General features: G+C 39.8%; 3 protein-coding genes across 8 annotated transcripts in view; 2 read left to right on the forward strand and 1 right to left on the reverse strand.

Annotated features, from left to right (window-relative positions):
• The window catches only part of LOC116039757 (gamma-secretase activating protein), a 41,604-nt gene extending 34,648 nt beyond the window's left edge, over nucleotides 1-6,956 (forward strand). For 2 of the 3 annotated variants that reach the window (XM_031284740.2, XM_031284741.2), the window contains 5 exons: nucleotides 1,463-1,582; nucleotides 3,120-3,181; nucleotides 5,362-5,466; nucleotides 6,206-6,302; nucleotides 6,502-6,956. In XM_031284740.2, the coding sequence (XP_031140600.1) occupies nucleotides 1,463-1,582; nucleotides 3,120-3,181; nucleotides 5,362-5,466; nucleotides 6,206-6,302; nucleotides 6,502-6,602 (485 nt within the window). In that variant the 3' untranslated portion in view covers nucleotides 6,603-6,956. Of the gene's footprint in view, nucleotides 1-1,462; nucleotides 1,583-3,119; nucleotides 3,182-5,361; nucleotides 5,467-6,205; nucleotides 6,303-6,501 lie in introns of those variants that run through there. The other variant, XR_004896000.1, reaches the window with a different exon arrangement.
• Nucleotides 6,957-11,316: 4,360 nt separating this feature from the next.
• Nucleotides 11,317-59,680, reverse strand: ccdc146 (coiled-coil domain containing 146). Of its 2 annotated transcripts, none has more exons than XM_035995926.1 (23): nucleotides 59,497-59,680; nucleotides 58,260-58,447; nucleotides 42,304-42,386; nucleotides 41,070-41,285; nucleotides 38,540-38,597; nucleotides 36,688-36,770; nucleotides 36,321-36,414; nucleotides 36,071-36,144; nucleotides 34,897-35,124; nucleotides 34,687-34,776; nucleotides 34,170-34,266; nucleotides 32,644-32,736; nucleotides 31,837-32,004; nucleotides 30,990-31,075; nucleotides 29,608-29,772; nucleotides 29,391-29,466; nucleotides 28,120-28,268; nucleotides 27,734-27,962; nucleotides 18,164-18,274; nucleotides 17,806-17,943; nucleotides 17,144-17,269; nucleotides 13,176-13,298; nucleotides 11,317-11,854 (listed from the first exon to the last, which is right to left on the reverse strand). In XM_035995926.1, coding segments are annotated over exons 1-23 (2,877 nt in total). In that variant the 5' UTR covers nucleotides 59,498-59,680; the 3' UTR covers nucleotides 11,317-11,653. The 2 variants fall into 2 exon arrangements, with proteins under 2 accessions (XP_035851819.1, XP_031140599.2); XM_031284739.2 differs by having other exon boundaries at nucleotides 30,990-31,078; nucleotides 59,497-59,679.
• fgl2a (fibrinogen-like 2a) lies at nucleotides 46,689-58,001 on the forward strand. Of its 3 annotated transcripts, XM_035995928.1 has the most exons (6): nucleotides 46,689-47,592; nucleotides 48,484-48,688; nucleotides 53,473-53,695; nucleotides 55,688-55,858; nucleotides 55,952-56,275; nucleotides 56,510-58,001. In XM_035995928.1, exons 1-5 carry the CDS (start codon nucleotides 46,978-46,980, stop codon nucleotides 56,265-56,267), a joined length of 1,530 nt encoding a protein of 509 aa, XP_035851821.1. In that variant the 5' UTR covers nucleotides 46,689-46,977; the 3' UTR covers nucleotides 56,268-56,275; nucleotides 56,510-58,001. The 3 variants fall into 3 exon arrangements, with proteins under 3 accessions (XP_035851821.1, XP_035851820.1, XP_031140606.1); XM_035995927.1 differs by having other exon boundaries at nucleotides 55,952-57,995; XM_031284746.2 differs by lacking the exon at nucleotides 56,510-58,001 and having other exon boundaries at nucleotides 46,696-47,592; nucleotides 53,476-53,695; nucleotides 55,952-56,267.
• Nucleotides 59,681-70,430: the final 10,750 nt, after the last annotated feature.

Consider the following 70,430-nt stretch of genomic DNA (forward strand, 5'->3'; position numbering starts at 1 on the left):
TACAGCAGGTCCCTCAGCACCAGTTTCAGCTACACCTCCTCCCTGTGGGTCGCAGCTCTCATGGACAGCAGCTGCTCACCTCCAGCACTAGGTACTGCACCACCAGCTCAGCGTCTCAGTCACGATTTTAAGATCAGCGTCTCCCAGCATGAAGAGCCAATCCCGGACGAGCCCCCAAGAATCTGTAACAGGCCCCAGGCGTGAGGCCTGTGGTCAGATTAAAATGTCGTTCTGAAAAGAACAGGAAAATGATGAGACCGGCAACAGGTATTGCGTTTCCTTCTCTCGCTTCTGCCAGACTAAAGAGTCGGCTACAGCCACAATATGCCGTCTCGCTGGGAGGCGAGGCCCCCTTGTGGTGGAAATTTGGAATACAGCTTACACAATGAATTTACACCAAATGAAAGAAATAAGACCCTTATGAAGCAATATACATATGCCAACTATTCAAACTATACATTATTAAACCACATAATGTGACCACACATTGCTGGGCGTCACACAATCAAAGATAGTACAGAAGAAGAAGAAGAAAAGAGGTCTCACTCTGTAGCTAAAACAGAGACCAGCTGAAAAGAGGATCTGCAGCAGTGAGAGAGAGCGGTGCAGTACAACAAAAATATGGTGTTTTTTGAAAATTAAACCATGTAAACCTATTCTGGTACAACCTTAAAATACAATATGAACCTGAAAATGAGCATAATATGGCTGCTTTAAATCCTTACGCATTCAGTCGGTTGTTTTGTCTGTTGGGCTTTTTCTCTCTGTCTGATAACAACAGCCGTATTTCCCTTTTGCATATTATATGTTTCACCTCCTCGTAATTTTCCAGTAACAGCTGCTGCTCAGCGGGTTAAACATATGTCACACGCGTCTTCTCCATTTCTGCATCAGTAAATCTGTGATCGATACCGTGGTCTATTTAAGAAAGCCGTGCACGTGCACTTGTCCCAGCTATCTACACCTGGCTTGACATAGCTTCACCTTCTCATCCTGGCTCGGCAAACGTGCAACCGATTAAGCCGCGATGAGCGGACCACACTAAGTCAAGCTGCGCTTTTTCAGTTATCCTGGATTTCTTCATTCTACTTTTGTGCAACAGGCCCCAGCTCTTTGTCCAATATGTTTTAAACTACAGTAATGACATTCCCATCAGTCTTTGCTGAACTATGTTTAGTACTAATTAGCAAATGTTAGCACGCTAAGCTAAGACATTATACACCGCTAAAAATCAACTTTAGCATTGTCAGTGTGAGCATGTTAGTATGCTGACATTAGCATTAAGCTCAAAGCACCGCTGTGTCTAAATACAACCTCACAGAGCTGCTAGCATGCATGTAGACTCTTTAGTGTTGTTTTCCTTTTTTTTTCCCTTTGTTGTTTTCAGGAACATCAAAAGCTAAAATATTTTCTTCTTCTTTTTCTTCATCTGCCCCACTGTTCTCTCTGCGTCTCTCTCCAGGCTATCACACTCTGTTAGCAGTGTTTGCTGTGCGTTGCCTCCCTCATCACACCTTCCTACAGTACATTGACCACGGCTTCCTGCAGCTAACTGAAACCTTTGTGTCTCGGCTCATGACAGGTACACACACACACACCAGGATTGCAGCCATAACCCCCAATTCTCTCTCTCTCTCTCTCTCTCTCTCTCTCTCTCTCTCTCTCTCTCTCTCTCTCTCTCTCTCTCTCTCTCTCTCTCTCTCTCTCTCTCTCTCTCTCTCTCTCTCTCTCTCTCTCTCTCTCTCTCTCTCTCTCTCTCTCTCTCTCTCTCTCTCTCTCTCTCTCTCTCTCTCTCTCTCTCTAAATATGCAGCATTGCTCCTTTTAGGTACTATGGGGATTCAGTGCTCAAAAACACTGATATTGTTTATTTTGTATGTCTCAGAGTGGATTTCATACCATGGAAAGTACATTGTTCAAAGGCCAAACATCGTGATTTGGCACTGAGATCAACAGAACTAAAATATCCTTGTCACTCTTGATCTGATAGTTGATAGTTTACATGGTTCTTTCTCATGGAGAGAACAAACAAAGATACACAAAGATGAAAAGATTATTCAAAGGGCTAAGTCCAAATGGTTGTTAAACTTCAAAGTGAGAGAAAAGGATGTTTCGGGACTTTGAAGTGAGAGGGTTCATGCGTCACTTCTCCCCAGGGATTAATCAAATAAGTATATATTAGGGCTGAACGATTTTTGAAAATAATCTAATTGCGATTTTTTTCCCAAATATTGCGATTGCGATTCGATATTCGATTATTTTTTTAAGCTCTTTGTCTTCTGTATTACTCAACAAAGAATAATATAATAATTTATAGTATGAACACACAATTACACACTAGACAGTTAAATAAGTAAAAATATTGTATATAGTATATATCTATACACACACACACACACCATGGATGTATTGTATTTTTTTACAGTGCACAGAGAGGAGTTAAATAGTCTGGGAAGAACTCTGAGTTTATCATCTGCTCAGCCACATTTTGAGAAGTCAGATGAGGCCTTTTTTTCTGCTAATAACAACCCACCCTGAGACAGGTTGGATGCCCAGGACATCCTACAGTAGATGAACTGCATCTCCCAGAATGCTTCTTAGCACCTGGGAGAAATCCTGGAGCTGCTGAAGCAAGTTGCCGGGTCAAAGGATGTCAGAGGGCCTTTGCTCTGTTTCCCTTTTTGAATGGATGAATCTCACTGCAACATGTAAACAATACACCTTCTGGGACATGTCTTCAAGCCAAAATAAGAAAGTGGTGCTGGTTCAGGATCCTCTTTGCTTGGGGGTACATTTGTGAAGCCTTGTTTGTCAAAACATTGTCTGTTATCTTTTTTATAAAAGCGAAATATCCCACTAATGTTTTTTTATCCATGAAAATTAGCATATGGGTAGAAGGGAGTTATAGCGATCTGAGATTTTGTTGATTGTATTTGCATGTCTCCAGATAAAGAAAATAATAACACTGTAATCCTATGTTTGCTTTCAAAGGATTCTGAGCAATTACTTTAGATATAAGTCTAGAGAGGTGTGACATTGCATTATTTCTCCTTCCCTGTGAGATTTGTCTTCAGAAAAGTAATTAGCACTATGTCTCCTCTCTTTTCTTTTTGTGTTTAGATTTGGACAACAGTGATGCCAACGAGAGACTGAAGTTCAGCATACTTAAGAGACTCCCTGAGGTACTTTTGTGCACGACCAAATATGAGGTTTTAATGCAGGGCCAGGAGTAGTTTAGAGGAGTCTGCCATCCAAATGATGACTTGTTGAGTGTACCAACTTGGAGGGCAGAGCTGACATGTAGCAGTGTGTGGTTAAGCCAGTAACACAATGCGTGATGCTATTATAATCCCATATGTTAGTGAAGGTGACGTTTAGATCTTTTCTCGAATGGTTTTCTCCCCAAACTTCCCATTCTGGTCTAATTAAGAGTTGGAAGTTATTTTAGGTCTCATCTCCCTCAAGACCCCCCTCAAGCCAATCACAAAGCTCTTGTGTAACTGGCTGGTGTGTGTGTGTGTGTGTGTTGGGGAGGGGGTAGTGTAGGTAGTTGTCTAGTGTGTGTGTGTGTGTGTGTGTGTGTGTGTGTGTGTTTATGTGTATCTCTAACTCTTGTGTAACGTCCACGTGTTCCCATGTGGATGGTACAGTATATCGCTTCTGTAACTGTGTGTGTGTGTGTGTGTGTGTGTGTGTGTGTGTGTGTGTGTGTTCGTGTTCCGTCCGCATTGTGGTCAGAGGAATGTTGAGTGTTTAGTGTCTCTGTTCTGTTTCCTGCCCATCAGACTTTTGTTGGATGAGTTTGGCAGGCAGGAGAGATTTAGCAGGTACACACACACACACACACACACACACACACACACACACACACACACACACACACACACACACACACACACACACACACACACACACACACACACACACACACACACACACACACACACACACACAGCTAGAAAACAGGAGATGTTGGCAAACTGTAGGAAATTAAATCCTTCTAAACCCAGCACCCCCATAATTGTCATCTTCAAAGCCTTGTTATAATGTATATACATAAACTAGTTTTTACGTAAAGATAAGTTGTTTATTTATACATATTTACACCCAATAACTGCCAGGTGTAAACGTTCTGTAGCTAACTAAATGTATTCTTGTTTAGCGATATCACATTGCAAATTATTCTGAAAGTTGTAAGGTCCCATATTATGCTCATTTTCATGCCTTATTTTTCTCAAGCTCTCTGTATGAATATACCGGTATTCACCATCTGTCTAAAACGCTCCACTTTAGCGCTTGTCTTTTTCATGCCCCCCCTCTTGAAAAAGCCCAGACTGCTCTGATTGATCAGCATTTCCGGGTCTTGGGCATCTGCGCTTTCGGAGTTTTTGTACCGTGATTGCAACCGGGGAATGACTGTAACGGCACTGTAGCATCACTTTCTACCTATATATAGTATAGTTGTGACATCACAACCGTACGGCAGTCCCAACGGCTCGTTTAAAGGTGCTGTTTGGTGGATTGAGCGCTTTGATACTTTCATAGTATTTATATAGCATCTGTCCTGCTTTATAATCAAAAAAGATATTTAAATGTTACATTTTACAATATGGGACCTTTAACTAATAGCTCTTATCATAAGGTCCCTTACATTTCCCTTTTTTCCTGAGCGTTTAGCTCATTAAATAAAAGTTGAGTTCACCTCGTCTCATGTTGCATATGCCAACAGGTTATGGGTTCAAACAAAATGTGATTATTTACTCTAAGATTAGAATATTTTAAAGTGTTAATTTCAGGGAATAAAGTAAAATTGAGTGAGAGGTTTGAAAGTAAACAATTTATTTTTGCAGACATATGTTTCCCTGCTGATTTCTTTCACAACCAACCCCTTTTTGACAACCCCTCAGATTTATCTCACGACGCCTGTAGGGGAGCCTGACCCTAATGTTGGGAATCACTGGCCCCGACGTTATATTACGAGTTGAGAAACTGAGGTTGTGTTGTTTCTTCTCATGTCTGATAATAACAGTCTTGAGGAAAAGCTGCATTCTTTCTTATTATCAGTCACACCTGTAGTCTCTATTTTGCTTAAGTGTTATTTATTACCGTTGAAACCGTACTGAAAAATATGATTTCTCTTGGTTCCCTCATTAGCAGTCATCTCCTTAATAATGGTTTGGAGTTCCAGTTGGCAAAATAGAAAGGGACAGATGTTCACTTGCCTCAGGGATTATGTTTTTTATAACATAAGCTACATGCCTAAAATGTAAACTATTGTGTGTGTGTGTGTGTGTGTGTGTGTGTGTGTGTGTGTGTGTGTGTGTGTGTGTGTGTGTGTGTGTGTGTGTGTGTGTGTGTGCAGCCTATGGAGCAGAGGATCTACCATATGTGGGACCATCCTATCAGTTCAGCTTCCATCTCCAGAGATTATATCAGGACTCTGCTAGAGAAGCACAACAAAAACAAGGTAACACAGCACAGTGTGTCACACATGCTGCGGAGAGCACATACTGATACACTGCAGACTTAGCAAACACAAAATGTGCTAATTAGCAATAAACACAAAGTACAGCAGAAGCTGAACGGAATGTCATTAGTTTTGCAGGTATTTGATCATAACCCACAGTATTGGACAAATTAGCTAAAAATGCCAAAGAGTTGCTGGTTCAAACTCCTCAAATGTGAGGATGTAGAGATTTTCTCAGTGTTATATCTTTGTAAATTCAAAATGTTTGGGTTTTGGACTGTTTTTCAGACGAGACAAGCTTTTTGAAGACATCTTCTTGCGCTCTGGAAACTTGTGATGGGCTATTATCACAATTTTCCGACAAGAAATCATTGCAGCCCTAAAACATGTTAACTTCAGAAACTCTTTTTCTGCAGTGTTACACTGGCAGAAAAATGTCTGCCTTGGGCTTCTTTATTAAATGTGTTTAAACAGTGACCACCATCTATCCACTTCATGTTGCTATTGGCCAGTTTCAGTCAGCTAATTGGCTAGCAGAGCCAGTGGCATTTCGTGCAACGACAGATAAGAATGTATGGCTGCCTAAAAAGTTAAACTGCAACTAACTTTATCCAAAAGAAGAAGAAAATTAGTTAAGGTGACTTATTTTGCTAATTTGCTGCAGAATAGTTTTGACTGTGTGTATCCAGGAAAACCTGCAGAATCCACAGTAGTGTTTCTGTTTTTTCTTCCTCATCAGGGATTTGCATTCACCGGCAGAAACAAGCCAGGCTTCACACCTGAATTTCTGCCTCTTACCTACCTGGCAAAAATCCTCTCTGATACAGAGGAACAAGGTAGTGTATGTGTGTGTGTGTGTGTATCCTGCCTGGTTTAGACACAGAGGCCTTTGGAGCATCAAGACAGAATATGGGCATTTATGTGTGTGCTTGGTCCAAATGTAGCTCCAACATGAAGGAGCAAGGAAGGAAGTGCATGGTTGTGTCTGGTGTTATATCCTGCATCTCCCTTTAACTCCTCTTCCTGTGTTTGCAGCTCTGAACCCTTTCGAGGAGCAGGAGAACGTGGATGCCAGGTTCGTGGAGGAGACAGCTCTGAAACAGACACTAATACTGCTGGGCTTTGAGGAAAAATGAAGCATGTGGAGGGGAGCGCGGGGGCGGAGAGGGACTTGGGGATGGATGGATTGAGGGGGGAAATGTGTTTGAGAGAACAGTAATCATTTAATTTGGCCTTGAGGATAAGTAACAGATGAATGGATGATGGAGGGACGGAAGGCGAGAAGTGAAAGATGAATGGGGAGATTGAAAGGCAGAGCGCTCATAAACAAGCTCTCACTGTTTGATGACAGATTAGGGTGGGGCAGAAAGAAAGATGGATGGAGACACCCAGAAAGGAAAGATGGAGGGGCAGAGTGGATGAAGTCACACCCCCCCCCCCCCTATTAAATATGAAAGTGTGCGATGGACAATATGAACCAAAACCTAAAACACAATAGGGAACTTCAGCTAGTGGTTTAATTCAATTTGGGGAAACATGGTTTTCAAATTTCTTTTATTGAAAATCAATAACTGCAGGCAGCTATTTATATGATCTGGAGCAGCAACAATTCTCTCCATAACTTCTCCATTTTCTCTCATACAATTTATGAACATTGATGTCAAATACCGCATACAGTATTTATAAATCAAACACACTTGTTTTATTCTCCTGTGTGTCCTGTAATGCCGCCGCTGCACCCCATCAACTTGATTACATGCTGACAAACGCTTTGCGGACACAGTAGCTTGATATGATCAGTCAGTCAGTGGCTGCTGTGCATTCAATCTGATATTAACTCAGAGTTATAAACAGTCTTTGCAGCTGAAAGGGGCTTCGGTATAACTCAGTAAGACTACTTGGCCGATTTAAAATGACAACCCCAACCAGATATAGGGGTTGTAAACTGAATGTATTAATCAACATATATACTCTTACTCTATATGGGAAATAATACACTGAATGTTACTTTATACCAACACCACGGATTTTGAGACAACTGAGATGTGGATTAAACACAAGTGGCTAAATCAGGAACATGTCTGAAATATGTTTGTTGCTGGCTGCCATATGGATCAAATGGGCAGGGTATCATCTAAAATGTTTGCTGCTAAGGTGCCTATGTTTCTGATAACTTAAATTTTGAGATATGAGAGCCAAACATTGTCTAGACCCAAGTGGTGGTACAAGAAAACTGCCTGATTTTAATACAAATCAGAAGTTGAATTCATAAGCAATAAAGCACACTCCTTACTTGGTCTGTATGACCTGTAGCTTATGATGGGCAAATTAGTTGTCGATATTTTGCTACATCCAGCCCTACTAAATTAAGCCCTACTATAATTAACTGGACATGAAGGGAAAACAGCTGGCTACAATAACTTCATAGAAACTGTATTTATATATAGCACATTGCAAAATCTGTCAACAAAATGCTTTACAAACCAGCAAATCAAGCAAGACAGTAAAGGATTAATAATAAGGCATAACGAATTGAAATTATAAAAAAGACATCACTAATTCTGTCCACACACACACTCACACACACACACACACGCACACACACACGCACGCTCGTGCGTCTGGTTTAAATAAGGTGCCTGTGTCTCCTTAATCATGACTGAGCTCTTACTGTAAATCGAGAAATTCTTCGGTATTGTGTTTGTGTGTGTCGCATGTGTTCATAATAACTTGTATAGCACTCTGAATGTTGGCACCACCTGAGACTAAATACCGGAGATTATTTACAGCTGATGTTGTGCTTTGAGCTGAGAAATGACTCTCTCATTCCTCTGAAAGTAAGGGATTTTCTAATGACACGTGCAGTGGATTATTTGTCTGGGTAGGCAGTGACCTTTAATGTTGCATATATGCCCCCTATAGCCTGTATAATAACTCTGCAGCCTAAATTTATTACGCAAGGACTATCCAACCTTATCAATGGACACATAGCTTACATTTAAAAACATCTAGTTCACACATTGCAGACTTAACACAACACAATGCATGCCTTTGTCTCGGAAATCGGAACACATACACAGAGAGAGAGAGAGAGAGAGAGAGAGAGAGAGAGAGAGAGAGAGAGAGAGAGAGAGGGGGGAGAGGGGGGGGGGCTTGGTGTCAGCGCACCAATAACGCAGCTGATACTCCTAGGCTACCATACACAGGTTTTGGTGACGGCGCACCAAGATGAGAAAACATAAATAGTTTTTAATCTTGGTGTCAGCGCACCGATCAGTAGTAGTAGTAGAACAGCTGTTTTCCTTTACCTTTGCGTTGTGCAGGCTGGTATGCAGCCTGGGCTGCTCATTTAGGGCCATGTCAAGGCGTCTCAGAGTGGACTTGGGTTGTGGACTTTTCATGCGTGACCAGAGCTCTTGGCAAATTGTTTAAGTCATAGTCTCGGACTTTCAGCCACACGCTGTCGTGTCGCTGCTGGACAAGAAGAGTAGGCACGGGAAACAAAAAAGCTTGCTAGTTTAGCGGTAGCTACTTAGTCCTTTTGGTAACTTTACCACTCTATGAAAGTCAGAGTGACGTAATATTTTGCCCCTCATGCTGATTAAAATTCTAGGTCAGGTGTTGGTTTCCCATTAGTAATCACACCTATTTTTTCTTCATGAGCCAATGTTGAATATATTTTTAAGCATGGGAATTCAGTGCTGACCACCGGTGTAGCTTTCTAGGTGCTAACGTCACCTTATGGGTGCTACAGCCAAATATCCTCTATACTACCGTGTCTGCTACTAAGGGCAGTTCTGAGTTAGGGCACGGAGTCGAGCGAGAGGGTGTGGATTTTTCACGTGACACGAGGCTGGTCCATTTGCCGATCGTTGATCAATTAACCAGAGACGGCTTAGAGGAACTTTGATTCAACCACAACGCAGTGGGAGAACCGACTACGCATGCTCAAATCCACGTTAACGCTGGCCTGTTCGCCAAACCTGCGATGTCGCCATAGGATGCCGCATCTAATACATCCATGGGCCGCACGCCTCTGCCTCATCACCCGGCCCGCCCATTGCATTAAACTTGATGCATTCAGGAACGGTAGTTTTTAGGAGCAACCTGTGGTAAACGGAGCATACTATAATTTTAAAACAACTTTTCTGACTATTTTACTGTCAAATCATGAACCTAAATGATTAATAATGAAAATAATATAAATAAATACAATTATGAAAATGAAAAAAAATATCTCAACACTTCTTTTTAGCTTTGGTGAGGCACTGTCGACCCAGCCTACCCTGACCGCACATCACTGCACTGGTGTTTCTTTTGTTTACACAAAATGTTTTGTAAGATGGATTGTAAATAAAGAGATTTTTTTTCAAGTTTACTGTATTTTTCTTGTTTTACTGCCAGCCTTTTGAAGAACATGGTGCACAGAAAAGCTTTGTGGCAATAGCTAGTCTATACTAGGCCTTAGCTTACTATGTTTCCAGTGGATTGCATTTGAACCCAGAGAATACCCTAGTGTTTTGGACAGACTCAGCTGAGTTCCACTGAAGTCAGGAAATAATTTCAGCATCAGTCATCATACACACTGAGTCACGAGAACGTACCCATAACGCCTTTATACAGGCTTGTTTCGCAATACCTACATTAGCTCCAAATAAAAATGTTTTCTTTTTTTACTTTGAGCTTCACCACCTTGGTTACATCATGTCAAATAATTCTCTTCCGGGGAATTTGTCTTTTAAATGTGCATAAATCACTCATTCCCCACCCTACTGCCTCCTCCACATTCTGTTATGAAGTCAGTGTTATGTAGACAGCTAATAAGCACGAACAGTTAGGGACTAAGCTGACAGCTCTCAACATCGGCCTTGCACACACGCACACACACACACACACACACACACACACATCACATCACAGGGAGGACAGGGCTGCCTCAAAGATAAACTCAACCTGCTCCCTTTTTGAACCTTTTAAGATGTTGGCTAACACAGCCAGTATTGCACTCTAAGTTTACAGCAGTGGTTACCAAACCCCACATTCCTATCAGATTATTTCACTTTAGCTAACTGTTTTAAGTGTTTATCCATTGCTTTTGTTTGTCCATTATTTTAAGCTGTTTCAGCTGCTTCTCCATGAACTTGCAGCTAACTATTTAAACTGTAAAACTAACTATTTTGACTGTTATTGTCTGCCAGCTGACGTCGTTAGACGTGTTACAACTAATTCATGTGGTTGTCAGCCTATTGCAGCAGGTAGCTTACTGTTTATTGGGGCAAGAAATGCACTAAAGATCAATAATGCCAATTTGTAAATCTATTTGATTGTTTTTTTTCCGCCCTCATAACCACAATATGATTTATATGTTTCCACATTAGTTGGGCTACTCTATGAACTGCAGGAGTACAGAAGTAGTTGTGAATCACTGATGTACACAGTAATGGTCCTGCTTGGTTCACTAACACACACACAAGCTGCATAATACGCTCATTGACACTAAAACTACTTTCCCCTCAAGCCAAGATCAGCAGATAGAACAACTTCCAGTAAATTTGTAGAAGCATCAAAGGCGAAGTACTTTGCTTTTGGTCACTAGTAAGCAGCTCTGAACTCTCCACCCCATTCAGAGCTCCACTTTTATTTATGTTTTGCCTGATCTTCCTGTCTATATTTACATATATCATTTCAGGCATTAAGCAGGCACTCTTAGCCTGGCTTAGAGCTTAAACCCAGTGCAATTTCATCAGCTGCAAGATTACAAGAGAAGGATATGCAGAAATATTCCAGCGTCCCTGAAATATGAATTTACAGTATCTTTAAGAGAAAGGAATGATGAAAATGACATAGAAGTACATACAAATATTTTTATTGGTGGACATGATGTAACAATACACACACATCTCATCTCCCAAATGTCTTCCCTTCCACTCTCCTACAGTATTTGGTATTCCTGCAAACAAGACTGTAAACAAGGTCTTGCCAGTAACTCTAAAAAGAAAAATAAGAAAATTACAACCAGATGCAGTCCACAAGTACGCTTCCACATGACAAAACAGCAGTGGTATGCTGGACACCGAGGAGACACATACACAGAAGCAGGGAGGAGGAGGCAAATGGATCAATAAGTGTGTGATAGAAATGAGCCAAATCACCACCTATAGGTTTATGACTACATGTGTATTGTTTTTTATATCTCTAAGGGTTTGAGCGTTGGTTTGCGGATGTGTCTCATGTTGGCTCCTGGTTGGGAGGGTTTAAAGGGGGCCTGGGCTCCGTAGGGTTTAGGCAGAGGGAGCGAATCGGTCTGGGGGATGTACGCGTTGGGACGGGTTTCAGCTGAGGTGTACTCTCCATTAGGCAACTGGTTCCACTCCTCTTCTTCAGCCAGCTGCGCGCACACACACACGCACACACACACACACACACACACACAGAGGCAGTTTTAATATTTGATGTAAGACTGCATGCCCTTGGAGTAAATAGTTTTTCCTAGATTTTAATCATGAAAATGGAATAACTAATTTTGCATGACAAATGCAAGGGCACCAATGAACAGTTGAGTGCATGAGCCAAGAATCACAAGGCTGAATTAAAGTTCTTTTTTTCATATTAGCTTTAATAATTGAAAATACACATTAGAGAGATTAGTGATACTAGAGATGCTCTGGGTTTGTTATACAGAATGTTGGTTTTTTTTGGAATAAAAAGACACCAAGTCACCAAGACACAGTAAGCTGCATACGTTCGTCTATCTGACTGAGAGGTTATGATGCACAGATCACTTCGACACACCAACAGGATGTGAAGTGCGGAACAACAACATCGACGAATCATCATCAAAATTTGAACCCAATAAGTATGATGGATCAATTTGTAACCATTGCAGACTCCTGCTCAGACGAAAAAAGAAACTCTTCCAGTGTGCACACGTCCTCATGACACAACAGTCCTCCCTGTGACTTTCACCCCACAACCGCATGCAAATGAACTCACTGATACTTCAAAGAGACGCCGATTTTCTCATGCATATGAACAGTTTATCCGCTGGCATGTGAGGAGTTGCACAAAAAAAACAAGGAATAATGGCTATGAATGCAAAACAAATAGCAGGAACTGCCAATAAATAAACAGGAAAAAATATACTCTTCTTATCAGGTTCATAAAACTCATTTCTATTTCAAGAAAAATTGTAAAATGTATGATTAATAATGACAACAAAAGTAGAAAAAAGCTTAGTATTGTGGTGTCTTTTTGGACCAGTGGCTATCAGCAGGAATTCTTAAGCTGGGTAAAAAAAATAGATCGATATAACAACAGACTGGCTGCAGACACATTTCAGACACAAATCCCTGTTTGTGTGCCTTTCTTGTGCAGACAGCCTCTACTTCTGTTTGTTTACCAATCTGCCCTTCTTGGCCTGTGTTTGTGCATGTGGCGAAAACTACCCTATACAGTATCCTGTCTAATGTCTGTGTGTGGAGAGTTTCTACACACTTCTCTGTCTAAGTCTGGGCATGTCCAGGTATACAGCAGCCCTTTTGTCCCTCAGAGTCTTAATCGATTCCTGCCCCGCGTCGCGTCCCAGCGTCGCGTCCCGGCTTCATTTCTTCTTTTATTTGTCACTCTATCTTCTTTTCATGCCCCTTAGTGCTTTAATCACTTCTTGACCAGTGATCTGTGTGTGTGTGTGTGTCTGTGTGTTTCTTTACCCTCTCTCTCTCCTCTTTGTCCCTCTGTCTCCTCTTCTTGTCTCGGAGCATCCTCCTCCACTCCTTCTCTATCTCTGGGTATGGTGGCAGGTCCTGTTCCAGCAGCCGCTGGCACCTGTCCATCTGGGAACACAGGGGCAGTGCGAGAAACAATCACTTTGTATTCCTATCACTCCGTCTACTCTACAATCTCCTGGCTCAATTCAATTCTAACTGCGCCTGAAAACAGATGGTCGTATTACTGTCAGAATTTGGGCAAAGTTATGCCTCTGCATTTTCTCTACTACTAGTGTCTGTGGCGCGCTGCAGGCATACATCAGCTGCAGGGGTTCTTCAGGTTATCAACACGCGCCTCTTGGAACATTTACAAGGCATGTGGGAAATCCTCTTCCTCCCTATTAAAACCATAGACTGTTAATATTAACGGACAAAGCATCCGGTTCAGCGAAGTGCTGCAAATGCGGAAGTGCCTTAAACCTGCATTCTATCTGAATTCCAACAGGGGGCAACACATGCGGTTGCAAAAGGAGGTTGGTTTCTGTAGAAGTCTATGAGAAAGTGACCCACTTCTCACTTGATTTATTACCTCAGGAAACATTTTCATAATGAGTTTATGGTCTCAATCGCTAGTTTTAAGTCTTCTGCAACACAGAATGATGTTCATTTTTTGAATTATGGTCTCGTTGATTTTAAAATCGATGATAAAGCAGGGGGGGTTTTAGGGCGTGGCTATGATGTGACAATTTGCAGCCTGTCTTATATGTAATATAACTATTGGACAAAGATATATTTATAACCTAGCGAAGCTAAATGTTACCTCGAATTATGTAGGCTAGCTTTCAGCAGCAGTTGCATCCAGATTGCCAGTGAAAGTGTGTAACGTAACGTAGAGTGTAAGCAGCGTTGCAAACTCTCAGCTAACGTCACAGTCAGATACCGCCCAACAGTCTATTAGCCTCGTGAGACCGTCCTGATCTCGCAAGCTCCAGTTTTCACAGGTGGTGATAGACAGATGGTTTGTCCAATCAGCTAACCAGTATTTTCGACCCTTCCCAAAAGTTCTCCAACGGAAAGTTCCCAGATGGATATGCCGAGCAAATCCATCTGGCGGAGTCAGGTTAACAGTCTATGGCTCCTCCCTAAAATCGCCACATCCGCAACCAACCAGGATGGCTGCGGCCGTTAACGGCAAACTCGACGACTCATAGCAGATCTCCACAAACCAATGGGTGACGTCACACATGCTCTGTCAATTAATATTTACAGTCAATGATTAAAACAGGAAACACTGTTCAAACCAGTTTCAAAATTTCAATTTGTTTTGCTTGAATTCTTTTTTTTGCCTTCCATTAAGACTCATACTCCAACTCAACAGTAAAATAATGACAATATAATAATGATAATAGTAGTAACGTTAGTGATAATGTGAGTGGTTGATAGAATAAGTTGGTAATGGCTGTCATCATTCAAAATCAAGTAAAATCATTGCCTGTTCACTTCTGAATGGAAATGTATCTTAAATAAAATGCTGCTTGGAAAACCGATTTTACAGGATTTAGGCTAACTTTGAAAAGTTTGAAACTAAACAACAAAATGTATGAGTAAAATTAACCATTAAAGCTGCACTAATTGACATTTTATATAAACAATGGATCAGATGAATATAGTAATATGAAAGGGGTCTACCGTAGTACCCACAGAGAATTATCAATCAACTCTGCAGTTCCCCTCAGTTCACTGGAGTGTTTTAGCATCTTTCAGCTCATTGTTTTGGGTCGCAACTTTATGTTTTGGGTTCCCTCTCACCTCTATTATCAGCCTTGTTTTTCAGCTGAAAATCTCTGATAAACCCACCGTACACTTTCTGTGTACCAAACAATGAACAAACACAATTAGCAACTAGCTGGTGAACACAGAGGAGCATTTAGCAGCTAAAGAGGCATCAATTCCCTCAAACAGAGCTAAAAGGAGGATGGACTTTACATTTTATTTTACAGATCAAAGACAGGACATGAAAAAAGCAGGAGTATGTAGCTAAAGGTAAATACACTATAACAGTGTGGCTATGCAGATATGTAATTAGCTTGCAGATAAGCAGCAGTATAATATACAAATACAGCAATTAGCTTTGAACAACAACAGAAGAATGTTACACACCTACTGTAACATTACATTTAATATTCTCATTTGATAAGCAAGTATGACTATTTAGAGGTTAACTTACTGTTCTGTTCAACACGGGTAAGAGCAGACAGCTAGGTAAATTAACTAACATTTCAACTTAACAGGTAATGGCATTTTGCTTAAATGTTAACAACAATGGAACACCTCTTGGTTGCTATGGATATGGAATTTGCTATTTTGGCTGCAGGTGCTACTTTCAGTTCCAGTAAATTAAGGCTACATTTACATTGCTACGTTTTGGTTTTTAAAGGGATACTTCACCGATTTAGCATTAAGCTTTGTATCAGTAGAAACCCGGTAGAATTTTTGAATGACTGTGCTTCCCTCTCTCATGTCCCCCTGAGACCAGAGATCTCTGTATTGTGGGTCTGGAAAAAAATCTTCCGATGACGTAAAACGACGATTTTTGCATCATCGGAAGATTTTTTGCCCAGAGGCAATGGACTACAGCCAGTAGACTAGTAGGAGCTACTTCCGCATGTTTTCAACCCGCCCATAGGGGGTTGGACTGTTGTCTTTACCCAAAGATATCCGAAGCAAAACGAGTGTCAGCCATCTTTAAGCTTCGCTAACAGGCTCCGTCTTTTCAACAGAAAACTTTTACAACAATTATGTGCATTCAAACTACCGCACATGTGTACCACCGGGATACATTGGTACAGATCGGAGAATATGCAGGACACTTTATTACAGACGGAATACTCGACACACTACGTGAGCTTCGCCTGCTATGGAGACCAGCACCTCAGTCTGCAGGACCTCGACAGCGGTGTGCAGGAGTGGAAAGCAGCTAGGTGGAAAGCTAACGCTAGCTGGGCCACCTGTTCCATCAATCCTGCTTGCAAGTGTCCGCTCATTAGACAACAAACTGGACTACATCCAACTTCAACGAAACTCCCAACGCAAGTTCAGAGACTGCTGTGTTTTTGTTGTTGTGGACACATGGCTGAACAACAGTGTACCGGACTATCCAGCTACCAGGCCTGCTGCTCTGTCGCCGGGTAAGACTAGTGGAGGTGGGCAGAAATGGGGTACTTGTATCCAACTAACTGCTAACTGCTGGTGGAGTTTGTGACTGTAAATGCCGACCATTCTACATTCCACGCAAATTTACGGCTGTGTTTATACAGCCGCTAATGCTAGTATGCGTTAGCTGAACTTTACGGAGCCTATAATGTGTGTGCACAGTTTCGTATGTCGTTTTTATATAATGTCGTTTTTATATATTTTAATTGTGTAACCACTTGAGCCACGGTGAAACGTTGTTTCGTGAATATGGTTGAAATGACAATAAAACACACTTGAGTTGAGTTGACCGTCTCACTGTCTGTCTGTCTGTCTGTAAACTGTAGGCATGGCTTGGGAGTGGACTCTAAAGCAGCGAAGCAAGTGCGTTCTGGGATTTGGTGTCTTTCATCCAGATGAGCCAAAAACAAATTTTCTGGCTTTTCTCGGCCTAGAAGCCACCAGTTAAAAAAAAAAATTCACATTTATACTAATGACCTAATTTAAAGATATATTCATCTTTCCAATGGTGAAATATCCCTTTAAGTGGAGGTTTTGAGCCAAATGCGATTGCCGTGCACACTAATGTTTTTATCTCCAGTAGAAGAACTAATCTCCGTTTAAACTAACAAGCCTAAACCCCATATCTCATATGTCACTTTTTGCTCTTTTCGACCGCGGTCAGTGGAGAGTGACAGGAATAATAGAAAAGACAGTGGAAATCCAGCATCACACTGATGCCAGGTGCATGTGTTGTGTTGTGAGTGAACGCCTCTGACCTGGAGCTCTTTCTCTCTGATCTCTTGTTGGAGAGACAAAGCAGCAGCTTGCTTCATGGAAAGTTCTGCAGAGACGGCCATCATGCGGTGGTTGTTGTCCATTATGTGAGCTCGCACCTCGTTTAACTGGAGGCAGACAAAACACACACACACACACACACACACACACACACACACACAGCTACAGAAGCGATATACTGTACCATACACACAGTACATGCGGTACATTACAATGCCAAATTTGTCTTCATTCATGACATTATAACATATTTCCACAAGTTATTGCATATTATGAACCTTGTGTTTGAGGCTATTTATAGTTGGTGTAAGCAAGAGAAATACAGAGAGTCAAGGAGAGATACAGAGAGAGGCCGAGCAAGTGAGAGTACAAGGAAACTGTAATGCTCGGTGAACTCCTTAATGCCCACTCTGCGTGCTCCTCACATGGACAGCACATGCTGCTCAAACAAAGTGTGAGTGTGTTTCGTGAGAGAGACACACACACACACAGAGAGAGGTAAAAGATCAGACTGACTGAAGTAACAGGTGAATGATATAACAAGTGTGTGAGTGTGGGAGTGTGGTCTTCTGCCTGCACTGTTCTATCAGTGTGTGTACATGGGCTAAGCCTCGTCTGTGTGCAAGTGGATCTTGCTGTCTACCTTCTTTGCCAGTGAGAGTCGGTCCTGCTGGCAGTTCTCAGCCTGCTGGGCGAGTGGCTTGGAGAGCCGGGTCACCTGGTCCACGAGGAGTTCTTTTTCCAGTGACTGCCTCTCCCTCTCTGCCAGATTCAACTCCAGCTACATGCATACAAACACAATGATCATGGTCTTTTCTTTCATGAAACTGTTTTTCAACAAACTGTCCTATATAGTTGTGTCATAAAAGAAACATAAATAAAGTATTACCTAAATTCATTAAGTAGATATCATGCACAGGGCTGGATTGCAAATGCATGCTAATATGCAATGTTTGCACACACAAACGCACACATAAACACCTTGTAACGTTGTTGTGTACCTGCTCAATCTTCTTGACCAGTTCGACAGTTGAGGGGTCTTTGCCTTTTAGCACTTTGTAATCAACTGTTCGATTCAGACCTTCAAGGGTTTCGTCCCTGGCTTCTGACAACTGCGAGACAGAGAGAATTAGAGACCAAAACAAGACTACAAGTACTGTATGTGCTGCACATATAGGCAAAACTGCTGTCATCAAGTCACTGTCATTGAGGTCTAGTAATAAATAATAATACAGCATTTCCCACAAGAGCACACTTCACACGAATGAATACGTAAACAACATGAAAAGAAAGAAATCTAGAATTAGTCAGCTCCTGTCAGTATTTTGAGGGCCTTGTCCTCCAGGCATTTAAGATCCTATTGCACTGGGGATTTAAAAAAAAGGCTTGAGACATTTCTCAGCTTAATGTAGTGCCTACATATATGGACACTACTTCCCAATAGGGGACAAGTCACTGGCAAAATCTAAAACGCCACCGGATCCCTCTAAGGGACTGTTTATGTTTTAATATTCTGACATCCCTTAAGACAGCAGAAATAGAAGGAGAGGTAAGAAAAGCACAAAGAAGATGAGTAAAAAGAGCAGAGAGACACAGAAAACCAGGCAGAAGGACAAGATAAGACATTAAAATGAAGTGAGGGGACAGCGCAGGCATAATAGATTCAAGCCCTTAGCTGACACTCTTATTCTGAAACAGCTGCAACCAGTGAGTGAGGGCTTTAGAGTGTAAAATATGAAATGTTGACATGATTTATTGAATAACTCTTTAAATGAATGATGGGAAATTAACATATAATACATATAATTAAAGGTGCCCTGTGGAGTTTTTTTGTGGAGTCTAGTAGCGCTATGGACCAGTCTTTTAATGATTGTAAACCTGGAAGAACAGTCAGCACAAACTTATGTTGTTTGTCCAAGCTTTGTTCAAACTGTTAAAATTGTAGTGGAGATCCCAAAGTTTCAAAGGATACCAAAAACGTGAGGCTGAATAAACTGTGTATGCAACTTTGCCCAAGACGACAATAACATTCCCATTTGATGGAGTCTTGTATATATACTTCATACAGCAATGGAGAGTTGGCTGATACAGAATATGTTTGTGATACAAGTGGAATAATGTTTTTTCCAACTTTAAAAGTAGGCTACTTACAGTAGAGGGGGAATTGAAATAAACTCCATATGAAGGGGTTAATTGCTTGCTTTGACCAACAATCCAAACCCCAGATTTAAAGACTTGCTCCAAACTGCTCTGGGAATTTTTTTCTGAAGAGGGATATTTCATGCAGAGCAGTTGGTTCTAATAACCACTTTTTAAACATAGATTATAAAGACAAAGACAAAGAGGACGACAAGCTGCCTCTTAACCTGTGCGGGGACTCAGAGATGGGGACTCGAGTCTGAGACTCGGATTCGAGTCGCACTTAAGTCGCACAAACTGTGACTTCAGACTTGACTTGCGACTCGATCCAAAAGACTTCAGACTTGACTCGGACTCGAGCTTTGAGGCTCGTCAACAACATGTTTTCATGCAATTATTGCTTTTTAAATCTAAATGTATTCATGAGCTGCATGTCCCCTGCCCTTTGCCATAATGTGCAACGTAACGCATGCGTTATGCCTTATGTGCGCACACTCGCATATAAAAAAATGCATTGACGATGGCGACACCAAGTCCTCCCGGAGTTGTGCCTTTTGTCATTAGTTTGGCTTTCAATAACTTGGTAAACAGTGGCAGTAAAATAACAGCTACATGCAAGGTGTGTGGCACCAAGATAAATGATGCTGGATCAACAACATCAAACTTCATCAGGCATCTCAAAACGCACCCAGATAGGTCAGTCACTTGCTAATGTGAATGAGACGTTACATTTAGCATATATCGTCACAAGTAACAAGCTAACCATCGCAAAGTGTTGTGTTAATGCTGGGAACAGGCAAGTTGTATCTTTATAGTTGTATCCATATGATGTGACAAACGTAGGTTACGTAGGTTATTTCACCAGGTCCGAGGGCTAGAGGGATGTGTTAAGTAGCAGAAGACTAGACTATACGATGTCCGATACCAAAATGTTGAAAAATACAGTTATGAAATTGAAACAGAGTTCTTAATTTGTGTTTCTTCAGACTGCATTGCAGTAGACCCCATAAAGTTACCCTACAATTGATTTTGATACTGTACTGTATGGATGGTAGCTACAGGACATGCTTTGAATTCATAAGATTTAACAATATAGTGTTAGGGACAGATCAGATGGCCAGAAACTTGAGACTTGACTTGGACTTGTGGCAAAAGACTTGAGACTTGACTTGAACTTTCCCCTCAAAGACTTAAGACTTGACTTGGACTCGAGCTCAAAGACTTGAGACTCGACTTGGACTTCCAAAAAAATGACTTGTGAACATCTCTGCGAGGACTGCAGATGGAAATGAGCATTTAAAGTAGTTACAGTATCTCAGAGGGGAAGTTAAAGCAAATGCTCCATTACAGCAAAATAAAGGGAGTCTATATATAAAAAACATATGAAGCTGAGATGATCAAGGAACCATGACAGGGACCATAAAAGGGGCGTAAATAAAATAGACGAAAATAGAAAGAAGACAAAAAAAACCCCATCAGATGGCAGAAGAAAACAGAAAATATGGAGAAGACAAGAGAGTGGATAGGCAGCAGAAAGTAAAGAGAGGAGTGTGGAGGAAAAACAGGATGTGGAAAAAAAATGTGGTACACAGGGGTCTGACCTGCCATGACCTGGCTTATGAAACAGCAGCTTCTCTCCACTCAACCATACAGTGTGTGCGTGTGCACACGCACCTGTGCATGTTTACATGCCTGCATCTAATGTGAGAAATTATGTGTCAGACTTGAAAGACAGCGTGGAACAAAGTGATGATTCCCAATTTCCCCCCTTTCACGGAAGAGATTAATAAAGCCTCTGCAAACAGACAGTGAGTCTGATTAAAGCAGACTTCAGTGTTCAGTGCTCCCTCAACGTCATATGACTCAAGTTTTGATTTATTAGTATGACTGTCATGTGATTAACTGATATATTTTTAAGGCAAAAAGTTACATATGCTATAGAGGGAATTAAAAAAAGAGTTGAGAGGCAGACAACACTGACACTAAGCATCTGATCTCTGAAAGGCAGAGATAGAGATGAGAGTGGAGCAGATGCACATGGAGAGACTGATAAAAGGCTGACAGACAGAGGAAGATAAAGTGTAGAGCAAAGGATGGGCAGCATGAAATCCAGAGTGAGGAAAGGAGGGAGAGTTAGGATGTGAAAGCAGACAAGAAAGACAGAATCAGAAGGATACAGGAGATGCAGAGAAACAGGAATTGGGGCTGACCAACAGAGACCAGGGTTATCTGCAGTTTTCACAGAGAATATGACTTTGACAACAAATTCTAGTTCACGGTGCAAGGAGTTGAATGCATGATTAGTTCATATCAAACCCAAAATCAAGCAACAAAGCCGGCAAAATGTTCCTGCTAAACATGCACATGATGGGCACTAAACTTTAAATGATCATAGTGAATCTACGTACAAATTAAAGTCAGACAGAATTTTAAATTCTTCACACTTAAAATATATAATACTGCAGCTACAGTACTTTGCATGTTTTTCAATTTATCAAAGGTGAATACAACAGCGTGCAAGCTTCAAGCCTCTGGGTGGGCTTTTCCCATAGCTAACTATTCCCTTAAGGTCGGAATGTTGGGATAGTGATATTAAAAACTTGCTTACACTCAAATTATCAGTGCTAACATTGTCAAATTCACGGCAAAAAAAAAAAATACATACAACTTCAATTTCTTCTTTTGGTATTTACAACTTTAAGAAAGTCAGCTAGCTAACTGCTGTAACAATTGAAGTGAGCATTCAGTGTAAAGTAACCTCTCTGCATTAAAGATGTTTTAATGTATTTGCAGTCTTTAAATGAAGATGAACTTTTCAGCCTACAGTATGTTAGAATCTGCAAATACCCATCTGCGTGTGCCCAGTCCTCACTTTTGAGTCTGATTGATTGGTGTCCCACCCTCATACGTAAGCACCCTAAACCATTTAAACACTACATGATGGATGGGATACAGCTGCTCTTCTCTGTCACTCTCCTCTCTGCTCTTCAGTCAATCTCTTTTTTTTAATCCTGTGTTGCGCCCTCGCTCTTAACATTTTTATACGCGTCCTCCTCCCTCTGTTTTTATGCGCTGATGTTTGTCTTCCCCTTTGTATTCATCTGTCTCTGTCTCTTTTCTGCCTGCCTGCCTCTCTGTTTTCTTCATCAGACTGTCACAAAGAATTGCTGCTTTCTTGGCTCATGAATGCTGTAAAGCATTGTACGTGTGACAGCATCTACGCAGAATACAATTTGCATAGAATTTACATAATTTCCACTCAGTTAGTAGTTGGCATGATGGCTTAAAGAGCCCCATAATATATGGCACACTGCATGCCCAAAGTATAATAATGACCTTATTTATATAGCCCTTCTCAAAATTAGGTTACAAAGTTCCTCACAATTAAAAGGGATAAAAGACAAAGGGACAGCTCAGTAAAGCAGAAAGGTCAGTAAAGTAAAACAGTAGATCATAATTATAATAAGGTTAATTAGCAGGACATGTAAGGGCTTAACTGAAGCTTTCATAAGCCCCAAAATGAGGAACAAATTTTAATTAGATATAAAAATGTGCATTTTAACTTGGCTTCTACATAAATATTTAACAGCAGGTCACATAATATCAAAAAACACGCATAATATTAGTTAACTGATTTACAACGGTATTATCAAACTGAAGTAATGTTGCTCTGGAGAAAAATCAGCTGTTGGTTTTTCTCTGAGTGGGAGTACGATGTGCAGCAAGGCAGTTCTGGGGGGTTTAGTCATGGAAGAAAACTCAAGCTTCATGAGCTTCATGAAAACATTAAATCAATGAAAGCAGACAATGCAAACACAATGTCAGCTAAGGCCACTAGAAATAACAATTAAAAGTTAAGGAGCATAAAATATCTTGTGGTAGGAAGAGTTTCGAAGGATGATACTGCTTGTGCCGGGCTGAATTCCTCAGGCAAATCACTCCACAGTCTAAAGACCTCTGACAACAAAAGCCCTCACTTTCACTCTGGGATACAGGAATAGTTATAAGGTACGGTAAGGTTCCTGCCTGCAGAGGACCTCGGGCTACATCAAGGCTCATAAGAAACTTTAAAAGAAAGATAACTATGGGTGAGATCATGCATGACCTTTAAAGTAATCAGTGATTTGGAGTTATCACTCCAACAGTGAATATTAGCAGCCAAGGTACAAAAAAAGAAGTTTTTTTTATTTATGTCTGACAATCCAGTGCAACGAAATCTACTGTGTGAATCTTGAGCAAAGCTAAATTACTGGTAGGCTAACAAAAATACATCATTGACAGACCACTGTAACAGCGCCGTGACTCCATTCGGGATACATCACAACTTGTCTGAAGGCTTGCCTGAGTTAGAAAGCTGAATATTCATATTCTTGGCTATTTAGGCAGCAGCGTGAAGGGAAGTCAGATTAAAGTGAGTTACCGAATGACTTTCAACAGTTGCAGAGTGGAGTTTCGTATACCACACAATGAGAACATCAGTCACATAACAGTATCATCAGCCTTTTTTGTGTCTGTGTTTTGCTTTTCCTGCTTTCTCTCTAGCGGTCTCACTAAGTCTCTGACATACAACACACAGTCACTTGCACATCTCTCAAGACATGCCTGACTGGGCGGTGTCTCTATGGTAATAAGTTCCAGACAGGTTGGCCAAAGATTTAAGAGAGGGACAGACAAACAATATGACTCAGCACCGTAGGGATAGTGCAGAATGTCATCAACCCCACACTGTTATAAATCCTACTCCAATACTGACTGTGTGTTTGTTCTATAAATATATCTCTGTCTGTATGTTGCTGATATTAACTGTGCATGTGATTTTACATAACAGATGTATAGCTAGTCATTAGAGGACTGTTGCTGTGAGGGGTATTATCACAACTTCACAAACACTGCACTGATCTCAGCGGGTGCGCCGATGCGTTTGTACCTGTATGTGTTTGAGATGTCGACATGCCAGCGATTCATAAACAAGTAGTAAATTCAGAATCCAACTCCAACCCCTGCAATTAAAATTCCTCAGAGCAAATGGAAGCCTCAGAGTATATTGAACATCAATAGTCTCACAGATGGCCCGATCTATCTTTGTCAAAATTGCCCATCAAAGGGAGGGGGGTTCTGTCTGCAATGAGCAGATAAACTGGTCACAGATAAATACAAATACACAATATATATAATAAATTGACAGCAAGGCAGTTGCATGGAAATTGAATTCACATAGAGAATGAATTTGCAAGGAGAATGAATTGAGCCGGCCAGCCTCCTGCAATAGGAGAGACCCTGGTGATTCACTTTTTGTAGCCGGGGAGGTAGACGACTGTATGAGGGAAAACAGTGATTTAGAAATGATAGCTAGATAGCTAGTCATACAAAGAGGAGAGGGGGGGATGTGGAATAAGTAGACGAATAAATGAACAGACAGACAGAAAGTTCCAGAAGTTGCATGTGTATCCAAGCAAGACTAAGAGTCTACAGCCATGCCAGCAGCTGCAGAGGATGCTAACTGTTGCTGATGTTGAGCAGGTATAATGTTTACCTTGTTCATCATATTAGTTTAGTGTATAAGCATGCTAACATTGGCTTATTAGCACAAAAGTCATCGTACAGCTGAGCTTATGGGAATGTCATTACTTTTTGACCTGAAGTTGGTGCTAAATGAGAAGTTAAAGGACAAATCCAGCGCAAAATGAACCTAGGGGTTAATAACACGTGTACTGAGTCGACCGTTCTCTGGGATATGTTTTCATGCTAATCGAATGTGACCAGTTTTATCGCAAATCGCTAATTAGCTTATAACGCTAGTCGTCGGGGCAAGGGTAAAGTAAAAAGAAATTGCTATTTCTATACCACTAACAAGGCGCAAAATAGCACCACACTTCCATGGTAGCATAATGAGGGTCCCTACATGTAAACCGAAGCATTGAGAACTTTGTAAGTGTACAGTGAGAGTTTATTAAAAAGATAGTTTAGAAAGACTGTACCGTTCACGTATACAGGCGGGTGCCATCTTGGGAAAACAGTCACGGCCAGCCGAACGCCGTGCTTGAACTAGGTTACTGGTTGAGAGGTTAAGGTTGTAGAGGTTAAGAAAAAGAAAAGGGAGAGGAAAAATATTTGAAAAGGGAAGGGAGGTTGGAAGGGACTTTGTAGGAAAATAAATAGTTACTTTTAATGAAACAAAAACCCCAAGGACCCCTTAACAATGAAAGGAAGGATGGTCGGAAAAAGGTAAGGAGTGAAAGAGTAAATAAACTAACAATGAGAGAAACAGTAGAAAATAAGAATGAAAGCAAAAGGATTGCAACGACAAGGCCTGTTGTAGCAAACAGCAGATAAACAGCAGAAGGAGTAAACAGATGGAGAAAAGGGAAAGGGGATTTTTTTTCTCGAAAAAGCAGCACACAGACTTCAGTCTGTTCCAACACTGCGTTCATCCAAAAGAGCAAAAGACTCTGATGAGAAGTCTGGTCCAGCAGCAAGTCAAAACCAGTTACTCTCATCCAGAGCAGCAACACACCCAATCCCACGATGCAGCTACTTGCAGGGAAACTCTGTGTGTGTGTCTCTCTCAAATCTCTCTCCTTCTATGCGTCTGTCACTCTCTATGCATTGCAAAGTTGCTGGAATAGGTTTGTGTTTTTATGTGATTTATTCATGTGTGTGTCAGTCTGTCTCTGTGAAACTCATACAGTGTTTGGTTGTTTGGGTTTGTCCCTATTGGTTTAGATCTTCATCTTCTTTCTGCACGTCTGTCTGTGGAGTTTAATTAGCAAAAGTACTGTTTCTGTCTCTGTTGAAACTTCTGAGAATGTTTGAACACAGTCAGTGTACCTCAACAAAACAAAGTGAGAGGATCAGCACTGAAAGCCAGGCTATAAATTGACCACTTTTGATGAGTGTTCAAAAGACAGCTACAGTAATGGTGTGCAAACTGAAAAAACACAATACATATTCACAATTCTTATAATGTTGTTTTATCTAAAACACTTTGTCTCAGATGGAGAGGCGATGGAGGGTCTGTGTATGCTCGCAGTAGTTTTGTGTTAGGTCTGTTAGGAGAGTCTTTGATGAGACTTTTTCTCAAATGCAAAAGTCCAATTCATCTGGAATGTGGTCAAAATAAATACTTAGAATATGAACATTGAGTATGTTCATTAGATTAAAAAGAAAGTCCTCCAACACAATACATGTACTAGACTAATTCCAAAGTCTCATCATAAGGAGAAGCTTTAAAAGTATTTCAAAACAGAGATCTGCTCATCAGTGGTGCTCTAAGTGAATTTCCTAGTGTCTGCAATTGCCTTCTGGAGTTTGAACTTTTGGAGTTCCCCTAACTTGACAAAGATGCACATAAAGTTGAACAATAGTCTGCAATACCCGAGACACATACAACTCACTTCACACACACAATCTACTTTCTGAGATCCTATGAGGACTCTCCACTGACACCACATAAATCACTTAAATGTCTAAATTGTTTTGTTTTTTTCACACACACACACACACACACACACACACACACACACACACACACACACACACAATTTGCCAGAAGATGCCAAAGAAAACCTTGCAAACACACACACACACACACACACACACACACACACACACCTGTCGTTTCAGTGCAACTTTGATCATGTGATCACACCAGAAGGAACTAATTGACAGGGCTGACTGCGCAGATAGGATTTTTAATCCAATGAGCTAGGCCACATCATGATGAGCTGTGATTGGACACTCGGGATTTTTGAACGGCAGTATACTGAGGGCAAAATCTGCACAAATTAGTGTAAAGCATACTGTATATGAGCAAATGCACTTTAGAGGCCCTGTAGAAATTAACACATGCATCGATGTGCAGTGCTCGTTCAATATAATTAAATACCTGGAGGAGGCCCATACATTGGCCCTTGCAAAAATAAGTAGAACAAAACTCTTTTCGTACTATTGTGCACCTTTGCTGTAACAATACAGCAGGCTCTTTTTACAGCTGACACTAGTTTATCAAAAATATAAAAAGTGTTTTCTTCATTTCTTGTCAGTAAGGAATGAGACACAGACAAAGGAGAAGTAGGCGTTGGGAGACCAGTCACTTTCATCCCTGTTCACACAGCAGAAAAGATTGAATGATTTCTATGATGATTTCTATGAAACATCTCTAACCTCAACAATTGTAACCATCTCATAAGTAGTACACACACATCTTTCCACCCACAACTTTTTGTTGTAAGTAGTTTGCAGTTCTGAGAGTTTAGTGGAATTACCTTTTCTTTTTTTTTTTAAAATGTTTTATAAGTGTGGAACTACAGAGTGTGACTTATTGACGTATTATTAAGAAAAAATAAATTTAGTTTGAATTTGGCTGTGTATCTGCTAATATCTGTGTTTGGATGTGTATAAGTAGGTTTTATGTTGCCGGTATAAATCCCCACCTCTATCTGCAGCATGGTGATCTCTCCCTCCAACTTGTTCTTGAGGGGCAGTACCTTCTTCTTCAGGTCTATCTGTCTTTTCTCCTCATTAATCTCTAAATGAAAGTCTCTCATGTCCTTGTCCAGGGCCTCCAGTGTCATGTTGCCCTTAGTAATGGCTGCCTCCTGGATGTTCACCTTTTCATAGTAGTTGAATAAAACCTCCTCGTGCTCCAGGAGCTGGATGCCACTGTAGGACACACACACACACACACACACACACACACACACACACACACACACACACACACACACACACACACACACACACATTATTTGACATATGTAGTTTAGATCCTCTACTTGAATTCAGGCTACATTATGTAAGCTCCAAATCATGAACATACAGAAAATTGCGGCGCTGTATGGCCGTTTCGTGATTCTTGTTTATTTCTAGAAGTGCCTGTTCCTGGAGGTTGATCATTTGTGTGAGTTTCATCAACTCCAGTTTGTTTTCCTCATACTCCTGAGATATCTGATGGTGCTTCCAGGCAACCTAGAAGATGTAAAAAGAGTGTTACATGTTTTTAGAACCATGAAAGGGGAACATAGTGTAAATGTAGATACTTTTAAACTAAACTTGTACTGCACACAGCTGTAAATACAGATGTAACAAACCAAAAATCTCCACTTATACATACATAACATTTGTTTAGCTTCATTTTGGTAAAAAAAAACAGGCCTGTTTCTGGTCCTAATTGCAACGGAATGCTGTCTATTGATGGTACTTAAACAACTACAGTAGTACTTTTACAGTAGACCACACAGACTTTTGTAAACTGTTATGAACTGTTGTAAACTGTTGTAAACTATTTAAGTGCGTGGCTTACTATGTAAAAGACACAAAGATAAATACCAGGGAAAGTGGATGTGGGTTTTGCCTTCGTTCAACCCTAGGTCCTCTGAATCATGTAATTCTTAATGACATATTTAAACTGCTAGATTTCCAACATGACATCATGACTCCACATAAACATACACGCCCACTTTCTTAAGCCAAGTGGCGTGTTAGCTGTACATATTTTGAGCTATCCGCATGTACGTCTACGCTGTATACAGCAAACGTGAACATACACGCCACTTGGCGCGGGTTTAGGAAAAGAAGAAAGCGACGGATGAGTTTAGGAAACGTGACACGCGGGTTCGGTTTAGGACAAGAACAACCGGTTGGGTTTAGTAAAAGAGGAAAACAACGGTTGAGTTTAGGAAACGTGACACGCAGGACACGATCCCCAGTCTCCTGGGTTAAAGTCTTGTGTTTTACCCATCCTCAACCCCGACCAGCCTCCCTATGCGGATTTTCGCCCTTTCATACTACTCGCTAAGGCGTAAATTCACACACAATCGCAAGGTAATGTAAGTCAATGGAGGCCAAACGACGTTGATAAACACGCAAAAAAGCGAGTATGCGTCTTTATAACACTGCAATAATGGCATACGAATTGGCGTGTCATACATACGCCACTTCATGAGATCAGTCTGAGATTTCTGATACTAGCTAGCTTACGGCAAAGGAGACCCACAGTTGTCTTGACTGGTCTCATCTCTGTTTGTGTGTGTGTATATGTGTGTGTGTGTGTGTGTGTGTGTGTGTGTGTGTGTGTGTGTGTGCCTGGACCTTGGAGATGTCATTGCGCAGTTTGTCCCTTATTTTGGAGCTATTAGAGATCTTCATACGAGCCATTGTGACTGAGCTGGAATGGACACACATAAACGCACACAAACGAAAAGTATTATATATAATATACACAATGCAAGAGATGCAGATATAGCGTCACTGATGACTACCAGCAAATGCATGGACTACATTCAATACAAAACATAAATGTACACACCGGTCCTTGTTGATGACAATGGTACGTTGGATCTCTGTCTCATTTTCAAGCACTTTAACCTGCTCTGTCAGCTCTGTGATTGTCTGTGAGGCGATCTGCTTCAGTTTGACGTACTTTTTCTTCTCTTCCGTAATCATGTTGCACAGCCTACAGTACTGTAAAACTCTAAGAGAGAGAGCACTGATTCACAATGAGCCCATCTTGATCATTTATCTGTTCTTTTGATCATTTGCATTTACTTAGCCAGTGATAGCTGTAAAACACATTGAATTTATTTTCTTTGTTTAGCATCTTGCTAGCTGCTGTTGGATTTATATGAAATGTAGTATTCATATCCATAGCCAATAACAGTTGTCACTGAATGACTCAACTGATATGAAGTGCCCAGATATGGACATCTACTCTTTGGCTTTAGGTCAAAGTATGCTTATAAAAAGTTGGCAATATGGAGGAAAATGTTATTGCAACAATCATTATACCATCATCATAATATAATAATAATAAACTAAAGTATTGTTAACATAGTAAAAAGTCGAATTTGTGTTCATAACAAATGTTTAGTAAATCAAATTATGACAGAACTAAAGTCTTATGCAGTGTGACATTTCATTACATTTCAATTTACCATTCATGTAAGACATGTAAATTGTGAACAATGACTCCTAAATACGGTTTTCGTATTTCAATTACAGAGAGGATACACGATATTTTATTATCATCCGGCTCTGTTTTTGCTCGGTGCAGTTTTCAGGCGGATCAACATCAGAGTGTAGTCTGTGTAGTCGTGAACTAATTGAATGTAGATGGAGTCTGCTGTCGTACTGGGTGGTTCCAGATGCATGAGTCTGTGCCTGAACACTGAAGTATGACCAATTAGTAAGCTTGGGTTTTCTACCCTGACAACATGTGCAGATGTCTGAATTAATTGTGATCCACACAGATTAGAGGAGCCACACAAATAACCAGGGATTCAATTATCAGTCACATCAATATAATGTAGAGAAATTCAATTTGCTGCCCACACTGATTGATCGTTAAGGCCAAGGACTTATCATACCGGTTTGACCCTGGACGCAGGAACACAATTACTGCCGCTGCATATAATGCAAAAAGCAATGTGTATTTTCTTAAAGATCTTGAGTTGTGCAATTAAATCTTAATCTCCACATTATACAAAGAGAAAGATAAGGTAAGAGAGAGAGAGGGACAGACAGGAAACATAAATGTGACAGAGAATAGGTGATTATACTTCCCCTAATACTACATATTAACAGCTTAGCAGCTTCTCCGTAACCAAAATCCTGTTTATCAGGAAACACACACCTTTGCATTTAATGAAAGGTGGCTGACAAGGAAATTAGAAGAGAAAACAACAGTGACACCTGCGCTGTAGCATAGCATTCAGCTTGTTGTGGTCCATGATGATCAGGTCTTTTTCTCGCAGCTCAAGCTGGATTTGCTGGTTCAGCTGCTGTGGATAGAGTTACGCAGGGGAAACTACAGTATCATCACTTCTGTGTGGGTGTGTGTTTATGTGTGTGTGTGCTCACAAACATCAATCTTCAATCTGATTTGTGGGTGTACATTTTTCAATGTTGTAGCAGCTCTTCTGACAATTTGAATACATAAAAAAGGAACAATAAAGTAGCTGATCAAGCAGGACTGCTTGATTTGCATACAGAGTTTGAAGTTTTTTTTTAATTCATTGATTCATTTTGGAGCTAGTCATTGTCATTACTTACTAATCAGGTATGAGACTGCATGAATCTGTAGTCGCAAGTGATACTGTATTAGAAAAGCAGCAACTTTTGATTCCATTAGACAGGAAGAATTGCATGGACCCAACATGAAAAGGGAAACCAGGGAACCATTTATAAAAGTAATTTCTGCCAAAAATGTCCCCCTGAGACTCTTACTTCAATTTAGCTGAACTAAAATGGCCTAGTCTCTCTCTATATTTTTTTCTAATCATTCTGAAATGATCAAATTGTGGTGACAGTAATATTGTTAGGTCAGTAAAGAAAAAAGTAAAGACATTTGCACTATTTGAAAATGGTGTTTTTGTCATTTTTGGTTGCTTTCCTGTCACACTCAAGAATGTCTAAAATACGAACCTACTTTAGTTCCTCTTTAATGTTATTAAAATGCACTAATAATGACATTAAAAACCTATTTTAAAAGTACTTTTGTGTATGTGTTTACATGTATCCATGTGTGTTTGTAATGCACCTCAGCCCTCAGCAGTTCATGGTGCTTCTGGCCCCTCTCCTCCACTTTGATCCGTGTCAGACATCTGAGGTTATGGAGTTCTTCTCGGAGGCAATTTGACTCCCTCAGCAGCTCCTGAATCATCCCATACTGCTGCATCTTCTGGCTCTCCTCCTCAGAAACTGATAGCTGGTTGGGAACACACATTTAGTGTCAGTTTTCAGTTGAAAGATCTCACAATTTGACTAAAATTAAGGGTTACTGACATCAGAATGAGACAGCAAAATGGACTAAAAGTCCTGTAATACCAGGAAGATAGATAGAGCATGGATATTGAAACCTTTCTGTGTTATGTTGAGATTTTTCCCTAGAGAGATCACTAAAGTTTTACCTAACAATATGACATAGGATGAGATAAAAATGTGATGGGAAATCTCATTTTGCCTTCTAACTCTGTAGATAAAGACGCTAGAAAATGAAAAATAGAGAACTTAAACATAAAAATGGCATTTACTTAGAAAAGGTCATGAAAAAAGTTCTGAGACATATATTAAAACTAAGATATAGTTAAATCAACACCATGCTTTAACAATAAAATAAATAAATAAATAAATAAATAAATATATATATATAAATAAATAAATATATATATATATATATATATATATATATATATATATATATATATATATATATATATATATATATATATATATATATATATATAGGCTCCACAAAGATATATTTGTTAGAGGGTTACTGCAGTGAATTGCATTATATTTTACAGCTGCTAATGATAATTTGTCCACCCACGCACATTGCTCCCACCTGCTTTTCGAAACCGACTTTGAGAGCATCCACCTCTTTCTGAAGCTCCATCCTCTGCTGAATACTGGCCTCTTGTTTGGGAACAGCATCCAACTAGAAATTCAAGTCGGAATGTAAAGTCTGTTCAAGTTTTCATGGTGCAAGCAGATCTTACATCTGCTGTATAGTCAGACCTGATTCTTATTGAAAAGCTGTAAAAATGTCTTATTTGTTTTCCTAGTTGTAGAAAGTAAAGACCATGAGGATCCAGTCCAACCTCAGATCAAATTCAGTCAGTGCATATTCAATCTGACATTAAACATTGATTGAAAAATGATTAATACTATATATGAGAGTTTCCCTGAGGCATCTCTGATAGCCGTTGTATCCAGTAACACTGAAACGGTTTCTCTAAAAATAATAAAAAATGAATGGCTTTAGACATTGGGATTGCCCCTCTCTGCAGGGTTACCAGGCCTCCTGTTGAGTGGTATGAGCTGCACCACTCCATATTTAACCCTAACCCGAGAAGAAGAAGGCTTAATCAGTAGGTTTAAGAGTTTTTAATGCAACACTAGGTAACTTTTCCCGCTTCGGTCCCCCTACAGGTTGGAAGCAGAATTGTCCATTACATTACATTGTCCAGTTCATTCGAACTACAGATCCACTTCCAACCTGTAGGGGGACTGAAGCGGGAAAAGTTACCTAGTGTTGCTTTAAAAAGGATAATGCTACAGTTTTATTTCAGCTACATGCATAGAGCACTAAATGCTATCACTATTTTATGTTCATATTAGGCCTGTGTAAAGTTAAGAACACAACTTTGTGTAAATATCACAGCCATCAATCACATCCTGTTTGAGACAAATGTAAAGCATTTTTGTGGTACACCTGCAGACTATTGAATCCTCGTGTAAACAGTCTTCACAGTCAAATCAATTATGAGTTATTGTTCATGTGAGAGTCGTTATTGATTGGCAGATTTGTGGAAATGAATGAATCATATTGTACAACTGCTTTGTTTTCAATTTTTCCTTAATGCGTGAATTCCCTGATGTGTCATTGTGATTTCCTTTCATAGAGTTATGTGCTTGTGAGATGTGCTGATGCATTTCCCATGACTCTCGCTCTCCTCTTCTTTCGTTTTAAAAACTATAAACATCAGTAAAATTACAGGAAGCTCAAGAATAGAAAAGTGCTTCTGGTGTAAAGCAGATTAACGATTTAATGTGCTGATTACTGGCACCGTGACATTTACACTCAAAATGTTCCCATACCTGTGTTTTTTTCTAGGCCAGTTTTCCAAACCAATTGCCAATATCAGTAAAAACATAATGAGGAGTGCGTGTTTGAACATTGTGAGGTTTACTGGTAAAGCAGCAATTAGAGGTCCTGGTTGTATAAAAAAATGTTCATACATACAAAATAACAGAAGCCTTCAGGTGCTAAAAAACACCAGACCACTCATGAATACTCCAACTGTCTAAAATTGGAGCAGATGTTTCTTCTATACTTATTACTATTGAAAGTAATAATCTACAGGTCACCTGTGCCCGTAACTCATTGTAGATAGATTGCGTGTGCTCTAGCTGCTCAGTGGCCATGGTCAACGCATGCTCCATCCTCTTGAGGGCTTGCATCTGCCTGAGGAGAAACCTTTTAAATATTTATCATTTTCACAAGGCTGTGACTCTTACATAAAATGAGGAAACTCAAAATGAAGCTCATTATATACATTCCTGTCAAACATACAGCAGCAGAATGCAGCTAAATAAATGCTCTGAACAAATTAAATATATGTTAAATATCTAAAATATTTAAACTATTCCCAGAAACATTCTGTGTGCATACTGAAAAGTACAGCAACATGCTGACAAAACTAAAACCACAAGCTCTTTGACTGAATGTCAAATATATATGAAAGAACACGTATTTACTGTATATTTTAGGTGTACAAGTATAAGTGCAATAGCCTTTACACACAGTGTGTAATTATTGAGGTGTGTTGATATGAGGGGACCCATTTACATGTGTAATGGAGCTCAGTTTGACATTACTCTGTACCTATTTTTCTCCCTGAGCTGCACAGATTGGCTCTCATACAGGTGCTTCCTGTCGAACATAATGTTCTGCAACTTCATTTCCAGGATACCTCTGGTGATGAAAAAACACACAATGACATGCTTGAAAACACACAGCAAAAGCCTATCCTCAGACTAAAACAATTTCTCCATAATGTCAATTTTTGACTGTGACTGTAAAAGAAGTTTATACCTGTTCCCCATGAATTCAGCCTCCTCCTCCCTGTTGACCTCCTGCTCTTTTAGCAGCTGTCTGCACTCCCTCTGACTAGCATCTACTTGGGCCCTGAGGCCCTCCATCTCCTCATTCAAGTCCTTTTTCTTCGACCTCAGGGAGTGGTTACGCTCGTCCACCTCCTTCACTTGCTGCTCCATTTCTGAAATATCTGTATTTAATGATTCTATCTTCTTCATTGCAGATCTAATGTGTTTAGGGGGGTTGATAGAAAATCCAAAACATACAAAGAACAAGTGTAAGTATAAGGCCAAGAGTGTCTGTGTATTGCTCTTCACTTGCACTGTAAGAGTGCATATCTTATGAAATAACAGCATGTGTGTATCCATCTTTTACATACACCCCACAGTACCCCTCAGCTTTGTGAATTTCAGATTACAAGTCACAGCTCACATGGCTCATACAGACAGTTCCACTGCATCACTTGCAAGCCAAATTTAATTTGAAATAAACATAAAAGAGACTGCAGTGCAGTTCTCTGATGATGAAGAGGCTTTTGACTGCAGCTGCACTTGAATACAAAGATTAATGATGTCGGATGCACATGTTTGGCATGTTTCTTTTTTAATTAAATTAAATTAGAGGGATTGAAACCTTTTAATTCTCGAGACAAATTTGACTGTTGCTACAAATGTTGCCCAGTTTTTCAGTTCCTCATATTTCCTTTTCACAGAGCAAAGCCTACTGTGCAGAAAAAAGCATGTGGCTGGAAAGATATGTTACAGAGAGAAAACCGCATAACAAGTATAAACCTGGAAAGTGATGCTTCTTGCAGGGGAATTCATTTAGAAACTAATATTTAGTTTCAGTTTTGAAAAGGTTGTTTTTTCTGTTAAATATCAGGTCTGATCAAAAGTTTACACTGAGCAAAAACAATTGCGCTTTCCATTAGGATAACTACAGTATGATAACTCAGAGCTCATCCAGTTCTTTTGTGTATAGGAGATCAAGACGAAGGAATGATTTGAGCCAACTGACAGAGAGTGACTTACTTTTCAAAAGATGTTTCTGCTGTCTTTTCTTCTTGTGTCTCACTGAAGCACCCTTACTAGCTATTTTTCTTTCTGGTCTTTGAAATGTTAACTTTCTGCTCTTCCCCAATAACAAACATTGAAGGGTTACATGTACTTACTCCCTCTTCGAGCGTTTCCTTTCAATCTCCTTTAAAACCTGGTCAGGGATGCTGATGAGCTGGGCTTTCTCAGCCTTGTTACACACACACACACACACACACGTGTAAGAAAGCACAAGATTTGTTATTTAATTGATGGTGTGCTGTAAGCTATGCCCACTGACGCACACACGCGCTCACACACACACACACACACACACACACACACACACACACACACACACACACACACACACACACACACACACACCTCTTTGAGCTCTATGATCTCCATCATGTCCTCCAGCTCTTTCTGTTCTTTCAATATCTGCGTTTCATGGGTTTCCACATCTTCTGTCAGACTTCTGTGCAGGGAGAGGGCAAGATATGCACAAAAAGAACGCTTATTATCAGAAGAATTTTGATTAACAGCACTTAAAAGATTCAGCTGCACCGCTTCTTATTAAAACGGACAATGAGAGCACACCAAATGAACCTGAAAAGATATAAAGAAGCACAAAAAGGCAACGCCATGAAGAGCTCCACAGAGTAAATATGTACACCTGTTTCAATCTGCAGGGCAACGTGAGCAAACTGCATGTGTGCCCTGCTCACTGAACAACAGCTAGATAATATACCTGACTTCCAGTTGTCTCTGGGAAACCTCTTTCCTCAGATCTTCATATTTGTCCTGCAGGGCCTTTGTTCTGCTCTCCAGCTCCTGGAGGACACACCCGCAGCATGAACATTAGATCACATATCAAGCATGTCAGGTCTATGATGACAATTTCATTGAGCTCAGCATACAGGCAAAATACCAATGTTTTTTTCCTCTCATTTCTTAGTGTCTCATCCAAACTCTGTCAGTTCCGACAGCCTTTGCTTTGCACATGGATTTTTGTTTTTTAAGACTCATAAACTGTCTTCTAATTGATGAAAAATAAAAGTCTTTTAGTTGTTTAAGTGGTAACACATTTTTCAGTGCTAGTACTAGTTCTAGTCTGAGTATGAATGTAAACAACTGCAACTAAACCAGCTGTTATCACTTCAACTTGATAAATGCAATGCACTCTGAAGCTAGTTTAATTAAAAATGTATGTGAGGACTCTATAATGAAACACATAGCTTATTAATCATATTTGACAAGTGTGTTTGTGTGTGACAGATAGAGAAGAAGGCACATTGTTTGTTGTTTCAATAACAAATAGAAAGGCCCCTTTACACATACACTATGTTACGTCTGCTACTTTTTAAGTAAAGGCAGCAGCTTCTGCTAATCAAATAAACAGAAGAAGGAATTGCTTGTATGAATATTATTTGACCATACACTTCTGATGTTTTACATTTTAAGAATTGTTCATGAGTCCTGGTGCTGTGCCCACAATACTGCCATACTCGATAATTCATGTTGAGCAGTCAAAATGCTGCACTGCAATCATGGCTCCCTACAGTATAGAGAAGCAAACCGGCTTGTGTCACTTGTTCTAAAGGTATTGAAAGCAGAACTGTAGTAGATTTGGAATGTTGTGTTAATGCGATCAGTAATTAAATGGTAGTTGCATAACAGAACCCCCAAAGTATTCAAAAGCTGAAAGTTAATTAAAGCTGCTGAATTTATTCAACAAGCTCTACAAAGCTCAAAATCTAACCTTCTTTTGCCATAAGAAGACCAGGCGACTGAATTTTGATTGATTGATGATGATTAGAGAATTGTGAATAAATTCCTTCTTAAGACTTCCCTAATTCTGTTAACATTCTTGATTTTATTTAACACATTCTGAGTTTTAGTGCTGGTCATCCAAGTGTTGGATATGCTCAAACAGCACTACATTGTGTTAGACTTTAGTCTAAATAATGAACGTAATACAATATTAATATGACCAATGGCATCCTTCAAAGTACTGCAGTGTCGAAATCAAGACGATATTGGGATTCAAGTATGATATGATTGTTATTTTTCACTGTAAATATGTTCCTTTAATTATATATAGCATGCAGAGAATTGTGTATATTATAATACAGTGTGAGCAGAGATTCATAGAGGAAGCGAGTGTGGTATCAGAAACTGTCCAAAGACAGCCTATTATAGGCTCTGATGTCTGTATATTGTAAGGGTATATTTGTTTTTACTTTTAAATAATACATTTTACTGCTTTGTTATGCGTTTTTTTTATGCCGTTGTGAATGATTACCAGTCGTTACTAGCTTCATTTCTTTTTCCTTAAACGAAAGTTAAAAACCTCTCTCCATCTGCAACAAGGATTAAAGCTTTTTAAACTCGTATGCCATCATTTTATCTGAATGGGAGATTGTAATATAAAATGTTTCAAATGGCTCCAAAAAAGAGCCAATGGCAAATCTTAATATTGAGGGATTAAGTCTGGATGGAGGCTTAAAGTAAAACTCATATTTATCCTCTCTGAAGACAGTTGTTGCAGTAGTAATCCACATCTCTAAAACTACACCCGGATGGTGCAATAATGAACTTACAGCAGGTTTCGGCTGAATCTCATTCTCTTTCTCCAGATACTGCTTCTCTTCCCGCAGACTGCATAAGTAAGGGTCGAGGTGAGGTGAGGTGAGAAGAAGAGAGCGGGGTAAAGGAGAGGAAGGGAAAAGTTGAACAACCAAACAAAACGTGTTATTAACAGAAATAAATAACCTGTTTCAGTTCCTGGTTAAACAGAAAGAGGAATGTGATTAGAGGAATGGGTATTTACATTTTTTTTTAAATATACTGGTGTGGAGTTTCCAGGTAACCAAAACCAAATTCTTGTTACTTGAAAGAGGAAACACCAAAAATAAAAGGATGCAATGGGTGTCAAAAGCTTTGCATAAGTTGCTCTGAAAGCTTTCTAGTATTAGTGAGTGAATAAAAAGATCTAAATGCTACAGTATGCCGTAGACACACATAATGTATAAAAGAACCAGTATACACAAGCTTTCTCATACATACAACACAGAATCATAAATAAAGTACCTAACACAGTATAAACGTGCATATAAAAACATCATTTCTATGAATTTTTCATCTCCCTGCAGCAGATGCTTTTTGTGCAGTTGATTAAAGTTTGTATGAAATAGTTTTGAGTCAGCTTTGTCATTGTGAAAAACCTTACAATAGCACATAGTGTACAGCTACACGTTTCACAAAGTAAATGATATTAATCTTCCTGACAAGTTGATATATTGGATATTAACTGATATACAGAGAAAGCTGCATGAATGCTAAAATATGTGACTGGAAAAAGCGCTGAATTCCTGTGTATCTCTTTGGCTAAAGATAAAGGGTGATGCATGATGAGCATCTGCTCATCACATGCAAACCGCTGGCCATTTGGTCGGGAGAGGAGAGGTAAAAAGAACTGAATAAAAGACAGAAAGAGGGGGAAATATGAGGCTGGAGGGAAAGAAAGAAAGGGCAGAAAGATGAAAGAGAAACATAAATGATGAGAACCTGAGGACAAGAGCTCACCACCAAAATGCTGTCACAAACAATATGCACACTCAGTGTCCAAACCTGTCTATTACAGCATCCTCTGAGAATGCTCTGTAAGTGGTTTCCATTTAATATTTCAATTACGGCTGGACCTTCAAATCTCTGCCTCATTGTGTGTGCTCTGCACTAAAAATCACTGTATCCTACAGATCATATATTTGCAATACAGTGGTGAGTTTACGTGCTGTGAGTGGTTTCATATTGCTGACGCAATCCAGGGTTGAATGCAATGCAGGAAAAATAAGAAAAGAGATCTTAAAAGCTTGCTTTCAGTGCTACACTGAAACTGATTTAAATGATTGCATTGCTTATCATTCAACTGACAGTTCAACTGCTTTCAGTATCAACAGACACACATCAATGGACAGTGACCAAAAGGTACCCTTTAACTGACAGCTCACATACCCCAAGGGATAGTTTACCTGCTGTCATTGCTTACACACCAACTGACACTTTAACTATTTACACTGCACACAGGAAACTATCTCAGGTGCTTCATCTTCAATTGATATTTCAACTGCTTTCATAGTTTACAGTTCAACTACTTTCATCTCAGTCTGACAATTTGACTGACTACAGGGCATAGAAATTTGCATGTTGGCGCCTATTTTTACCTGAAATTTCAGTTGCTTTCATCATTTCAAATGGCATTTCAACTGCTTTCATCTATTTAAATGACATTTGACTGCTCTAAGTGCTTCAATTTGCAACTCATATTCAACATCTTACACACACAACACATCAACTAATATTTTGACCTGTTCACAGTCTTTGTACCTGCAAAATGTTCTTCAGAAAGTGTTGCATTTTCTAGCTTTTGCTTTTTGTCTTGTGGATTACTGGTTGATTTAACTTTTTTACTTTATTACATCGACGAAGGAAAAGAAAATTGCTCTGTGACATATGCAACCTGTAACAAGGGGTCACAAGTAGACATTGCTTTGTTTTCAAGGGTCAGAAGCCTAAATGTTTGGGAACCACTGGTGCATGTTTTCATGTTGCTTAGCAGCAATGTTGCAGTAACCTCCCTTTGGCCCTTGAAAAGAAAAGTTTGTGTACAGAAAAGTGGGATAGTCGAGCGAGTTATTTTCCATTTCTGTGGGTGTTTGACTCGTTGGACACACTGTTAGTGGTGTTGAGTGAGTTAGGGGAAGGAAAAGAGAAACCTGTAGAGGAAAATTGGTTGCGATGAGAAAAGAGACTCATGGGAGCTAAAGGAAAGGATTAGAGGAGAGGAACAGAAACAGACTCCAGGACTGACGCAAAAACTAACCAGTGTGAAGAGCTCAGACAAGTAAACACGTTGCATCCAGAGCAAACATAAATATCCACTCAAACCTGGTACTTTTTCTTCTGATAACAATGTTTCAGTGATACGAAAAGAAAAAAGCTGTTTTGAGAGAAGTTTGTAATAGATTTTTTTTATAGATAATTTTCATTTGATACAATATCTGACTGAAAATTAAACTTGCAGCATGAGTGATTACAATAATAAAGTGTGTACGTGTATACACAGCTCACCATTTCAGTTTGTGCTGTGTCTTGTACTCTCTGTCCTCAGTAGCTTTTAGTTCATTGTATGCCTGGTGGAGCTTTTGCCTCAGTTCATTGACCTCAGTCTCAGGCTCCTCAGAGTTGCTCTGCTCCTCTGTTCTCTCCAGCTCATCCTGCAGCCTCTCCAACTCAGCACGACACCTCTTTGCCTCTCCCAAAAGGTGGATCTCAGAATCCTGGGTACTATTGGATGAAACAATGATTTAAGTTTGTGATATGCAGTAGACAGATACTTTTTCCTAACTGCTGGGTACATATACATACTTTCTAACAGTCCAAAACACGGGTAAAACTGTAGACTGACAACGTTACGTCATTATTTCCACATGAAAACATGACAGTACCCTCTGCTTTTCAAGAACTACTTGTTATCGCAAGCTTTCATGTTCTTTTACATCACTATTCACTGGATCTCATGACTCTTCAGTAAAACTAACCAATAGCTATAACATGAATCCATAGAAACCCTAGTTAAATGGCAAATCATATAAAACAAATAATCTAAAGAGCCTTAACTCTTGTCTGAATCTGATTTTTCAAAAAAAGCTGTGGTACAATATGTAAACATACAGCTGATGATTTCCATGATAGACTTTTTAGTACTGAGCCAATTAGATGTAATGTGTACATTCAGATTGTTTTCTTGTTTTTACAAGAAATTACACAGAGATTAGTTGTTTCCACAAGAAACTGGGGTCTCAAAAGTTATAAATTCACTTTACCTAGTGTGTGCCTTGATGGCGATGTGTAGAATCAGTGTTCCATTAAGGATTTAATAAAGCTTAAAAAGAATTACATTTTTGATTGACCTGTGTCTTAGCCTATTACAGTCAGTTGTGTTGGTTAGTACTGCCTCAGTTACAACCTTGCTTTCACCTCTTTGCTCAAATTAGGATTACTGGCTCCACTAACTGAGTGAGAAGTGACCCCAATCAAAATGTCTCTTCAGAAGCCAGTGGCTTGTCACAGATGCTACCTCCACACTTTTTCAACGGTATATACGAGCAGCACAACTAGACCTGATGAGGAGTTAAAGTTTTCTTCAAGGACACTTTCACTGGACACATTCTGGCTGTCACAAGAATTGAACTTCTCTGCTATGCTGTATTATCAACATCTTTGCAGTCATAATGCACCTTCAAAATATAACACACAATTATGAGGGTGACAAATGAACTTGTGTTTCAACAGGAATACATACCTCTTCAGAGTATCATGGAGTAGCCTGTAGCTGGATTTCAGTTTGGCTACTTTGGTCTGGCTGATTTTGCCCAATGATAGCAACTGAGGAGCATGGAAACAGAAATATTACAATGGACATGAAAAAACAGCAGGTACTACCCAATATAATTGATTATTTATGTTTTTTAGTAACTCTTAACAATTAAAAACTCCCATCAGCAAAAGAGTGTTGGCTGGGTTTTTACAAATTTCCCCCGGTGTCAATCATCCACATCTGAAGAGTCCAGCTACAGCCAGACATTACAGCAGTCCTAAACTTGGCTTCACTCAGCTAAGTTGGCAACAAATCCTCCTGCATGGGTGTGCCAGCTCAGGATGCACCATTTCAAAGTCTTTGATCTGACCCAGAGCTGGCTGTATAAAAGCTAAGATATTAATAGAAAATCACATTCTGTGGAAATCTCTTGTTGCCATTTTTTCCAGACAGAATATTCAATAGGATGATATTGCTTTGAACCCTGCAATTCTGATCAGTAAGCACTTTTGTAATATTGTTTAGTGACATAATTAAGTTCCAGAACTTGAAAACTAAATCACTGCAGACTCCAAAAGAGTTCCAAATTTCATATATAAGTTTTTTTTTTTTTTTTAAATTGCTTTATTTTTGCTGTTCCATGCTCAAACTTCGGTTACCGTTGTATGAAAAAAACAACAAAGCCCAACTCCCTGATGTCTGTAAAGAAGATTTAACCCAAGTTGGGCTGAATAAACTTTAATCATCACAGCAGATATCACAATATCAGAACACCCGTTCACAATCAGTATAAAAACGAACCTCCAACTATCTGCAATCTCAAAATGGGAAGAAAAATCATTGAGAATGACCCATACATAACGATAGGTAGATTACAGGTACCATTAGTTCTGGATGAGAGTTGATAAAAAAGATACACAGCTGTGAAACCTTGGTAAAAACAAAACAAAACACAGCAAAGAGAAAGATATCAGGTCAACAGCATTGCAAAAAGGGAAAATTATCACAAAGAGTTGTTAAATTTCTGTCTGCGGCAACTTAGTTGTGTGTGTGTAAACACTGATAGAAACAGAAGACCGGTGTTGTTCCCTCTTATCTTCAGAGCCAGGCTGGTAGAGTGAGGAGTAATGAGGGATAGCCTTGTCTGTATCAAAGAGCCGCAGAATTGAGGATATCTCAGATCAGACTGTGTAGCAGGTAATCTAATGGCAATGAACACACACAGACGCTCTGATCACACAAACACACACACACACACACACACACACACACACACACACACACACACACACACACACACACACACACACACACACACAGCCAACTTCAAACATTAGGTATAGTCAAGTCAATTATGTTTTTAGATTCATTCCATTATATTGTTTATCTAGCTATTGTCAAACGTGCTCGGAAGTACTGGACCACGTTCCAAGGGCTGAAGGACAGAGATATGGATGTTCTGAACGATATAGATTAAGGCTCTCGTTAATATGATTCATTCAGATGCTTTTCAGTCAGTCTGCATTAGCAGTCACCCAAGGTCTTGTCACTACAAGCAAAACACCTGACAAGTATTAAATGATCTGTGTTTAAAACATGTTGATATTTGGTTAAATCTCTCACTCTTACATCTTGAAATGGTAAGTGGGTCATCTGGTCCGGATTGATTTTTTAACTGCAACTTGTCATGTAATCTAATATTAACTCCTAAAAAAAAAAAGAATATTACGGGAACATGCAAAATGATCTCATCGCACTGAAACAAAATAACGATTCAAAACAGAATTTGAGGCTAAATAACACCATCAAATATGGGCAGTGTTGTGTTTTCAGCATACCAGCGATGCAACAGACATTCTGGCCATACACTGGGCATTTATCTGAGGGAAGCAGCGTGAAGCGGTTTCAGGCAGCCTCTCTAATTCTGGTGCCAAGACTTATCTTCAGCGGTATAGAGTATTGGAGGCTTTTATAGGGTGGCTGCATAAGGCTCACATGTGGCAGACCATCTTTGAAGTGCGATAGAGATAATCACTGGAAGATATTTATGCAGGCACATGGACCTGTCCATCTACTCCCCCCAAGCATGTGATCTGTACTGCAGCAATAAACCCTCCAGTAATCTGAGTGTGTGGCAGCAGGTATGTGAAGTGTATAACAAAAACAACCTGTGGGCTTTAATACTCTTATACCTTCAGGGAGAGAATAATGACCACAGAGGCACAGTGCTGGATACCGCTGTGTGATGGAGAGAACCACCATCCCTCTTTGTGTGTATCTATGCCTTTATGTGCGTATATTGACTGAACTGGAGTTGAGCCTACAGCTAAATTGAATCACTTTGTTAGAAAAAGTTTTGTGCTGTAATATTTCCCTTTCTGGCGTGTTCCTCTTTCAGGGCTGAGAGCAACTTCAGTAGATGAAATCAATTATCCGAAACTGTGTCACTTCTCAAGAAATAGGACATGTCCATGAGACGCTCCAAACGCCCCATAAAAAAAAAATCCAATTACATGACCTGTGGTTATAAATCCCATAATATACTGGAACAATAGCCATGTCCTAGAAACAAATAATCAGTGCCAAGTTAATGAACTTAATACGAGTTTATAACAGGACCCAGGGCATGTAGGGGAACATCCAGACTGTAAATGTCACTGGGTGAGGATCCAAAGCTAAGAATTGTTCACTCTGCAGAATAAACAATTAGTTTTAATAGCTTGCATTGCTTAATCATTTCTATAGGATACTCCATGAAATTGCCCAAGGTATAAATAATGTTTGTGGGCGAGTATGAGTGCAATTTCAATCTAAAAACCACCAAAAATGACCACATTACCACATCATCATTACAGGCAAAAAACAAGTGTATTGTTCATAAATATGTTATTATCTGTTCCATCAATGGTGACATTACAGCAATTAAAGTTCTAATACATTTTATAGTCAGCCATTGTGTAACTTCACCACAGAATGGAGTGGTGAGGACGAGAAGGCTGGGTCAAAACTTGTCTGTCAGCCAATATCTGCAATATTGAGGTATGTTGGTTGTTTTTTGATATCTGGTCTTCTTATGGAGGAGGCAAGTGAAATAAGAATTGTCATGTGGGGAAATAAAGTTCTTAGGGATGTTGCTATTGGTATAAACGCCTTGAGATGTATCATTTTGTTTTCAAGGGGGTCCCAAAACAAGACATTTCTGATGCTTTGTTTATTGTAACTATGTGCTAACAATGTGCTACAAAAATGTCCCAGTTCCCTTCATTAAAAAAACTGGAGCCTATTTCACACAGTGCTAAATGCAAGAGAATCATTAAGCAGCACAAAATAAATAAAGAGCACAGCAGCAGCCAGCAGTTTCAATTAATGATATCCACACTGACAGCCTGTGAGGGGAGTAGAGCCATTTGGGTTTAAAAATATGGGTTTTATTTTGCATTTCTTTTAGTGACATGCTGCAGGTCAACCTGCTGCTGTTGGCTTGAAATCACTTTTGAATTTCCATATTTGTTCATGCTTTAGATGCAGAGAGGTTAAACTCTGTCCAAACTTTCCTTAAACACCACAGGAAAGTATTGTATCAGGAAAGAACACTGTAACAAAAAAGATATAGGAAACCATTGAAGATACAATGAGATGTGGGCTATATTTTCTTTTTGAAGTGCTATTTATCCATCAAAACACATCTTATTGAAATTGATTTGGCTTTACTCATTTTAATGTTTTATCTATTCTGAGTTAATTGTGCCAGCTGCACCTGTATTACATCGGGATTCAGGAAAAACTGATTCTGAAGTCTGATGATTCTGTTGCTTAATTTGGAAAAAACCTGAGTAAGCCTTGTAAATAAAAAAAAGAGTTGTTTGTACCAATTGAAACAAACTCTCTTTATTGTTGCTGCTGGCAAACTAAAGATTTTACATTGTGCCCAGCTGAGCCTAATTGGCTTTTGAAACTGAACTGGGTCGGAGGATGAGGCCTTTAAATTTTATACTGCGAACGAACATCCGAAATCATAAAACAGCACAGCGTGGAAAAAACATCACCCTAACATCAGTTGAGTGGATAGTTCCTGTGTACTGAGTCATTTGGCTCTTCAGGGAAATGAGCAGACTTCAGAGTGAGGCAGGATGGTACCATGTAATGCAGGCAAAGGACCCACCTTCTCTCGTTACATCCCTCCCTTCCTCTCTTTCTTCCCCCTCTTTCTTTCTCTCCTGCCAACTCCCAAAACATGTCTGAATCTCTGTGGTTTTACACAATGCTGCTGATATGGTGTTGTGCATTACGCAACAGTATAGCCCCTCCCATCCTCTCTAACTCAGCACCCTCCCTCTCTCCCTCCCTCGTTCTGATATTAATGACACAGCTATCTGAGGCAGCGGCAGTTCCCCTGCGCTCTCCCTCCTGCAAGCTGCGCTCATACACACATACACTCTTAAAACCAATAGGATACTGGACATACATACACATACTTACTTAGAATCTGCAGCTGCGGGCACAGACATACGCTCACACACACACACACACACACACACACACACACACACACACACACTACTATACGCATTCAGACACTTTGAGTTTATATCAGAGGCAGTTGCAGACACTTTCACTTTACACACATTTATTTCTCCTTTACAATATTAACACAGAAAAATGAGGACAATTGTGCTTTGCGTTTGTACCACTCTCCTGCTTACAGCCACCTTGGTGCCACACGCCAGCAGGGCAGCAGACCTCCCTGTCAACTCACACCAGAGATGGGACGCTAAAGGACAATTTTCTTTGGGATCTGAATCTGGGACTCCCACCTCCTGCCCCATTAAACTGAGACCCTCGGGCCAGTGTGGGAGCTCCGGAGCCATGGCAGACGAGGGGGAGGACTGCCCTTATCAGCTCACCCTGCCTCCCCTCACCATCCAGCTGCCCAAGCAGTTCAGGCTGCTGGAGAAGACGATGAAGGAGCTGCAGAACCTGAAGGAGGTGGTCAACAAGCTAAAGAGCGGATGCCAGGAGTGCCGTGGGGCACGGGGCAACGGAGCTTTTGGACATCAGCAAGCTGACCAGGGACAGATGCAGGTCCCCATTCAGAGGGATGCTGAGGAAGAATTGAGACAGGACCTGACAGGACAGGACGTGCAAGGTGGGTCCAGCCAAGAGGAGAGGGGAGATGGGATGGTCCCTGGAGCTACTGTGGACGTTGCTGGACTGAGGCATGGTTCTATTTTGGGGAAAATTACACCGAGCCCGAGCACTATGCAGGAGATGCAGGTAAGAGACACAGTTCAGTCTCACACTTTTAATTGGAAAATGCAGGATTTTAACAAGGAATGAATGAATAAAGACTACTACAAAACCCTTGGTTCAATGCAAAGATAAAGACCCTGGGCATATATATATATATATATATATATATATATATATATATATATATATATATATATATATATATATATATATATATATATATATTAGAAAATCATTTTGAATTTCTGATGTCAATAAAAGTTTTGTATATGTTTTGTCAGCCTAATCCAAATTAGCATAATCAAGTTTTGGCATTGTTCAAACTGTAAAATCAGTACACATTCTGTACCATATAAACATTATTTAGAGGTCTGTACAAACAGTGCATTTGTTGCACTGCACCAATTCTGTATTTCCATCAAAGCCATTAAAATGTCCATAAGCCAGTATCATTATCAGCCTTGTGAAGATTTTAGTGACACTGATCTAGACAAACTAAACTAGAATGTGCTTTAAAGACATGATTTAAACGTAACATAAACGTTGTGACAAAGTCACCTAAAATTGCCCAGTCAAATGTACCCAGCTGGAATGTAAACTGGCCAGATGTTAAAAGACCTGTAAAGTCCTACCTGGCACCAATCCACCAGGGAAAATTCTTGGCACTGTAAACAGGTTGGGGAATCAGTGTTAGGCAACAGCCAAACGGCGGTATTTTTTTTGCTCTGTCTGGACAGTTTGTTGACTCTCCCAGCCACTTTGGCAGATGGCCAACCATCATGCAGACTTGTTTCTATTCTAAAATTCAAATTGGCTGGTAAAACAATAAAGGAGGATGGTGACTTCAGTAATCCACCGGCTTTGTATTCTGTGCACAGAAATAATTTCCTTCCCCTCTGCTCTGGCCCTTCCCAGGTGAAGCTGAATAGGATGTCAGCCAGTCTGCGCAACGCAAGGAGCCAGATCTCAGCTATGCAGGGTCGTATGGAGGGGCTCAACCTGCTCAACATGGACAACGTGCAGGCTATGGTGGACAGGCGGGTGGAGAACATCACTGGAGTGGTCAACAAACTCAGCTCCACCTGCACTAGCCAGTGTGCAGTACAGAACACCCCTCAGTGTAAGCCTGCTCTTACTAAAATTACTTAATTTTTTTTTTTTGTATTTTGCATGCTCCAATCTTTTTCTTCCATTTTTTTGGTCTATCCTGTCATTTGAAAGCCCTCTCCATCTTCTCAGCTATTTACTATACGCCGAAAACCCCTTTCTATGTGTTTTCTACTGTGTTATATTCTATTCTGTTCCATCTTTGCTATTTCAAAGATGCCTCTCGTCTTCTCATATATTCATTTTTTTCAATCTTTTTGAGCATCACCATTAAGCCCTCTGTCTTTTTTGTCTCTATTATTTTCTATTTCCTTAAAATTTCCCACAGATGTTGTTATGGTAATGAAACTCCAGTACACACCATACACGCCCAGCAGTTTAAGGTTGTTGTGACTTGAATTTTCTGGCATAGGATCTATCCAATCATGCCTAAGTGGATATGGTGACTTGTAATCACTATAAACAACCCAACTCTGGGTGGTCACCTTCAACCAATGAAGCCTTTGTCTCTGGGAAATGGGAAATGAAATCTTCCAGGCTGACAATGACATTGACAACTACACACAGTGGTTTGTTGCGACATGCCTTCTCCATTACTGATATGAACACATTATGTACAATCATGAGAAGAGGAATTTTCCATCAGCTTTATGCTATGTGAGGGTCTGCAAAAGCTTCTCATGTCCACTACTGTTGAGCCTTAGTAAGCTCAGTGCAGCCATAACAAAAATTACCACACAAAATAGCTTTGGGTTGAGGTCATGCTGTACATGAGTGAAGCAATATGACAACTGGGGTCAGAGTGAGAATTCAAATTACCTCTTATATAACTAATTAAGTGGCTTGGCCTTCCTCTACTCTCCATATGCAGACACTTAAAAAAAAGGGGAGAGGGAAGAGACAGATACTTGGCACCTACACGACTACATAGTGTGAACATTAAAAAAATAACCTTAAAAAAGGCAACAGTTTCTATTCAGGTTCGATTCCTTAAAGAGGAAGTCCAGAGATGAATGTGATTAGAACCTCATGATGGAGACTATGTAAAAAGTTATCAGTAGGAATTGCAAACTAGCAAAGAATACCAAACTTTCCACTTTACATTGATGCAAAAGTTGAAAATGCAGGTCTCTTTTTAGACTGAAATTGAATAATATCCCATTATTGCATGCGTGAATGTGAATGTGACACTATATTGGGGCTTTTATGTGGAAAACAGATGTGAGCTTATTTCTAAGTAGATTAGCTGGGACAGTGGTGTGAAGGGAATCCCAGCTTTCTCTCTTCTGCGTTTTCTTTCCCCATAAACTTGCCTCTTTCTCCTTCAAACTCTCCTTCAATCCTGTCCTCTCCCTTACACATTCATCCTCAGTGTATCCGCTCTTCATCTCTCCATTTCCCTTCATATCTCGACTCTTTTTCACTTCTTCTCTTGCCATAACTTTCCCTGTCTCACTCTCTCTAATCTCCTTTCCGGTGCCTTACCCCTACCTCTCTCTTCCTCTGGAGGTCATGCACTTGAGTGCTCATTCCTGCATAAAACAACTAGCTCTCATTATCTCTTGACAACACCACAAGAAGTCATGTAGGCAGCTTTCCTGACATTAGTCACGGATGGCACACAGGGTCAGTAACACTTGTCTTTGTACATCAATCTGTCATGTTAAACTTAAGAACTGGCAAATTATTTCGCCGCAGGTTAGGTAATCGTGCCTGATGGTGTCTAAAGTGAATCCAGACAAGAAACAGCTGTTGTTACCATGAATAGTCCAACAAATTATAAGACTTCTGCAGTTTCACAACATGAGTATAACAATTGATGTGTGAACTGAACATTTTAGATCTTAAAGACGGAAAAGAAGGCTTTCCTCACACTACTTATGTCGCAACTATCCCATTTTATTTCCAGTGTGATGTCTCTTAATCTTAAAAAAACACCAGATACTGAATTAATATGTCTACTTGCTATGAACACTACATTGTAGTTAAAAAAGGATTTGTCGTGAAAAGAGTTTACTGGTTGTTTATCACAATGTCAAAAGTGCTTACTAGTGAATCAATTAATGGCTAAATGGTTCCCCTGACTCGAGAATAAACAATCCACCTGCCAAATTGTAGCTAAATCTTTAAATAATTGATAATGATTTTGTACAAACCATTTTAATTCTGTTTTCATCCAAAGCAAGAAAAGCAAGCAGACCTAAGGTGACAACCTTGGAGATTATATCAAGATAACATTTTTAGGAGACATCATATAAAACAAATGTGAAGTTTTATTTAGATACTGTATTATCTAGATACTGTAGGAGGTGTAGTGATGGATCATTGGCAAGCAAATGTTAACCACTCAAGACATACGCAAGGATTTAGAAACCAGCCACACTGGCACAGCTCAATAGGCTACACTACACAGTTCAAACAACATTTACACTCAGTAGGTTTAGAGAAAGGCATCTAAGGATGCTCAGAAATGATTTTTTTTCTAACTTTTCACCCATTTATCCAAACTCATTTGTTCCAAGCTAAAAACATACAGCAGCAGCTGATAAGAAACATGCAGCTAATAAGACACTGGCCCACAATACCCATACATTTTAGGTGAATTTAGAATTGCAGTTTCACCATCACGCAGGACTAATAGTGCCTTTGCCAAGATGCTTTTCATCACTCACGGTGCAAAAGAAGCTCAGTGCTGTAAGCATTTCTTTCACCCTCTTTGCCAATTCCCATCACTGCTGCAAGCACTAATCTTTACTTTCACTCCTGTAAGACATGTTAGGGCCTTAAGGTGAATTGATAGCAATTCATGTTACTGTTCAGCTACATTAACTCAATTATAAACAAAGAATGGATGCTCCGTCCGCCATGCTGTCAGGAACTGCTTGTGGTGACACACAACTTCCTAAAGGAAGGGTGTAGCTTTTTGATGAGAGTCTCTTTTTGTCAAAACAGACAGTGGTATTCTATGTAAGCTGTTTTTTGTGGGGAAAGATTATACTATCACTTTGGATACACATTTCCTTCCATTACAGGTGCTAATCTTAGCCGTCTACTAGTTGTAACAAAACATGCTTCCTTGATAACAGAGTTGTCTTCCTTTTCATGCCAATCATCAATTTATCTGTGTGCAGTCATCCAAACAGGCAATGTGGTATGGTTGGTCGAGAAGTCGTCTATATAAGCATGTCAGTTATCAGCCTTTAAGATAGCAGGCTACCACTTTTTATGGAAGTTAGTAAGCGAGCAAGAAAGCAGTCAAAGCAATCAGCCACCCAACTAACCATTCCATTGACTCAACAGCCACCTCAACAGTCAGACAACCAATCAGCCAACATTAATTTGGACATCAGTTAAGTGGCTGATATTAGAGTTATTTAGGTCAGGCACAGAGGCCAGAGGTAGTCAGAAGAGATGGCTCTGGTCTGTGCAGAGAGACAGATGAGGACAAATAAGGAGAGGGAGATGTGAAGTAGAGAAACTACAGTCACTTAAAGGGAAGGTGACACTGAAAGATTTTACAGGACGATCGAATAACCAAGTGCCGACAGAGCCGTTAACGTGACAAGGATACATTTCTTTCTATGTGGAGTGATCTACCACCTGCAGCCATTTTGCAGACAAAGTATTCTGCGTATTTTGACAAGAAAATACAGATGGCTCCAGATTCAAAGCAACTTAAAAGACAAACTCTGCTTTTAGTATGTGCACCATGTACTAGTTACAAATGCCTTTGCATTTAATCATGAAAGAAGAGAACCCACACCGCACTAACGGTACCAGGAAGTAGCATGACCACACATTTCTCCGCTCCACAAAACACTTTTCTGTATTCAAGAAACCTGATCCCTATGTAATCAGTATGGTCCCCCCTACCTTTGCTCTATTATAATATACCAAGCCACTAAACAGATTTAACAGTATGACAAAACTGTATCAGCAATAGACTGCGTCAAACTAACTCAGTAGGGGTCCACATGCTGCCTTCCCAATGTCAGGATGATTTAGGCCCCGGGTGCCAAACGTGTAGGGAGGGGGTACGCCTCTCTAATCCAGTTTTACACTTTCCCACGTTTTGACAAGTCTGTTCCTTTCAATTCCCAAATGCTAACTGACAGGAGCCTTTGGACCTTGGTTTTGGATGGGGTCAGCAGCCTGCAGCGCGACACAGGGGAAAGAAGAAAGCTAAATAAGTGGGCAGGTATAAAAAAAAGAAATTAAAAAGAAATGGTTGAAGAGATCTTAGAAAGTAGTGGAGCTGTATGAAATGGGCCTGTGGTGCAGCACAGGGGAAGGTCACTGACTTTTATCCTTCGACAGTGGCCCTTGTTCTTTAACTTACTTTCTTTCAAGTTGTAGTCTGATACTGAATGTGATTTTCAGAAATGGGACATCATGTTGAGAAGCAGAGGATAGAATTATGGAAAGATAGCACTTGGTTTTATCCTTGATGACTTGCTGAACTTTAGTTTGATCCACACAAGGAACTGGGGAATAGTCTGGTAACAGGGTTGGTTAAAGAACATGCTGAACTGTTTTGTGTTTGAATAGACTGCCCCGGAAATTAATGCATGAATGAGAACTTCCACAATGCTTAAAGCTGGTTTCCTGCTAACGTATCGCATTTTCTTTTTCTTTCTTCAGTCTTCCTCAGCCTCAGGGACTGTTTCTATAACTGTCTCTTGGTGGGGCAGAGAAAAATGCCAGAGCAAAGTGAAAATATTATTTAATATCATCCAGTAACAGCCCCTTAAAACAGCCCTCTCTTCCCCCCCCCCTCCCTTTCTCTCCATCGCCCAGCAGTCATCTTAGCCCCTCGGGACTGTTCAGACTACAATGTGTTGGAGACGAGGAAGAACGGTGTGTATCGTGTGACCCCTGATCCCCGCAACGGCACATTTGAGGTCTTCTGTGACATGGAGTCCTATGGAGGTGGATGGACCATGATACAGCAGCGTCTTGATGGGTCTGTCAGCTTCAACCGCACCTGGGCTGAGTATAAGAAAGGCTTCGGGAACCTCAGGTAATGGGCTTGCGTATCAATTCTCTCAAAAGATATTTTAGAATGGGGGGGAAACACGCTATTAACTAAAGCCTGTAAACTCTTGGATGTTGCTCAGAGGCTTGAAAAGACAACCAGTTATATGTAACTGTAAAGAAAAAATAGTGGAGGTTGAGGTATTTGTGTTTTTACATCATTTACAAACTTTAATGGAAAAAGCTGAAGCTAAACTTCATGCTATTTGCATGCAAGGCAGGAGCCTCAAATACCACATAGAAGAGGGTGGAGTTCAAATAAAGTCTGAGAAAATAACCCTGATAATGTCATGTTTTTTTATTTGTCTCTTGGAAGTCCCCTAACTTTTTGGAAGTGAAATACTAAATCACCAGAGGTTTAACAAAACTAAAAGACAACAAAAGAAAGCCAGGCAAAACACAAAGCCCCTAAAGTTCAACAAGAACAGCTTTAAATGATGGGTGAAAATCAACACCAAACACCCATAACCTCACAGCAAGCTGCCACCTACCCCCCCAACACGTGTGGGCCTGTAACTGGCTTCTCAGCCTCACCTAACTGGAACCTACCATCTGCTCAGGTAACCATAGGGGGGAACTAGACTGATACACATCTTTAAAAACAATACACAATAGGAAACAAAGCATCAATTCAACAGTCCTCTCTTATACGTTGCAAAAATTCATCTATAGAAACCCACACTGACCCATCAGTGAACCAACTTTAACAGAAAGTCATTTGTTACAAAATAGTTTTACCCTTCCTCCCACAACTTGACAGTGCCCAGTCACTCAGTGCTTAGAGCACCTAACCATGCACACAGTCCTGTTCCCACTATCACTGATTGTTCACCACCTGTTCTTACTAGCCGTGATTGTTCACCACCTGTTTTCACCATCACTGATTATCACATGTAAAGGTGCTGACACACAGAGCCGATTATCGGCCGTCGGACCGTCTGGCGAGGTCGGTGACTCGAGTCTGTTCATTTTGGCCGACCCGACATGTTCAGTCGGAGACAGGGCAGTCAGGACTCACCCGGAAATGACGAGCGGATGAGCCTCTCAAAATCTGACGAAAATCTTTTAAACTAACCTTTGTCGATCTGAAATGAAGACAGATTCAGCAACTGCATGGCCTATTTCTCGCTTAAAATGTTTTCAGAAACACGTTTCGGTGAACTATTTTAGTACAATATGAGATCGTATTCTGAACAAGCCGCCATGACAGTCTGGCTGTGAATTTCCGGAGAAAAAAGAACCACGTGACGCGTTCGTCCAATCAGCTGCCGGTTTTCATTTTCTGGGAAACAATCGGACTGTTAATGGAAACAATACAGAGCAGCGCCGCCTGCTGCTATGGAGACGTATTACGTTTCGCGCACGCGCAGAGCATATGCTCAAGTTGGCGTCTCTTCGGTGTGTTCTGAGGCACTTTTTGGACCTCGGGGACCCGACTGATCAGTCCGACTGCCTTTTCTGCCGACGGTCGGCCGTCTGGTTGGTGTGTAAGCACCTTAAAACAACAAAATATATATGCATCACTGACCCCTTTTAACAGATAATAAACTAATGATTTAGGACAAAAGTTGCAAAACAGGTCCCAAAGAAAATGGAGGGGAGCAGCCTTTTCACACTGACAATATTTCGTTTTAACGCAGTGCCTCTACTAAAACTGGATTCACATTTCAGCTTATTTTCTCTTTTCTCCTCTCTGCTACTGTAAGGAGTTTTTTTTATGGGCAATAACCACGGTTACCTGGCTTGATAACTATGCCTACAGATCTAGTATAAACCTCCCACTGAAAGAATATCTCCTCATAGCCTTCTTTTACTGTCACACTACCCTCCCCTTGCATCTCCTCCTTTCCTCTCCTCCCCTCTGGCGATAAGTTAATTCAGTTTCTAATCAAGTGTACAAGGATATAAGCTTGTTGTATTAATGTCTCATTTTGCTTTGTCTTATCCCCTCATTCCTCTAACTTTTCCTCTGCTGTAGAGGTGAGTTCTGGCTGGGCAATGACCATATCCACTTGATGACAAAAGCCAAAGACATGATCCTGCGCATCGAGCTGGAGGACTTTGAGGGTGTTCGGGAGTATGCAAAGTACGACCAGTTCTATGTGGCCAATGAATTCCTTCGCTACCGGCTGTCTGTCAGTGGATACAGGTACAATATTAGATTCTGTGCGTGCATGCATGTGTGATCCAGTATTCATAAAGAAGGACTACATCTAACATATATATCGATGTTTCATTGTAGTGGGACAGCTGGGAACGCCATCAGTTTCAACAAGCACTTCAACCATGACCAGAAGTTTTTCTCCACGCCCGACCGCGACAACGATATGTATCCCTCTGGAAACTGCGGCACCTACTACAGCTCCGGCTGGTGGTTCGATGCCTGCATGTCCGCCAACCTCAATGGGAAGTACTATCACAAGAGGTACAAGGGAGTCAGAAACGGGATCTTCTGGGGAACATGGCACAACATGTCGACAGAGTACTACCCTACTAACTACAGGCAGGCCTTCAAAACTGTCAAGATGATGATACGGCCCAAGAACTATGCTCCTTAAGGGGACAGGTAAATATTCATATAATCAGACAGACAGATAGACAGAAAAACACAAAGACAGTCAAAAAAATGGAACAACAAGTATATTCAGAAACTAATACACATGCACATAATCATGCATTTGCACACATTTACACATGCATATGTGTACACCGAAAAATAATATATGCCCTAGACAGTTTGAATGCAGTAATAGCCGAATACAGATGAATTTAACTGTGCTATTACTTTTTCCCATTGCAGTGAGTGTGGCCTTCAAAATGTATGATTTAAATGATGATACTAAAGAACAATGGACTACGAACGATGAGGGGCTAATAAAAAAAAAACACACATTTAGTCTAAAGGCCAGCCTTCTACAGGGGCCATAATGTTATACAGAGGGTTACCATGAGAGATTGTTCACTGTTTCTCTGACATTTCTCCACTGTCTGTCCTGCTGCCTCCCGCTGTAAACCCAGATGAGACACCGCACAGCACACAGTAGTAGTAAAAACTAATGAGCTGTCATTTTCTCCGCTCTAAATGGTTTCATAATTAACAGCAGCCACTCAAGTGAGGTATATGAGAGCTGATGATACAGTTTTGAGTGGCTCTGAAATTCATTGTGAAAGACTTCATGCCGTGGTCAGAGTCAAACTGCAGGAAGTGATATACAACACGCTTTGAGCAGCAGTGTACAAGTAATAGCTTCTGTGTCGTTTTAATTACACTCGCTGACACTTCACTAATGTATCATCAGCCTATACAATATAAAACATCCCAGTATAAATATGCAGCCTGAGATACATTTCTATTGGATCATTCCCAAGTTCATTCTACATTATTGATGCTCTAGTAAATTCTTCTTGACAGCAACCACGGAGCAGGACACTGCTGCAAGAAAAACTGTTCCAATTGTGTTTCCACCATTATCTCTCTGCACTGAACTACTGCACATCTCTTGATGTCATACACCAGTTTTCACATGTAAAGAAAAACTCCTCCCTGACTCACCACTTGTACAATACTGCCGCCTAATGTTAAAAAAACTGTATAGCATCATTTAATCCATTCTATACCCACTGTGAATGTGAAGGGTGGGGAAAGAAATGTTTCACTTTAAGGACGTGTACAGTATTTATTTTATTTGCGAGGTTATGATAGCTTTTATATAATACATAGGTCATACAGTAGAAGGTCTAATGACTGTTGATATTTGAGCAATGATAACAACTGTGCATTATTGTGACCATTCATAGTAATTATATGTGTATTTGGAGCTTTGTGTGTGTACAATATTGATCTTTTCTATCATTCATATTCAACTGCCATGCCAAAAGATATGCACTTTTTATATCAAAAAATGAATAAAGTTCTAACTACATGGTTGTGTACATTGCAGTGTTTGGTAGTTTGAAATCATATTGATGCCTGCTCCATTTTTATGAAATTATCTTAATGAATGTATACAAAAATGTATACAAGTTTAGCATGAGTAACCATGAGTAAAAATCACTTGGAGTGTGGGCTATTTGGCGCCTGTAAAAATGGAGGGATGAGGTGCTGCATGCCCATAATAAATGGGTTAATGAGGCGCGGACTCAATAAAGCGACTCAATAAAAGAATGAGTTCATATCAACTTCACAGAAGATGAATGATCAAACTGTGGGCCTGTGACGTTAATGTCTGTTTACTGTATGTGATGATCAAGTTAATAAAAAACTATTGTGCTCATCCACATGATGATTTCAAGTTCCAAGTATTCCCTTTTGTTTAAACATTCAGCTTTAAGGTAAACCTTGTAAAGCAAACAAATCCATGTACAGTACCGAGTTATATTCTAAACATCCATTTAGCTGGAAAATAAAATGGTGAGGGATTTCTCATATTTTCTGGTATGTTCAACCAAATACTGTCACTATAACTGCCAAATGTGATGTCTTTCCTATGAAAGCTCCAAAATGCCATTTCAAAGAAATATGATCATTTAACAATATTTATGAGTCTTACCTCATCTAGGCACTGGAAAGCAGGACTAGCAGTACTAGCAAAGGGTTGCTCCTCTGGGAGTGCTGCATCAGGTGCAAGGGCCACTAGAGGGGTGTCCTCCATTCCCTTCTCCTCCTCCTCTTGTTCTTCCACCTCCACTTCTCCTCTATTGGGATTCCTGTTATCCTGCTGCTCCTCAGATAGATTCACTAATGCAAAACAAAGATAAATACAGTCGATTAACCAGTCTATTGATAGGTATACATACTGTAGACAGGTGATTGAAGGAAGGGAGACAGCAACGGGAGAAAGAGCAATGCAATTATGAAACAGGATGTATGGTGGAAGAATACTACAACATCAGCAACAGCAATAGGCTATGCAGGATGGGTATCTTTAAATATGCATACTCTCTGTAATTTCCCCAGAGTTGAGTTACTTCTAAAAAAAAAAAAAAATAGAAGAAGGGTGGTCACACTGGTATTTTGGTGTTAAAGGTGTTGCCGCACAACTGCCTGGAGATACTAACAAACTAGTCAGAGCACACTAGAGTACAGGTACATTTATAGACCTGTGACTTTGAAAGATTGTAGTATTTTTACATAAACACGAGTGAAATTTCGCTTTTGTTCTGAAGGATTCGCTTTGGAACTCTGTTGCTGCTGGCGGAAATCAAAATCAACATAACTTTTTGTATGACTAACCGTAGACTGTATATAAAACTATAAACTCATGGATAACCGCAAGAAGCTATTTTTAGGCATCTTAATAATAAAAGAAATAGACAGAAAATGTGTTTGTTGCCCTCTTGCGACTGTCTGCCATTATATTATACTATAGTATATTGTATTATATGCGGTAATAGTTAAAAGGCCTATGGGCCTCAAGAAGCAACAGGTACATTGAAACTGTTTATCACCTTTAACAATGGCATTCTTACAAAATAACGCTATTTGAACTGTCTTTGAAACACTGACAGCGATAGTGTCATGCACTTTCGCACATGTAAAAGTCGATATTAACTTTCTTGAGCGTATCAACCTTAATTGTCAAAAAACACTACAGAGTTCTTCTGTAAAAAAAACTCTACAGGTGGATGTGTGCTCATACCACCGCTAGCCAAAAACATTAACGTTACCCAATAGCTAGCTAAGCCTACACAGAAGCTAACGAGTTCGCTACAAGTAAATGTTTGTGCATGTTTGGGTCGGTGTTTGTCTGCTAAACGAAGAAACAAACATTTATGCAAAAGTCTTACTTTTGAATATCTTTACTCCTCGCACACGTCTTCAAGACTCGTCCCTTTGTCATATAAAACTATAAAAAACATACGCCATGAACAGCTTAAACAGCGTTACACAGCTAACAGTTATTGTTAGCGAAACTCAATCACAGATTTCTCTCTGGTTGAATGGCGTGTTGTGGTTACCATAGCAACGTCATACGTACCTATTAATGATGTCAGGTGAAGTTCTTTATTTTGATTTTTACATTGCTTATTTATATTATAAGCTATATTAAGCGTTTGCTCCTTAAAGTTACCACTTGATTGTATACAAAGATGTAAAAGTTTTAAACAAGTGCACAATCCAAAATCTTACTTTACACTTGCAGTGACTGTCCAGTAGATGGCGTGAAATAGTAGGCTAATTTACGGTAGTTACAGCACATTATCAACATGTGTCATGCATTGCCAACAGGGACCAGCTTAAAGGCCAGCTGACTGAACACACTGAATGGAAACACTAAAATGAAACTGGACGCAACTAACCTGAATTCAATGTGAAAGTGATGGTGATGATGCAATACTGCTGTTCTCCTGTTAGCTTCTTTCCCACAGTGCACTCTGAGAGCTAGCATGACCCCATTACTCACTGCATGCTCACTCCCTGCAACAGCTGCAGGGATGTGTTATCTCAGCAATGTGGGTATGTGTGTGCATGGCATTATGTATGTGTGTGCACGAGGGTGTAACTTTGGTTTGAAAAGTGTTGTGTCCGGGGGGACACAAAACGGGGGTCTGGGAATTCTTCCCCCAACAAACATTTTCTATTTAAATCCCAATACTAAACTACGTATAAAAGAAAAATATGACTTACTATATATACTATCTTTATTGTTAAAAATAGAGGCTGATCACTGAGACTTATAAATAAAATAATATAAAATGAATTTGAAAGTGTGTGTGTATGTCCAGTAGAAAATACGCCGTGTGTGCATACAATATGTACTACGAAGAAGGTAGAGATCCCTTTAGGTTTTTCAGTCAACATTAATTAGAGAAAGGTAGACATAGACGTAAAAAGGTTGGGTGCACCCAAGCAAGAAGCACCTTATTCTTAATAGTATAGTCAGTCTTGAATCTGTGTCAGTGACGAATTGTGGGAGACAGTTTAAGACAGTATTTGCCTACTTGTTATGTTCCTTATTTACTGGCTGTGGCACAAATGACCATCCTCTTCAAAGGCTGTTTTTTTAGTGTTACTTATTTCTTGTCTACATAAATATACAAATGAATGAAGGCTAGAGCCATCCTCCTTTTACATGTAAGATATACTTAAAAATACTTTTTTACCACCCCTTGTTAAATCTGAACTAATCACCCAGTGCTTTGGGATGAATGTTTTTTGCAGAAGCCAGGTTTCCAAATTAACCTTGGATCCTCTCCAACAGTCTGGGTATGCTAACTAATGAATCCTGGCAGACTCCAGTTTATTTTGTGGTGAAAATATGCCCCTTCTTGTGCCCTTACTATTACCATTTTTGGTTAAATAAAACATAAGCGCTAGTTTTATAGCTATTTTGGCTGAGAGCAACTTAGAATTGCAAACGTATGTGGGAGTAATAAAAGGACCATGACAGTTTAAGAGTTTTTGCTTCAGGTTACGGTTTGTTGCTAAGTCATTGGTATACATAAACTGTACCATTCTATAGTTCTTATACACATTTTGCAGATGCTGCCTTACCCTTTCATCTCAGTCAAACAGTTAAAATCGGCTGACTATATGTGTTATAAAACTCTGTTTCACCATGTCTTTCCGTCAACCCAACTAAAATTGCTGACTTGAGACACACGAGTTCAAACAGTAACTGCTGTGAAGTTTAACAATCTACAGCAGATGTTGGTGATGTATGTTGAATCAGTCACCAGGGGCAGTTAGCAGGGCTGAAGACTGGGGTTATACATTATGTTGAACAGATGGGCAGATGGGTACAAAAAGCAGAATTTTATCCAAACAGAACAGTTTAGGGGAACTGCTGTGTCTGAACTTAACTCTGTGTAAGAGCACACCAAGAACCACAGCAACCACATTAGTGCATGTCCTAAATGTGTTTGTTTGCTCTCTAGCCCGTGCACAAACTAGGCCTTTGGAAAAGGTTACTGTACTCCCACAGTGAAGTATCCAAATCATTGTTTTACTGCTTTATTGTAGTCACAACAAACGCAACTTGGGGATTGGGGGCTATTTTACACCCCCCTTCAACTCCAGGTTCCTTTCTTTCATGTGTGGTTGGGTGTTGTGGGTGTTGGGATTTTACTATTTTAAATGTCCCAATTAAAACACACACACGCACACACACACACACACACACACACACACACACACACACACACACAAACTTTTCTTTTTCCATGCAAAAATTCACTGTTACAATTTCTCTAGTCAAAGACTTTGTCCCTCAGACAACATCTGGAGACAGTTTATAAACAATGTTTAAAGTCTCTTAAAACCTTAAAAGCAGCTTTTTATTGAAGTGTGGACTGAATCTTTTGTGCATTTCTAAAATAGTATTTGTATCCTTTAATTATCGTCATGTAATATTTCCCTTATTATTTAAAGGTAAAAAAACAAGAGATGAGTCAGTATAAGATGTGATGATACAGTTACAGTAAGTCATTTCACCAGAGGGATGGAAACATGGAACTTGAGTCAACTCCTAATTGTTGAATCAGACTCTGATCAGACTTCATACTCTTGACCTTCTGTATAAATATTTGCACCATCAAATCTAAGTTTAGTGGACTACCTTAAAATATAAATCCCTGAGAAACCGAGAACTGCTTTTTGGCAAACTGTGAGTCTGATGTCATTCTTCAGATCTCTGTGGAGAATTAACGGCATTGTTCCACAGTGTTTCAGAGTGGAGTCCAGAGCCCAGAACTGGAAGACCCCCTCCGGTTTGGACTCCTCTGACTCACCACTGTCCATATTTCTCCCTGACAAAAAAAATCATATATACTAGACAGCAGTTTCTGTGTTTTCAGTATCCTTGTGTCTAAGAATTGAAGACTAAAGCCATGTATGAGCCAGCAACAGCTGTGCATATTTTCTAAAGAACATTTTGACTAATTTGGAACAAATCCAGATCTTTGAAGTGTGTTTAAATCATCAATGATTTGAAGCTTGAATCCAATGAATGATGTGAACCCAATGCATGTGTTGTGTTGCAATTTATCAAATTTGGCTTTATTTAATGATATACTTTTGTTTGGCATCAAGTATTCTAAATGTATTGCATGTTGGGCATCATATCATACCTCATTTCGCCATGTCATGACAGACTTATTAAATTGTATTGTGTATTGTACACAAATGGTGTGTGTGTGTGTGTGTGTGTGTAGGGGTAAATTCTTTGTGAGTTAGATTTTTGAAGGCTTTGATTGTTGAGATTTGCCAGTGCAGGCCTTTGGGATGAAGTCATGTTTTCATACATTTCCTCATATTAATTTTATGGCATTGTATGGCCATTTTTATTCCTGCAGTCCTAAAAGAGGAAGGAAAAGATTTACCGGAAAATGGAGGTCAAGAAGTATGTCTGTGACGTAGTTTAAATACTGAAAAAGTTGTATTGAAAATAAATTGTTCTTGCAGTAAGTGGACACAGACTGATATTCTCCATGTTATCAGTATAAGTCAGTTTATTTGCCCTAATATGGGGACCAAACCATTTACAGTAAAAAGGCCTCTTCTCCTCTTTGAGGTCGTTCTTGTTATTTTACAGAGCCGGATCCTGTTCCTTACAATGCCTTATACACTTCTAAGGGGCTGCTGCTCATGTAACAAGAAATTAATCATCAGTAGCTAGCCTGTGTACTAAGCTGATGTCCAATAAAATGAAACAAATTACTAACTATATGCTTCATATGTATATTTGTATAGGTATATGTTGAGCAGATGGAGGCTTACTTTGGAGGCTTTTTTTTTTTTTTTAGCTCCAATTAGTTTTTATTATGCACTTTGAGCCTAATGGGCACTTTACTGATACACTTTACCATACTAGATTGTTCTTATTATCTTCACAGTGTGTTTTTTCACATCAGTTTTGTGTTTTGGTTTCCATTGCGTCTCCAAAATAAACGCTGCAAACAAATTTGATATAATTAAGTTAATCCTGACTTTTGACACTTGAAACAATGACTGTATTTATAGTCAGGTATGTAAATCCTAATTCCTGGAGACGATCTATGGAAAAAAAAACATTCTTTTAAAGATAATTACAAGAAGTCTAGCTCCATGAGGTCCATGATGCTAAATGAAAGGCCGGATAAATTTAAGCTAATGCTTTTCACCTTAGACGCCCAGTCTTATTATAGTTTAATGGAACCTACTGAATCACTGTTTTTCTTCACATGGATGATTTTGGATTGTAATCAGGAAAATAAGTCATGAGTCATGAGTTGCAAAGAAAGTGGATTTCATTCCAAAGGAGAATACTGTCACAAACTTAATAGTTGAAATTAAAGTCACAATCTGCTTGTATCTTTAAAGTCTGAAAACTGAAAACTTGTGGGTAAAGTTTGGAGGAGTAGTGCAGAAAGTTAATTGATTCCAGGTATGTGACCCTCCAGGACCTTTGAGGTGGTATTTATCCAAGGACACCCTACAAATGTCCAGGGGGATTAGAATGAAATTACTGCCACCTTCCTGTTTCCACTGAGGAAAGCAGAGTCCTGTATCTATTTTACTATGCTCCACAAACCTGTATGGCTTTCATGGTCAAGGTTTTTTTTTTTTTTTTTACTGTAGTGTAGTTTCAAATTGAAAATAAACAGACGGGGTCAGGTTGTCTTACTGCACTGCAGCAAAAGCAAATCAATCTGTCAAGTAATGAGTCAGTTTGAATTCTCACGGAGATTCACTCAAGTTGCATAAACATCTTCTTGTTTGGTTTAGTCTTAAAGTTAATCCAGGTGTAGACCGCGCACCAGGCTACTGAACGAGACCAAATGTAACCAATGTGCAACCAGCCGCTCGAGTCTAATGTAATCAAGCGGTGTCTTGGTTCTCGGCAAGTTTGAGTTTCTGGTGCATCTTAGATGATTGTGTTCATGGCAATTCACACATTATCGATGTGGAAGTATACATCACATACAAATGCACATCATGTTATCTTGGTAGTTATGTTACGTTAATTGTTAGAGAAGTGAATGTTGCTACATGGTAGGTAGGCTGTCACGAGGAGACCGCACACCAGGCTACTGAACCGAGGGTACTCCATGAGTCTATATTCAAACGGGTGTCTAGGTTCTCGGCAAGTTTGAGTTATCAACCGATCCCAGAAGCCTTTATTTCTCGTGCATCTTAGATGCTTGTGTACATAGAAATTCATAGGCTACATTACCGATGGATATCACATACAAATACACGTCATGTTATCTTGGTAGTTATGTTAAGTTAAAAGTTTGTTACATGGTAGGTAGGCTGTCACGAGACGTAGACTGCGCACCAGGCTACTGAATGAGATCATGAGTCTAGTGTCGGTCCCCATAAAACTACACTGAAAATGCTGAGGATGATATTAGACCTTTATCCTCTCCTCCATCTTAATTTATTTCACATACCACTGGATACAATCTAATGAAGTAGAAAGGTCTTAAAAATGGCAGAAAGTCTCACTTTATCTTTGCACATATCAATTTTGGGAGTTTTGGGAGGACAAAGGTGCTTATTGATAACAAAATAATCCAAGATATACATAAAAACAACAATAGAAAGCGTTCAAGATAGACAGTCATTGTGCAAATAAAAATGTAATTGACTGTTCCAATTAAAGATATAAAACAGTACCTTAAAATTGTACTTAAGTATAGTAGTTGAGTAAATAGACACCGTTTATCATTGTACGTTTAGTGCAAAGGGACCATATGCAGCATTCTTTCCACATCTATCTGTACAGTATTATATAAGAAATAAAAGAAAACACAACAGAAGGTTGGAAAACATGCTTGCATGTTACATCACGTCAGACGAGATTTATTACTCTTAAAACATCTGTAGCTGACCCATCCTTGAGGGTAGTAACCTCTTTTATGGGCAACACTGGAATGTCTGGTGAAAGAAAAAAAGAAAGAAAGAAAGAAAAGCTCTATGATGTGTAAGTTGGTTTCTCTGAGAGTTGCACATAGCCTGCTGAGAAGGATGGTAACAATTAACTTCATCTGTTCACCAGATCTAGAGGATAGTCTCTCATTTACATACATGTTCCCTCTGTGAGTGTGTCTCTGTGTAAATGTGTGTGTGTGTGTGTGTGTGTGTGTGTGTGTGTGTGTGTGTGTGTGTGTGTGTGTGTGTGTGTGTGTGTGTGAACGAGGAATCCTCCAGAGCCGCCTGGTTTCCTTCCCTTTCATCCCAACCACAGTCCCCAGACAGCCACATCCTTGGAAACACCACCTTCGCTGGTTAAGATGGTGAAGTCTATGGTACCTTCTATGATTTAAATCATCTTCCACTTTCTCTGTTTCTGTCTGTTCTTCAATTTTGGTCTGTTTTCCCAAAGGTTCTATCATTTTTTTTTCTGTGTCTTTGAACAAATCATGTTTTCTTCTTCTTCTTTGTACACACACACACACAGTCACAGACACACACACAGTCACAGACACACAGTCACACGCACACACACACACACACACACACACACACACACACACACACACACACACACACACACACACACACACACACATCTGGTAAAATCAGCAAAATCTCTTCTTCTTCTTGTTTTCTTCTTCTTCTTTGTACACACACACACACAGTCACAGACACACACACAGTCACAGACACACAGTCACACGCACACACACACACACACACACACACACACACACACACACACACACACACACACACACACATCTGGTAAAATCAGCAAAATCTCTAAGGGAAATATCAGGCTTTTCATATTTCTAGAGTGACTGTCTCATATTAAAAACCCATGTTGTCTGATGTTTCCTATTGGAAAACTAGTGTTTAGTATTATGGAAATATGTGTATGTGTGTTGGCTATGTGTTCTGGCCACACAGTGCTACAGTAATACCTCTTATTAAATGAAATCATACGGTATGTTATGAGGCTTTTCAGTTGAGTGGCATTAAATAGCCCTCAGATTTCTATTGGACCAATAACATCAAGGACAATGATTTAACAATTTTAAAGCAACAACTGATTTTTGGCCATCTGGGGGCAGCAGAAACAACCCACAAACACATTGACATATTATCATCTTTTAGGTTGGTATAGCAAATTTGTGAGCAAACATTGCCTATTTACCTGCCTATTTACACATTTAGCAGACAAGCAGCAACATTAGCATTCATTTGGAGTTGTGTTTTTGGCCACCAAATGCTCCAGTGTTGGCCATCTAGTCGCTAAGATCAGACAGACCCGCCTTTGCAGGTTGCAAACAGTGAGGCACACTGCCTTTTTTGTTGAAGAGGCCCTTATTGTTATTCTTGCATATATCGATCACCCATCCTCAGACAACCATTATTTTGCTGTGAAGTTAAATGATGTTGGGCGTTTTTACACTCTGAGTTGAAGTTTTTTCAATGCGAGGCGCTCAGCAAAACAAAAGCAGCAAGCAAAACGATTTACTGTCATTGAAAACAATTCCAAAAAGCCACCCTATGCTGCAACATTTTGTTCCATTTGTTCCTTGGCAGGTACAGTACAGAGTAGGGCTGGGCGATAGGGAGAAAATCAGATATCACGATATTCTTGATCAAATACCTCGATATCAATATTGCGGCGATATTCTAGGGTTGACAATTGGTGCTCTAACAAAATATCTTCACACTTAGATTTTAGATAAATAATCATCAGTAATGTGGACATAATGTCTAAGTGGGGAAAAGGCAAATAATAGAACAGCTAGAACAGTCTGGTAAGTTCAGAAAAGTACGTCACTTTACTGTAATGCAGCCTTTAAAACCAGTAAAAGGCAACACTTGTGTCATATCACGATATTACGATATCCAAAATTTAAGACGATATCTAGTCTCATATCACGATATCGATATAATACCGATATATTGCCCAGCCCTAGTACAGAGGGCTTTTTTTAAACATCTTTTTGCATTTGCCTGTTACGGCTGAAAAGTGAAGCTGATGAGAGCCATGAGACTGAACCAAAACAGTGGGTCAGAAAATCAAAACAATGAGGCTTTAAAGCTCCATAGAGCTGGGTAGCTTTAAAGCATCATATACCTTCAAATTACATTACAGTGTATGAGATTATTTTCAGCAGCTTCCAACTCCCCCCCTCCCAAAAAAAATAATACTTCTTTCCTTTGTTTCATTTCGATTTTACTAAATGTACAAATCCACAGAGAAAGACTATAATTTTCCATGGATGGTGGGGCCATCTTAAACAAGGCACAGTTAATTTTTATTGCATGTGCCATATCCACAACTGATTTTTTGTTTTTTTCCCTGTCTGTGGTCAGAAACAGTCTAAAACTGTTTCTATGTAGTATGGAGGGTTTTCTGTTTAGTCCTCAGGAAGAAGCCTACACCCCGAAACCAAAATTACAGAGTAGAGAGCTCAGACTGAGGGGGAGGGAGGGTATATGTAACTACAATGATGCAAACTTCTGACCTTCAAACGGACAATTAAGCTCGAAGAAGAAGAGATTGGAGAGCTTCTTGGAACTAATACCAGTAATTAAAAGGCGGTGCTCTTTGGTAGAGGGCATGAACAAATCCAATAGACATCAAGAAAGAAACCAAGGTGCTCGTCTTTTACGAAAGATATATATAAAATGCCTTTAAAGCATCTGCAAATGAGGGGCCATCCACATGGAAACGCTTTTTGGTGCAAACGCACGTTTTGCATCGTTTTGGCTGATCGTCCAAACAAATCCTGTAAACGCACTGCCTGAAGACGCACTTTTTTGAAACCTGGTCCCAGGGTGAAAAAAAATTCAAAAACGCCACCCTTGCGTGTTCATTTCGATGGTGAAGCCGCATACTTGCGTATCGACGATGTCATCATCACACCCCTCGACCTCTAGCCTTCGACCTCTCATCCCGCGACGACGTCTCATAACAACAACAACAACAACGGTGGACTACATGCTTGGGTAGTTTCTGGTTTCCTTGCATGACCTAAACCAGTGAGCAGCAAGACAGTAAAAAAAGAACGAAAAAAATGTAAATTTACATAAAGAAAAAGTTCTTTGAACTTCATAATATAACACTTTTAAAATATATGGAATGCCTCTTACACATTAATTCAATTTTGGCAATATACCTTGTGTCACACTCAGTTTATCCTAGTTTGTATCTTCACTCTACTGTCACCCAAAACTCTGTGAAACTCAACAACTAAACTCTAAAATGGAAATCTTATGACTGTAATTTGAGTCTCAAAGTTAAAATTGCAATACGCCTCCATGAATAGTATCCTTGTTTCACTGCTTTACTGTAGCAGATTGTTTATACTGCTAAATATTGTTCTCTATGACCAGACTTCCAGTTTATAAAATGTGACTGTGTGCATGTTTCTGTATGTGTGTGTGTGTTTCTGTATGCACACAAACTCAATTAAACATGGTGAGACATGAATCTCAACGAAAACACTTCCTCACTCCGTGGGAGATGATTCTGTGATTTGTGTAAAAAAAGTGTAAACTCTGTAAAAAGACAGTTCGTTCAGGAACTTTTTATTGAGGTTTCTCTTCATTTTTTGACCTATATTGTCAGATAATGGACTTTATATATAGTTAGCTCGCAGACTTTTACAGCTGGAGACATATGACTTACATTCATTATGGAGGTTTGTTTGTTCAGTTACTGCTCCATTTTAAAACCCTTGTTTTGCAAAATCAGCCTTTGCCCTATTTTACTTGAGGTTTATTACCTCCGGAAAGGATGTTATGTTTCCGGTTTGGTTTGTTTGTCAGCCGGATTATGGAAAAAACTACTGGCTCGATTTCCATGAAACTTGGTGGAAGGGTGTGGGCCGAGGAAGAACACATTACATTTTGGAGCAGATCTGAATCACGGGGCGGATACACAAATTAATTTTCACTTTCGTTAACATTGCGAGATAGGGCATGACCTTAGCGGAGGTGTGCGCTCTCCGAGTGCCCTTCTAGTTCATAATTTCTTTTTCTTAATGATGCTTGCAAAACAAGACCAACTGTAGTTTCCTTCATTTCAGTCCTCTACGTCGGTCTGTCTCTCTTTGTTTCTCTTTGTACTGCCCATCAAGGAGCATGGAAACTTGTGTGGTGACATCATTGCAACCTTTGACCAATCAGCTGCTCTCCTGTGGTGTCTTTGATGGACCACTATTATGAAGGCATGTATAACTGTCAAAAGGATTGTGAATTTTCTCTGACCCAAAGAGCTCTTTCCAGTCTTCCTGCTGTTTGGGCTTTCCACCATGAGCTGAACACAGAGAGAAGTAGGTCCGGTATAATAACTCTAGTGGGACTTTGGTCAACCTGAGAAAACTATTATAAGTTAACCGGTTGTATCTTTTATATTACGCATGCAGTGAAAAAACACAATTTGGATAGCCATGTGTAAATAAAACAATAGTGCAAATTTGAGTAGACTATGTCCACTGACCTAGAGGTGCCTACAGAGGGTTGTGTGGGCCATAACATAGAAAATAACACGATCATAGAGACTGTTAACAAAAACTGGAATGTTCCTTTAAAGACAAAACAGGCAGGCAAGCTCTGAAGCTGGCGCCTCTTCAGGGTCGTCCACACACACACACACACACACACACACACACACACACACACACACACACACACACACACACACACAATTATCACACTGTAGCGTGTCTGTGCTGAAAAGCAGATGTTTCAATGAGAACTTACCCTTCACAGTAAATCATCTCTAGACCTCAATCAACATATTTCATTCCGACACACACACACACACACACACACA

The sequence above is a fragment of the Sander lucioperca genome, chromosome 20 (assembly GCF_008315115.2).
Source record: "Sander lucioperca isolate FBNREF2018 chromosome 20, SLUC_FBN_1.2, whole genome shotgun sequence".
Lineage (NCBI taxonomy): Eukaryota > Metazoa > Chordata > Actinopteri > Perciformes > Percidae > Sander > Sander lucioperca.

What these genes read in the sequence shown, in the direction of transcription:
- fgl2a (XM_035995928.1), top strand. Translation starts at nt 46,978, where the DNA reads ATGAGGACAATTGTGCTTTGCGTTTGTACCACTCTCCTGCTTACAGCC. An exon ending in AAAGGCTTCGGGAACCTCAG is followed by an intron (nt 53,696 to 55,687) that starts GTAATGGGCTTG and finishes CCTCTGCTGTAG; the next exon opens with AGGTGAGTTCTGGCTGGGCA. An exon ending in CTGTCTGTCAGTGGATACAG is followed by an intron (nt 55,859 to 55,951) that starts GTACAATATTAG and finishes GTTTCATTGTAG; the next exon opens with TGGGACAGCTGGGAACGCCA.
- ccdc146 (XM_031284739.2), bottom strand. An exon ending in ACACAGCACAAACTGAAATG is followed by an intron (nt 38,598 to 41,069) that starts GTGAGCTGTGTA and finishes TTACTTATGCAG; the next exon opens with TCTGCGGGAAGAGAAGCAGT. An exon ending in TGGTCAAGAAGATTGAGCAG is followed by an intron (nt 17,944 to 18,163) that starts GTACACAACAAC and finishes GTATGCATGTAG; the next exon opens with CTGGAGTTGAATCTGGCAGA.